The 72,089-nt window shown below is 41.1% G+C and overlaps 1 protein-coding gene across 2 annotated transcripts; it reads left to right on the top strand.

Annotated features, from left to right (window-relative positions):
* Positions 1-23,146: 23,146 nt before the first annotated feature.
* MDFIC2 (MyoD family inhibitor domain containing 2) lies at positions 23,147-70,919 on the top strand. 2 transcript variants are annotated; one of them, XM_086755952.1, is made up of 5 exons: positions 23,147-23,234; positions 51,019-51,057; positions 61,931-61,999; positions 67,019-67,240; positions 70,660-70,919. In XM_086755952.1, exons 1-5 carry the CDS (start codon positions 23,147-23,149, stop codon positions 70,917-70,919), a joined length of 678 nt encoding a protein of 225 aa, XP_086612078.1. The 2 variants fall into 2 exon arrangements, with proteins under 2 accessions (XP_086612078.1, XP_086612079.1); XM_086755953.1 differs by lacking the exon at positions 51,019-51,057.
* The last annotated feature ends 1,170 nt before the right edge of the window (positions 70,920-72,089 follow it).

The following is a 72,089-nucleotide window of genomic DNA, read 5'->3' as shown; positions in this document are numbered from 1 at the left end:
CATGGCTTCCTGATTTTTGCAATTCCAAATTTTCTGTGTTCAGTTATTTTCATGATAATTTGCACCAGAATTTGAGCCTTTCACCATGTGCTTGTCGCTATCTGCCTCACTGATAAAAGTGGGAAGATTTCATCTTGTTCCTAAGTCTCTGCTTGCAAAAATACCTCTTCTTCTGCATGCAAACGGCAGAATTTGTTGAGTGAGAAGCCTTATTTCTGCATGTGCTCTCTCTCTCCCGCCCGCCAAAGTCCCTACAAGGCTACTCGGTTTCTTGGCTACGGCAGCCACCAGCAAGTTAACAACATGTCCCCCTACATGCTTGGCGAAGATCCACGATGTATCTGCTGGCCCATTCTCTTGCTCGAGAAATGCTAAATAGCATCGCTGGCATTTGCATGTCTCATCTCTGCAATGCCATCGGCCCAAATGCTACTCCTTTCCTTCCCATCGCTTACCGAACCGGCAGCAGCACCCAAGGGTCACTTTGCCTCCAGTTCACACAGTAATTCAAGCCTTGGGCTTGAATGACCAGGCTTGCTTGAAGCTGGTTTTGGGAGACTGTGGATTTATAGAGTAGAGGAGTGGCCTTTGGTGGAGAGACCCATTGCAAAAATGTTGGACACACCATGATTTACAGCACTGGTAACGGGTAATCTGCCACAAGTAACTGCTTCAGCCATATGGTCTCTCTCCAGAAATAAATGCATTACACTAGCAAAATGCTGTTCCTGGGCACAGTGGAAGCATTCACCCTCTGGAGACATGCAACACACCCCGGGACACAGCAAGAAGCCTGGGATAGGACAACCCAGCTGTCCCTACCAGATGCTGTGGTGTCACCCTGGAAAGGTCCTTGTAAAATCTCTGCTCCTTTTGTCTCCCCACAACCACAAGGTCTTGATGACTGAGCCATAATCCATTTTGGAGGCGTGCAACCAATGGAGTTGGAGTAAGGTTGTGTTTAGCCTTTTATGGTTAGACCAAAACAGAGAATAGCACACTCTGGGCATCATTCCCCACAATCGAGGCACATGCAATTAGATGATGGCAACAGCATTACAAGAGTGGAAACATGCTTGCTTCAGAGCTCCTGTACCTGTTGGAACAAAGTCCCCATGGGATGTTTACAAACGGTTTGTCAAAACAGAGCCCTAAGCGCCTACACGGTATCCTTCAGAGATGCTGCTCACACCGGTTAAGGAGATAGCGGCGTTCATAACACTGTTTTCACGCTTCGTGTTCTGCGGAGGGGACAAAGTGGGACCAGATACTGGTGGCATTTGATCCCACGCAGCTGCCATGAACGTGTTTGGGCACCTGACATTGGCACTCCGTGAGCAGTGAGTGTCACGGGAGGGCTAGCTGTACCTCCAAACAGAGCGAGTCCTGTATGATTAACTCTTACAGGAAGGCTGCATTGTGCTTCAAGGTAATTTTACTCTGGCATTGATTTGAGATGCAATTTGAAATTCATGACAATCTATGTAAATGTGCTTGTGACACTGAAGAGACACACAGTGTGGATTATGTGTGACATCTTAAGAGCACACAGATTTTTTTCATAAATACTCGTACAGTGTCTGCCTTTTAAACATCCTGGGTGTACTCTGCTCTAAGGTTACATCCATCACATTTAAAATAACTCCCATGATTATATCAATACAAAAGAACTTAGTTTGGACTCTAATTCTATCTGCAGATTTAATAATCTTCTCCGTGTAAATGTAACAGAGAATAAGAAATTTAAGGGTCACAGGAACTGATCATCCATCTTTTATACTGGGAAATATAAGAGGAAATGGAAATGGTGAGGAGGAGCAAGGAAAGGCAGGAGGAAGGAAGGAAGCAGCACCCTCCCTTCACAACTGCTTTCCTCAGCCTTAATTTTCCCTACGTGTTGATAAGACTACTTGACCACAAACAGGACAGTGGTGACACTCTGCTCTTTCTTGTTGAATTTACATTTATTCCTTAACACAGTATGGCCTTCCGAATGTCAATAACACACCCACAAAGAGTTAGGGACAGACACCGACATCCGAAAGCCGACAGCGTGCTGACACCGCAGATAACCTCAAAGGGGTTAAACCCGAAGTGAGTCACAGAAAGAGGCTCTTTTATGAGTGAGACAAATATGACTAATGTACTTTTACTAGAGACAGTTAAAAATAAAACCTTAAAAAAGAAAAACATGCATTCATTTTCCACGGCAGACACTATTATTTCTACATATTTCAGATTCATTTGCAAGTTAGGAAAATAGTGACTGGGAAAAAGAAAATGTTAGCAATCACATTTACAAGCAGAAATTCTATTGTGTTGAGTCATAAACTGCCCCCTTGCCTCAGCTATATTACACTCCAGCGTTACATCTATTCTTGAGCTTTTTCTTCACCTCATTTAGCAGTGTGTGTATCTTCTGGATTAATTAGAGCGATCCTCTCATTCAATAACAGTCAATTGTTTTCTGTTCAACCATTATGCATAATTGTTTTCTTCGATCCGTACCCGCGCTGGCTGTATTCTCAGGCTTCGTTAAACCCGCCCGGGGGCTGCGCGCTGCCCTGCGCGGCCGGATGCTGCGCGGTGCGCGGCCGCCCCTGCGCCGTGGAGCGGTGCCGGCAGAGGGCAGCCGAGCCAGAGCAATCCCGGCCCGGAGATGCTCGCTCTTGGCGTTTGTCACAATTGGCCTCGAAAGATTAAATTTAAATTTTTTTTTTCCTTCCTCCCTCTTTTTTTTCCCCCTCTTCCTCCTTCCTGACAAATGCGTCCTTGCCCAGCTCACTGCTTGCTTGCTACACCTGACAAGGAGGCACCGCATTGCCCAGATTACAGATATTTAAGATATGTCCACAGAATTAAAAAAAAACAAAACAACAAAAAAACCAAACAAAAACACCCAAAAACAACAAACCAAACAACAGAAAAGGCGACAAATAGAGTGGTAACTGGTGTTTGCACGCCCTTCCAGTCTTACCACAACGATCTAGAAAACAACAGCAGAAATAAAGTCATGCTTTTTATCTCCAAATCATAACAGCAAAGGGGAATGTAGTTTTCTGGCAGAAGACCTGCTAGTTAAATCCTCACATGAGGGCTAACAGCTAAGGCTCAGTCTTGAAAACACTCATCCACGTGAGGGCTGATGCTTCTACGGCTATCCTTCGTAAGGTTACACATCTGTGTTTCTATAGATATTTATAAACACAAACATACTTTAAAAAAATACATACACATACAAAATGCCTTACTCTTACTTAATAAATAGAAAATTCTGATTCCTTAAAATTTATATGTGCTTGTATACACTTATGTGGATCTTTTTAAGGAAAAATTGCTTTCAAAAATAGGATTTCAACCATCAGAAATGAAAGTGATATACACAACAGCAAAAGAGCATTAAAGCATCACCTTAGGGAAAAGCATTCAGACAAAACATAGAAAGTCACAGGGATCAAACTGCAGCTCAACTCCTGTGAACATTCACCATGGTCAGGGGTAGTCAGTCCATCTTCCAATCTCTTTTACCTTTTTTAATGGGATGATTGCTTATAAAAGTTTCTTATTCCTCTACATGCAGCTTAAAAAAAACCCCACCAAAACAAAACCAAAAAATGAACAACTTCCAGCAACCAAAATCACTAATTGAGAGAAAACTTTGACCAAATTATCACTTTAAGCTGCACATTTTACTATGTCCCCACCAAAATTTCCACCTGCTGACAGCCCTGGAGACTGTGGGAGTGACAATACTGGTGCTGCTGGGTCTGCCCATCCCCTGAGGCCGATCCGGCTCCCCTTCCCGACCCCTTGAGGGGCTGTTCCCCCCAGACAGGGAAGCAGAGCAGGGCCAGGACGTGCCCCATGTCTAGCAGCACTGGTTTGTGCTCAGCCTCCCCCTCTTCCCAAGCTTTCTGCTCCCAGGCTCCTGGCCCTCAGTTTTACCACACCATTTTTTTTTCTTTAAACTTCCAAGCCCGGTTCTTGGCTCTGCTCTGTGTTTAACTGCGTTAAGGGCTTCCTGGTTACCACGAAACAAGCCCGTCTCTAACCCTGCTTTAAAGCTTCACCTCTGGGGGTGGGTAAGTTGATGCAACCCACAACCTCCCTGAGACTCAGCACCATCCCACCGCACCCTTTGAATACTAGCCGTGGGTGTGGCCCTGCTCTCACGATACCACAAACTTATTTCAGATTTTGGCCAATCTTGGGTAGGAAATCCTCTATAGCTTCAGGTTATTTTGTGGGTCCAACACTAGGTGCATCTCTCTATATTGACTCACAGAGGATGGCGGTTGTTCTCTTTTTCCCTTTTTGCAGAAACCTCTATGTAGCAGACAAAGCTACCGACAAAAGAATGTTTTTACAGCAGTGGAAATAATCAGTGCAAGGCTAGTTTTTAAAACCTGCTCCTAAAGTGCTTGGAACATTAAACAATTATTTATGAACACTTGAAACATTAGCTGTTCCACTTGAAACCATTGGCAGGGCTTTAATAACAGCCCAAGCAATGCTCTGGAAGCAACACCAAGGACTCTCACTAGTCACAAACCCTTTATTTCATTTTTAAAGCCGCTGTTGCTGTGCACCAAAATTAAAAGGTTTATCACTATGATTAAAACAAAATCTCATTGCCGGCATGAGCATCTATTCCCTTCAATGCTCCACTGAGACATTCCCCCTCACTTTTTTTTGACTGTTTGGCATGCTTTTGCTTTTACTCTGCTTCTTCCTAAAACAAGTTATTCCTGCAGAAAGCTTGACTGGGGCACTGCCTGCCCTCTCTTCCAGGATTTGGGCAGATTTTCACATCAAGGAGACCAATTGACACCAGGTTAAATAGATTTCCTAATCAGGATTGCAAACTCTTTGATAATGCAAGTACCCTAAACTAGTACTATTTATTTAAAAAAAAATTAAATAAATAAAATAAAAAATAAAATAATCTGTCTGGTAAGAGAGGGAAAGGGGAATTCAATGACAGAGATTGTTCAATGACAGGAAAGACCACATATCCTGAAGTTTGCACGTGTGCTTTTTCCTGCAGTCCACATTTCCCAGGGAACCTTTTTAACTTATTAACATCGAGATGTTCCAAGCCAAAGTAGAATCCTGTTCCATGGGATGTAGCACAGGCACACAGTTTGGAGAGAAAGGAAAATAAAAGGTTTGCCCACTTTGCAGTGAGGAAATCCTGGTACAGAGAGAGGCTGAGACCTGAGAACAGAGGGAAAAGAAAACCCAATCTACCTGCGCTCCCAGTCTGGTACTTCCAATAAAAACACAATCCAAGAATCCAGCCCTTTACAGTATCCAGCAACCTAAGCCTGCCCTACACAAAGACCCAAAGAGGGAGATGTTTCACAATCCCCTTTCAAATTTAACAGGTTTTTAGTTTTTGCCCAGGATGCTAGAAAGATCTGACCCTGCTCCCGACTTGGGAGGATACAAGCCTACATTGCTCAGCCATAGCCAGCTACCAAACAGTTCATTTGCCATCCTTCATCTTGTGGTTATGACGTTGCTCACAATTAGGTTTCATATTTATTCTGCACGGAGAGGGATGGAGGCAGGCGGAGAGCAGAAAGGTGTTTCCCCACCTTGACAGTATGTGCTGTTGGCCCGGTGCTCAGGGAGCCAAGCAGTGATGGCTTGACCACACATGCTAAAGCCAAGGCTAACAAAAGAGGCCGTATTCCTCTGGGTCTAAGGAAAAGCAGGCAGCATGGTGTTAAGAAATAACTGAGGCTGAAAAAACAGCATAAAGAGTCTGAAAGACATGAATGCCTGAGGAAATGCAGATTTTGGGGAATCTGTGAGTAAACAGGCATATGACTGACTGAGCCAAAATATATACAGGATTTCACAATATTTGAATCATGTATCTTTGTGTTCTTAAAAATAAATTAAAACTATACCAAGGCTTGCACATGGGGAACTGACGCACGCTGGGTGCTACCAAACCTGCAGCCAACGGCCTCATCCTGCAGCCTCCACCTCTGCAGAGCCGGGAGCCTGCGCACAGCCCCTGGGATGCTCAACCGCTGACACCAGTGGGAGCGAAGGCAAGCCAGTGCTGAGTGGTTTTAAGCTGCTACATGAAAAGCCCCACCAGCATTTGAGAATCACCCAACAGAACGTGCGTTAGCTGTTGTGGACCCTGTGCCCTGTTTTTAAGATGGCTGTTAACTTGCAAAAGTTACTGTGGCAAAGGAGTGGAAAAATGATTTGATCTTATGCAATGATATTGCTAAGAGCAACAGGGAAAGACATTTTAAAAAGTGGCTTGCAGTCATTTATATACCTCTTTCCACATGTTAACCATTTTTACTTTCAATAACCATGCATCAGCGCTCTTGCTGCATTACTTTATAACTCCTTTTCTTCTTTATGGTCCTTTGTGGACACATTTTTGCCTGCTTAAGTCTCTGCACATCTACTAGGAAAAAAAATGTGAGACATAGACACAGGTACTCTGTCCTAAGTTATAAATATATTAGGGACATACAAATGTCATCACAGCCCTCAAACACAGCCTCACCAAGTCCTGCTACAGAGACGCATTGTGACTTGCTAGAAGTGCACCAGCCAGAATCTGTGAAGGTTTCAAGGCCTTCTCCTCTCTCATCCAGGTAATTTGTTACCCAAAGTGTGCAGCTCTTATTAAAAGAGCTATTCTTTCCTTCATGACTGTTTGCTCCTGTGCTAGTTTTTGCCTAAAGAGATGCAAAGCCCACTTTGCTCTTATTGACGAAGTGAGAGAGAGTGATTGTCTTGTTGCAACTCTGGAGCTGAAATTCTGGACTTACAAGGCTGCCAACAGCTGTGTAAAGCAACTCCTGAAAATTTATCAGAATAAGCTTGGCCACCTAGATCAGAGGCAATATTCTTGTAAACCATGAGTTTGCAACCAGAAGACAAACAACTACTTGTGTTTCCTCTCCCTTCCCAGTTTAGGTCCATGCACTCCTCCTGTCTAAACTCTTCGAGGCATTGGCTCCACCTCAGCTTGCTCTTTCCTGACAGTTATACAAACAGGAGTCTCTGCAACGTCTCTCAGGCTTTGAGTCACCTGCCATTATTCTTGCTGGCTTGGAAGAGATTTTGAATCCTTCCTGAATAATATTTTCAGGAAGATGTTGACCCTTCTCTAGACACCTGTGGTCACCGTGTGTTCAGGACGGGTCAGCATCTGGAAAGGCAGGTTCTTTGGGAGGCTGGCTGTAACCACCACACCTGGTGATGCTGGCCTTGACTCTTGTGCAAACCTCTAACCTAGCTTTAGACATGGAAAAGAAAAGTGATAAATCTGAAACAGGTTCAGATTGAAAAGGCAGCTTACAGCTCGTGCAGGACTCTTCTCAGATGCCTCTAAGCTCCTTGGTAAGTAGATCTTACACAAGGTACTTCTGAGTTTAAAGATACTCCCCTTAGCATGGCAAACAGCATGCACATTCCATTTTCACCGTGTCCCTTTGTGGTGGTATGAGTCGCATACGCTCATGTTGGGTAGAAAAATTGCTTCAAATTTCAGCAAGATTTTGGGGAAACACACTGCGAGAAGGGGCTAGATTCTTTATCATTTCTTGTATCCCTTCTGATGCAATTCTTATAAGAAAATGAAGCTGGGTAATCCTTGCACCTATGACCATTCCAGTGAGGAGAGCACAGATCTATGCAGATGTGTTTGAAAATCTTGGGTAAAGCCTTAGTAAAGCATCTACACAGCAGCCAGCAATTCCTTCTGTCTATTCATATTGTGCATCCTTAACCACTGCCTTCAGTAGAAGATTTTCCTAAAGGGACAGACTGAAAATGCATGAGTGGCTGTGCAGCAAGTAGCTTTATCAATGATTTCATTTGCAGTTCAGGAATACTGAAGGACTTCACAATTCAAAATGTTAACACAGAATCTTAAGCTCAGGAAACTTACGACCTAGAACAGAAAGTAGATGGAAAACAAAGGGAATGAATAAGATGCTTAGAGTGAAGATGTACAGAATAAATTAAAAATAATCTGGCATATTTTAGGACACTGAGCTCTAGTTATGGTTCATCTCTTTCCCAGTTATTGATCAAGCTGTAACTTACTAGTTCTTTATGAAGGAGACAAGGCCGTTATATTACTAGGTATGTTTGAGAAAACAAAGTATCACCAGCATACAAAGGAAGTGGATTTCCAGTTATGAAACACACATTTGACTCTTAAGAATGCTGGAGGCTGAATAAAGGTTAAAAACTCAGAAATAATATTGTTCCTGCAACTTTTGCAAAAAATCTTTGAGAGATGAATTTAGCAATATGTGGCTTTTAATGGTGTTACATTAAACAGCAGGATTTCCATATGGCGTGAATCTGCTGAATTGTATCGAAGATGGGGATTTTGTTCCAAATTTCTATGGCATTCTGTGATTGTGTCATTAGATACCCGCAAGCCTTTGCTACAATGAAGAGTACAGAATGTGCCAAGTAAAACAATCTTGAGCGTGCCTTCCAAGGGAAAATACTGAGACTAACGTTTAAAATTTCCTAGCCCCATTTTCTCTGAAATGCAGCGAGTTCTTTTTGTTAGAAAAGGGTTAAATGGAAATGTGTCATTTTCATAATAATAATGTGTTTTATATTGAAATTTGTTCTTCGTGTCTTTTCTTTTCAGTGTAAGTGTTGGTGTGTATGAGTGATATGAGGATAAGTTTGTGAGGGCAATTACCCATTATTGTTGAGTAGCTGAGTAGTCCCCTGAGCAAACTCATGCATAATTTGTTTGTTCATAAGATACCGTAGAGCTGAGGCTGCAATATCTTCTACGCCCCAGCTTATGGGAAAATGGAAGCTTTTTCCCCACTACTCCGCATTTCTTACCCTATTGTTTGAACTCTGGTCGTCTTTCTTGCCCCTCTATTATGGGCACCTTCGCTGAATAGGAATTGCGTATCAAGTGGGTTAAGGTCAGAAATACATCATATAAAAGGGGAAACAGTGAATTCCTTTTACAAGATTCATTATGATAATCGTGTCCAAATACATTATTAGAAGCATTAAAGAAATCCTTTTCTAATTTATTTTTGTGCCTCTCGCTATCTGCATATCCTTGTTATCTAAGAGAAACAGCGCGGTCTGCAAAGTTGAGGTTACAGGTGTGCGGTGGTCTTGGGATAGACGGGACTGGCTTGAGATACAGCTTCAATGTTAAGTAATTTTCCACTTTTTAAAAAAAAAACTCTAATCTTTCCTTACGTGGTTTTCTCTCCTTACAGCTCTCTCTTCCCTTATCTGTAAGAGGACTTGCCCTTCTCCTCAGGTAGCAGCATTCCTATTACCTTTCCCTTACGCACACGAGAGCAGTGATTTCTCGCTTTACTGATCAGCTCTTCTGCAGCTTCACCCTGGAGAAGCCCCACAATTTCAATGTTGCTGTCTGCAGCCCTTCTCCTCTAAAGAGCTGCACACACTTAACATCGTGCTGTGTGGGCAATGCATTTTGTTATTAAAATTACTCTAATAGGAATGTGAGCATTTCAAAGTGACCCATGTGCACTAAGACAACTGTATGCCCTGATCCGTAAGGGTTTTCCTCCCGCCTTTTTTTTGTTTTTAAGCCAACACAGTTCTCTGCTATTCCACAAGGAGGGAGGCAGGCTGATAAACAAGATCTCTGTATCAGGAGATACAGGTATCAAGACCCCACTTTCTTACATTAATTAATATTTACTGTTACCCAGAAAACACTACTTTTTGCATAGGGGTTCACAATTTTTTTTAATAAGCAGTAGCTCAGAGGTTGGAGGCAGCACCAGAAGCAGTAACAGGGACACATCAAACCATATGACTGTTTGGTACGTCTGACATCCCATATTTTGGAAACTTTTGGTTTAGGATACAGACATTTAAAGGGTTTCTACCAATACTGTAAAAGAGACTGCGTAAAAGAAACATCTATAATTCTTTGAGTACATGGCAGTATTTCTGTAACTGATTTTGGGCAAGATTTTCACAAGAGATCAGCTTTACAAAACCTGCAGAAAAGCTAACCCTAGTTTTATCCTTCCATAGGAACAGTACTAGGCCAACACAGTACGTTAGACAACCCCAGTGTTACATTTTTGTATTTTGACAAAGCACTATTATCTAGAATACTGTACCTAGCACATTTTTTATCATTACAAAAGACCTATTTCTCAAAGTAATGGTAGAAATAGAAGGAAGAAACATTAATTGATACCCAGATGTCAAAATTATTACTTTTTTTTTTTTAATAAGACAACTGTTTAAGGAAGATCCTTATTTCTTCTTTAGATACTTTCCATGCACCTGTTGGTAAAGTAGATAAGAATTTGTTGAAACATGACTGTAGGATAGCTCTAACATAATTTGCATCAAGTCTTAATGCTTCAGTTTGGAAGAAATTCTAGACCAACTGGTGCAGCTTCCCCTATGTGTCTCTCCTTGGGGAACTCCAGCATAAGGCATTTGTCAAAGCAGCCCCCAAACTCACTCATACCTGAACAGAATGCGCTGAACATTCAACAACATAAATATGTACAAGAAAGAAAAGAAAAGAAAAAATAAAGTGCCTGAACTCAGTTATCAACCTCTGCTTGTAACTTGTGGAGATATGCTGAATATCTTCCTTCTAGCTCCACGTCAATTAAATATTCGAAGAAGTTCCAACATAGGACTCACAGACTAGCTTTTTTTCCTGATGGAGTTTCAGAATAAATACATTAGGGTTCTAGGCTGATTTGAATGACAGAGCCAGTTATTAATTTTGGTACAAACTTCGAGTGAGCCCTCCAAGGCTTTATGACACCTTCCTTCCCACATGGAACTCTGCCACCAGTGCTTTTATCTCCTCTTTTGCTCTGGCTGGTGTTATTAGCCCCAGAAATGCTGCTTAGATGGAAAGAGGAAATGGAGATATAGCTAATTTCTTAAAAGGTGTGGCCATTAATCCTTTTAGAAGAATACTTGGATCTTAAGGAAGCAGATACTCTTAAGCTGGTAGCTGTCAGTTATAGATGATTCTGAACATAGGGTCCCCAAAGCCAGTGCTGTCACTGCAAAGCCCTCAGGTGCAAGGTGAAGGCACAGTCTGTGAAAAGGATAAAAAACAATATCCTGGGAATACATGACACACCCAGTACTGGCGTGTAAAAGCAGCCTATGCTGGAGAAGACTTTCACTGCTATAAACAGGGACGGAACTGGTTAAGAAAACAGTAGGTTTTAGAAACTGATCTATTTGAAGAAAGGTGTCAGTGGTAGAATGACCTCCTGGAGTCAGGATAGCCGTTCTGTGGCCCAAGAGGAACTGGGCTGCTTGTGAAGAACAGCCTCTCTTTCACCCGCCAAAGGTGAGCTGCCAATATAAAATGTAAACATAGCTATGGGTGAGCAAATATTTGTAAAATATATTGGTTACTTATAACAAGGCAACTTGTACCAAAACCCACGAGATTCATTGGGATGACAAGCAAGGAACGGGGTAGTGGCGGGACAAGCAGGCCTTAAATGGAGAATTAAATACTGACAAAATGGGTATTTTTACACAGCATCCTCTGGTGACCCTAAAATTGATTCTGGGAAGGGAGTGACTTGCTCTTCAAAAGAGTGAATCTGAAAGAGCTGTGCTGCCCTTCGTCTTTCCTGTGCCCATGGCTCTCTAGAACTGTGTACTAGTTGCAACTGCCAAAAATTTAGTGGCAGTAAAAACAAACCTTGAGATGTATGAGACCTTCCCTGCTCCTGTTCACTGTCCTGGCATCTTTTCTTTTTTATTTTTACACTGCTTCTAAAAAAAAAATCAAATGCCCAACAACTTGAAAAAAGATATGTTACTAATTACAATAGTTCTAGGGTCTCTATAGGGTTTTTTTTCCTAGCTAGATTTGGCAGATGATCACTCTTTTACAGATGGGGAAAATGCAATGGTTTACCCAGATCATTCACCTTGCAAATGGCAGAACAAGGAAACGACTCTGTAATTTCAAAGTCCTTAGCTGGTAGTTGGTACTTGCAATACCACATCTTAGCTCTAAATTTTAATGTGTTTTAGTATATTAGTGTATCTTTATCACCATGAAAGGGTGAAAGGAATATGCTCCAAAAGATGCACCAGGAAGACTTGATACTGGGAAAAAGACAAATGTTTAGATCACATTATACAAAGCCATATCTAAAGACTAGAAATTTCTTTGCTATGGCTATGTGGGCTAAACCGCAACAGGAACACCCTTATATCTAAGATGCTGTATCAGAAAACTTGAAAGTAGTTCTTAATGTCCAAGACAGTTCTGTTCCTCAGTAAGAACTCATAAGAGCTGAGAGGACACTGGGGAATCACTTGGAAAATATGACTTGCAGTTAAGCCCTTGATCAATCAGTGGGGTATCACTCTTCGGAAGTTAATTAGACACTAAGAGTAATATTCTAGAAAGCTTTGAGAGCAGATTGTGTAAAGACAGATCCCCATATAAATCATTACTATACCTCAACTCTGAATTTCCATTAATTATTAAAGCTTTCTAGGCAAGCTAAGCAGATATTCTAAGATGCATATTTCAGAAGTTTCCACATGTTAAAAATTAAGTACTGTTGAACAAGCTGGGCCAGGCAATGAGAGCCTTTGGAGGCCCCCATCACAATGTACTCGTGTCATTCATCATCATCTCCAAGGGCTGCATCAGGCTCCCTGCTGATGCATGGTGCAGCCCCGGACTTGGCCGGCTCCCTCTGTGCATGTCACTGCTCTATCCAACTGATGATTTTAGGTTTCTTTTCCATGTATTTGTGACAGACCTGGTGATGCTGGTGTAGCTGGGGAAGTCCAGAAGGGCTCCTGTGTTCTTCAGCGTACTTTGTGTCAGTAGGGTTTTAGATCATGACACAAACTAAAGGATATGGGGATGTGAAATAAAAGATTGGGCACAGAGAGGCCATGGAGAGGAGCTTGAGTGAAGAACCAAGGCCTGGCTGGATGGTAGGAATGAGGCTCTTCCCCTCATCCTTCCAAGTTTGCCTATGATGTTTTCCCTGGTTTTGTGATCAGATACAGAAACAAACAGATGTGGACTGAAGATGTAATTTAAATGAACCCTCCTGGTATTCTCAGATGTCAAGAGAAGTCAGACTTCACTAACCCTTGGCTTTGTTTTGGAGTTTAATTAGAAACAGAAGTCTACTAAAGTGCTCTTGTTTGGGATGGTTGCATTAAGGCCTCTCTAAGTCCAACTTCCCAATAAAGTACTGGGAGCAGGAGTCTTGTTGCTGTTTTTAATTAGACTAATTATTGTCAGTATCTCCAACTAAGATTAAGAAAAGTGCAGCTTAAAACATTCTGAAATAGATCTACATCAAAGGTAGATCTTTCTCATATTCCTGCAGTAAAACAAAAGGAGAAAATCAAGAGTCTTGTTTAGTTACTGCAAAACCATGTAAAGATAATCCCCTAATTCTATTCTGTGGATCTCTTTTTTTTTTTGCATACAAGGGTTGTTAACTTTATTTGTAAATAGCATGTAGGCTTGTCCTTTTGCTGGAGCAGACAAATCAAAAAAAAAAAGGTCAGCAATGAAAACGTTCAAAGGAATTGGAGGGAATGGCAGATTTTAGATTTGCATGCAAAGCTTTCAATGTGATGAAATGTACTCAAATAAAATGTCTCATTTTTTGATTATTCAAATCAAGATACTGCAATATTTTTGGACACTGAAGACTTTGAACTGTTTTTTTCCTCTATTTACTGTCTTTGTCCCCTGAGAAACCTATCAACTGAAATATAGCAACAGTGCAGAATATTTATTGGAGAAAACAAGCACTTAACAGGATTGCAAAATTCCAGGTTCTCAAGAAGAAAAAGCAATAGGCATTAAAACAAAAGCTGCTGATACTGTAGTACTTCTTAGTGTTACAGATAAGAGACATCCTTTGCTTTCAAGAAGAAAACTAAGCATAGTTGAATGAAAGTGTTAGACTGCTTTTCATCCACACTGCACAGCAGAAGGAGACCTTTGCAAAAATACACAAATGCTATGTTTTACCAAATAGGTAATATTTCAAAATACAATTGCTAATAAATTAGCTAAGAACTAATGATTATTTAGGTAGAAAGCCAGTTGAGGAAATAGAACAGCCATGGTGAGTGGTTTGAAATGTTTTAGGCAATGGCATCAACAGTATTTTCAATTGCAATTTTGACACAGATAGATGGTGCTTTACCACTAAACCAAGATAAAGATGAAGGGCTGACCACTCCGCAGAAGTTGATGGATACCTGCCTGGTCAGAGCGATGCTGCCCAACGTGAGAATCACAGCTAAAGAAACAGATATGTGGGCCATGGCCATAGAGGCTGGGCTGCCTGGGTAACCCTTGTGATGGTGAGACATCAGAGGGAGAAGCGTTGTCCTAAGAGAGCAGAGGGTCTGCATGCTGGGACCTCAAGGACAAGCAGTTCTCCTCAAAGAAGATTTCACTCACATTTGGCTAATTTTTCCATAATGGCCACATGCCTCCTGCTCCTTGCATTTTCAGCAAAGCACATGCAATGTTTGCAAAATGCTCTGAAATCCTGTCCTTAAGCTTTCCATGGTAGATCAAGCTGTCTTGCATAAATCCTTATCTAAACACAAGGTAAGATCTGAACTAAAAATTAGTAGCTTCAATTATTTGATCACCTAGTATGTCAGTGAATGAAGAGTAGAAGTAAAGTTGCCTGAGCAACCTCAATTCTGGCATCGCTTAGTATCTCAGTATCTGGCTGAACAACCAGAATAATTTTCTTTCCCTACAAAGTGGGTTTCTTGGACAGGTCCAGAGAGCACATTGCCTTCATATGCTACAAGGAGCAAGGTTACAAACACACATCTCTCACTTCTCGGCAGGCTTAGAAATGATCATCCCAGCTCAGGGTCTGAGGTTGCCCACAGTGCCAAGCAGCACATCGAAAGTGCTGCCTGAGCTTGTACCAGGGCAAATTGATCCACAGAACAGCTCCAAAGCACATTTCCGCTCTGCTCTTGCGCCTCTCTGGTTTGTCTCACCGTAAGCCAACCAAACCTCGTAGAGCCTCAGAGCAGGCTTAGCCAACAAGAGATAAGCTGGAACTCCAAGACAAATTTCAGTCTCCTTTGTATCACTTGTATACTGTTAGGACTGATCACAATTTATTATGTGTTCAAGTCTATGCTGATTGCAGATATAATTTTGCTCTATTCTCATCTGCATGCTTTCTATATATAGTACTACTATTATTTTTTTTTCCCTTCCCAGCAACATTGGCAATTTCTTTTCAAGCTCAGGGTGGAAAGAAATGCTACCTTCAAAACAAGGTAGCTTTCAAATAAAAGATGATTCAAATGAAAATATGAATTTGATACTGTTTCACCTGTGACACACCCTCCCCACCCTCCTCCAGCCTGTTATATATTTGAAAGAATTTGCTACTTAAAAATACAATGAATACATAGAAATAACTTTAACCCCCATGATTGGTTTTGAAGTGTCATGCTACATTGAATCAGACAATTCTCCTCTTTCATCCACACTCCAGAGAACTGCGCATTTTCCTAGAATTCTATTATTTGAAAAGAAATGGTCCCAGTCTACAGTGATAACGCTCCAAACAGTTCCTGTGTTTTCCATTAATTTTTGGTTGTATTGGTATGCTGTTCCAATTAGTCTCTGTTAGTGCTTCAAAGCTCTGTCTTATCTGAGATAACATCAAAGATGAGAGCTTCCAGTTTTAAATTTGGTTTGTAGTTATTTTAAAGATACAAAGGCATCATTTGTGAATAGCTGATCAAATAGAATAAATACTTTTTTTTTTTGTTTTGGCTCCAAAAGGGCCAGAAAACTACTTTTCTTTTTGAAGTTCAATTTCATTGAGACATCAGGCCTTATTTTCAGGGTGCAGAGCTTACATTGGCTTCAGCTGCAGCTGTATGTGCTCAGGCAGGAAATGTATTTCCTCTTCCTCAAAACTTTGATACTTCACGATCTTTCTCATTTCACTCATCCAAGTCACAGAGCTTTACAGAGCATCTCGTAGAAACATTAGCAAGAACAATCCCAACTAACTCCCATAACCAGCCTATCGGCTTCTTTAGGAGAAGTTCTTAATCTCTCTCGTGAAAACTGTTTCAGTCCAGCTAGAAACTAACAATCATTCATAAGGAGCTTGACCAGAGGTTTCTTGTACTGCAGGAGGATCCTACCTAAGATTTCACAAAGCTGTATTTTCTCTGCACTGCTGCCTTCTCCCTGGCTTGATAAGGATTTAAACAAAGGCAAGCAAGCTTTGCAACATAACAAGAAATGTTTCAGCAGTGGTTAGCCGAGAAATAGCAGTGCTGAGTTCAAGGCAGCTACAAGTTCCTTCAACATCTTCCTGAAATAAGAGAAATGTCAAACTTTGTCTTTTTCTTATAAGAGTAATTTAGACAAAACCCCTCCTTCCCAGCTGTACTCAGCACCTCCGAGAAGGCAACCACATCTCAACCGCTGTTGGGAAGTAGCTTTACTTAAAAGCTTGAAGGGAAAACACTTAAGTCACTTTACTATCTGTTTAAAAAGTGTGGTGCTTTCACTGTAATCTCATCTCCCCTACTGTTTAGGGAGGTGCTGTCAAGCTTTGCCAGTCAGCAGAGGAGTCCGTAAGTGCTCAGATTCCTCTTCATTAAAAAATACTTGCCGCTGCCTTTTTACATATGACAGAAGACATAGAAAATCACTGTTGTGCCTACCTGGCTTGTAAATAATGTTAAAGACAGTGTGTCAGGTCAGAGCTAGTAAGCACTTTGGATGACAAGATGAGAGTTCAGAACTATCTTCACAAACCAGGGCAATAGTATGGAGAAGATTGGGATGAGGTTCAGGAAGCACAGCTGCACAATCCTGTGCTTAGCTAGGAATAATCAGTTGCATAAAAAAAAGAAAACAACTGGTTACATTGCTACACTGCAGAATAGAATCTGGGGAACAGGATGGATTATAAACCAAACATAAGTCAACAATTTCATGCTGTCTTGAAAAAGACAAACATCATACTGGGATGTATAAACAGGAAGAAAGCTTGTAAAACATGCCAGTAACCTCACTGCTCTATCCCATGTGGGAAAGTCTTAGGGGGAACACGACCGCTTTTGGACACCACATTACCAGAAAAGTGAAGCTCCAACAAAGGTGGTAAGATTATCCATAGGCTAATGAACGAGATCCAAATGTAAATGTTGAAAAAAAGCTGAGGGAACATATAACGTTCCTTTATCTGCTGAAAGGATTGTCACAAAGGGATAAGAAACTCAGCTTTGCACAAGCAGAATGGAAAGGACAAGAGGTAAAGGGTTGAATCTATAGCAAAGGAAGAGTTAAGTTAGATATTAAGAAAAAAAAATTATATTGCCATCAGGATAGAAAAGCACTGGAGTAGACTGCCTGGAAAGAGCATGTACCTGGATGTCTTTGTGTTACTTCAAGAGCAGGTTGTCTGGGTATTGGCAAGGAAACACAAGTCAATCCTGCATTGAGCTAAACAGGGAGTAAATGGTCTTCTGAGATTATTTATGAGATTGTTTAAAATTCCTGTAAAAATATTCAGCTAGGAGCCTTGCAGCAATCCAAGACAGCCACTTTCTAGACAGTAGTAATGAACTGTTGCAATGAAGATACGACCTTCATTGTTTGCACCTGTTACACAAACTCCTGTACACTCCCATAAAAGCCTTGTAACTACTGTTAATTACACCCATCTGCCAAAGCATACATTCCCTCCGTGAGATGGTCATGTTCCTGTCTCCCTTATACCAGTATACACTGTGATGACAGCAATTACACCGTTGAGCTTATATTCCATCTCATTTTATCAAGTATTTCCCTTTTTTTTTTTTTTTTTTGCTGTAATGCCCAAGAGACTTTCAAATGCTTGTCTGGAAAGGTCTCCTGTGGTAGGTGTCCCTTGGCCTGGAGGAGTCCACCCAAAGGACCTGTTTCACCCAGCTTTCCAAATACACCAAACCGAGCCTTTAAAAGGGCAAATTGTCCCATAACACACCATATATTATTTTTTCTAGAAGCTCTTGCGTTTAAGGTACTTTCCACCCAAATGCACCCACCTGAACAGCAGGACAATGCAGAAGCATATATAAAGACAACACAGAGGTAATGGAGAATTTGGCCCATGATGGACAGAACATGAAACAGCACAGGAGGATTTTCTGCGTGAAGCTGGGATATACATAGCTCGTGTGTTACTGTAAAACCATTGTAAAGCCAGGACTTTTATTTTGACTGAGGTCTCTAAGAGTTTACTGCTGGAAGGATGGGAAAGAGCCGAAGCATAGGACTGCATTCAGAAGCCCTTCCCCAGCTTGGGCTGGGCTTTCATGGCTCCAGGGTTACAGGCTAGGTTTTTCTGCCTTCCCCACCCCAGCACCACACTATCATCCTCTCAACTTTGTTTCACACTTGCCCTTCATCCTCTTCTCCTAACATTGTCCCCATCATCGCTTTTTGGTTCGGACACCAAGTAACCTCCCTCCTGCCCTCTTGGAAGATGAAAAATACACAGTCTGTCTTTTCTTTACTCTTAGTGGAAATATGGAGCGTTCTTACTCTTGCTGGTTTGTGCTTCCTCTACATTATTAGCGACCTCTATGCTAATCTGCCTTTGAAACCCTTTTCAAGCTTTTATTCCGTCCTCTGGTCTAAACATTCTCCCAGACATTCACCGACCTACAGTGGTACTGAGTGGAAAAGTGAAATAAAGCCCCGGGTCTCCCCTTGCAGGACACAGTTATTGAAAAATTACCTGGAGTGTCTATGAGGCAGAGTGATGGGGAGTAAAATCCTCCTGTCTTTGTACTGGCGAGAGCCTCTGCAGCACATAGATCATTTGTCAATGCCAGTTTGAGGTAGTCCCTATAAACAGGCTGTTTTGCATTTGAAGCACTCACAGGACATGATGGTTCGGCTAAAAAACCATGCATTTTACATGTAATCACCAGGATAATTTGGCTGTATATCGTGTTCCCACAACTTAATATTCTACCTACAGATGCACGATCAAGAAGACATTTCTTAACTTTGACAGGGCACATCACATTACACTCACTTTATTATTGGAAATGATCACCCCAGGGTGCAAAAGGGAGCAAAGGCATAGTTTCATCAGACTTTTTTTTTTTTTTTTTTTTAAAACCACGTTTACTGCAGTGTGGGGTATTCCAAAGCTACAGAGCGCCACTTGCCAGTGGACAAGCGGCTAAATTTCACATGGATTGTACAAAAAAAAAAAGAAATAACTGCTTAATCCAATACTGTGCTGTGGAAAATTCATGCTGTTCTGGCCTGGAAATGAAAATTCTAGGCACACGGTTCATATCCTCAAGTAAAAAGTCTCTTCAGGTAGTGAAATATAATGTTTTAAATGCTGTACCCATGGATGCAACCAAAAATTCTCCTGGCTACGGCTACACATCCTCCCTTAAACATAGGACAGGATCTGATTTTGGACTCCTGACCACAATTTATTAAGTGCACAAGGAAACCTTGACAATTTTGATGCTTGCTAGGACCAGTAATGAGGTTTTTTTCCTCTGCTTTGATGGCTGTTGCAACCTATTAAAAGTTTACTATTCTCCAACTCTGCAAAGACTTGAATGCACTCTGAGTTGAGCAGACCAGATAAATATACTCTTGAATCTCAACAAGCACTTGATACAGTACATTTATCTGGCAACTGATTGATATCACATCTATTTTGGCATTATGATTTTTTTTTTTTTTAATCCTCTACATAAATGCCCTATTTCACAATCTGGAAGAAAAAGGAACAAGTGATGGTCCATAGCTATTCAATAACTACAAAATAAAACCTATAAAATAAAATTGAAATTAATTATCAAACCATAAACTAAAGTTTGGTGTTTAAAATGGGCTCTGGCTTTAAAAATTCAATTACAGTTTTAACAGAAACAAGTTTACTCAATATTTTAATGACCTTTTCTCATAATGTTTTTTCCCCTTCTTTTACAAAGCCTGGCATTACCGAGGATGCATGGCAAGTCTGCCTTTCCCCTAACTACCTTAAGATTGATTAGGAAACAGAAATATTGATGCATTTATCCAAAATAGCTTAATTAAATGAGGCAAAAAATAGCACACAGAAACATGTCTCAGTAGAAAACTGGAGTTGATTGTGATTAAGAAAGGTTACACTTAATGTTCCTGGATTGAAAACATGAGGATCATTAACTGAATGTCAGCAATGGAGAATACTCCAAATAGGAAACTCATTTAATGTTTTCTTAACTCATTGCTGAGCTATTTCCTGAGGCTCAGGTTAGGTATCTTCTGCAGATCTGCATGCTACCAACACGCAAAGGGCACACAGGGCATCTTGGCTGAGAACAGCAGATGAAGACACCATCTCAGAACAGAAATCTGCGTTATCTTTGTTGGAGCACAGATATAAAGCCAGCTTTGTGTTTGCTTGGTTTGTTTCAAATTGGTGTCGTTGTGGTTTGGGGGATACATTTAGCAATGTCAGTGATGCTGGTTTCTCCACTCCTGGAGATTGAGTCTGGGCTTGCTCCTTAAGGTCAAGACTTCAGGGGTCATTATTGGAAGCAACAGCATCTTTCAGGGCTGTGGTTTTGGAGGGATTTTCTTGTCTGTCTTACTTTCTTTGGGAGACATTAGGATTTTGACAAAATCTCTAGAAAAACAGGGAGGGGATGCTGAATGAACTAGAGAAAGAATTTTCTCTGTGTTTCTTTTGGAAACAACACGTATCTCCATTTTAAGCAGCACTTCTTAAATGCACAGTAACACCAGGTCAAAGTTGCAATAGATAAATCTGGGCTGATCTGTGTGGAGCCCAGCTGATTTTATTAGGACCCACCAGGCACTCTAGAGCTTGCCCTGACAAATCCAGCTGAAGAATCAGCACCACTGATAAATTTGAAGCATTGCAGGTGCAACAATATGGAAAAAATAGGCAAGTGTTTCTGGTAGAAAGAGGGGAAGTGCAACTGAAAATACACGATTCTCAAAGCTACATCCAAAATGAATGGAACAAAGATCTTAAAATATTACCCCTAGATGTTTCCCCCCTGTGGCTGCAATTATTCCCAAAGTACCCTGCTTAAAATAGGTTTTCAAACCATGCAAGACTAATCATTGCAATTTGGAGATTTAAGTAGGCACTTACCATGCAATTCACAATTAGCTAAAGATGGTAGAAGAACCTCAGTCATGTTGGCACAGGAGACTTAAAGAAAAAAAAAAAAAGGAAAGAAAACATTTTTTTTTTCTTGTAAGAATGACATGTGATGGGAGAGTAGAGGAAGATAATTGTCATAACAAAGGGAATATGTTATTATTTATTGGCCACACTTAAGCACTGGAATCTTGGATTATAGTATCTGGTGACAAATGCTGCTTGAAATTTTGTAAATATTTCTTAAAAGGTAAGATAACTGAGTAATTCTGAATGTGCTCTGCAACCAACACTTTCAAAATTCAGTTCTGGGAATCAGAGTGACATTTTCTTTTTGCCCTATAGAAAAAGTAAGATGCAACATCTAAGCACCGTAAAAATCTTGTTCTCCTTGGCATTGACTGTCCTCTTACTAACATCAGAGCAATATTACTGGTGACTATGGCAAAGGAATTTTTTAAGCCAACTCATAACCTTAATTTTTTAGTGCCTTCACAGTGCCGGGTAGTTCAGACTGTCCCCCTGCCCTTGGTGCTGCTGACTGTGGGGTGTCCCCACTGACCACCCAGCCCAATTGCACTGGAGATAGCGACTGTTCCTCTCCGCACACCTGCCCTCCTGGGTGGTGATGGATTTCACCCCCCTGAGCTGAGAAGGTTGACAGCACTCAGCTCCTCACAGGATTAGACCATTTCTTTGCCAAAATGGCAGCTACAAACAGGCATTTATGGTCTAATTTCTACATCCTCTGGAATTTTAACTTACATTTAGCCAAAACATTGACACATTTGTCTGATTTGTCACTATTAATTTCCTGGTTCCCTTCTTATTGTCTTCCTCCTCTTGCAGATTCACTGAGTTATGAACTGCAGTAATAATCTAAGCCAATTTTTCTTTCTGCAAAGCTTTTGATTATTTTTCTTTTTTAATCACCTTACTAGTGCCGGGACCCTGATTACCCCCTTCCTTCCCTACCCTACCCAGCTCTAGAAGTTCATGCAAACAAAAAGCAGGGGGTGAAAAAAAAAAAAACCCTCAGCAATAAGTTGGCTGATTCTGGCAGCAAGACAAATGTAGCACCACACAGCAGGCAGGCAGAGAGTGCACTGCTCATCCTTTCGGTTTTGTCAGTGTGTGGGAATGCTGGACATCAACACGCAGCGAGGGATTCGGCCGAAAGCGCTCCTCCTCGCTGCCTGAGCCCTGCTGCTTTCACCCCCGGCTGGAAGATACAGGTAAAAAAAAAAATAAATGGAGAAATGCTTTAGCTAACTGGATTCAGTGAAAATATAAAGCAGTTAGAAGAAGCCCGGGCAGCCTGATCTTGTTGCCAGCAGTGGAAGTAAACCACAGCGTACGGGCTGATAGCTACAGTATACATCATGCCGTCCGGTACTGTAACTTGCATGGGATTCTTTGCATTACAGTAAATAAATTGTCGCAAGTGGTAGTGAAGATTTTTTTGGGGGATACACTTTGTGCAAGTTGCCTTTATAAATATTTATCGTTGTTTACATAACCATACCTCTCTCTGACAGCAGGCTTTACAGCAACTTTGAACCACGATAAACAGGCAGGCTGGATGCATCCTTTTTACCCAGACCGTATCTGTTCTGTGTGTTAGGTGTCCATCTATTACTAGCTTGCTATGAGTGTATCACTCATTCATTTCATAGCGTAATTTATAGTTACATTACAAAAGGATCCATCTACAAACAGCAACTATGTAATATTGATAAAGCATTTAGGAACAGAACATAAATTTAACGACTGGCTATTACATAGTATCAATAATCTGCAGAAAAAAAAAATGTGTCTGTGTAAGTAATCACAATTTAATATAGCAGGAACCTAAACAGAGAACATGCTTCTTGCTCAGAAACTTTCTTTAAAAGAACTTAACATTCCAAAATTCTTTTTTCCCCCCACAGATGTCAGAAGCCAAGACAGACAAGGTAAAAATCAAACCAGCAGAAAGTTTTGAACATGACAAGCAAAATATTTCTTGGCTGAAGAAAGGTAAGTTATATTGCTGGGTTATTAGTGACTGGTTTGTGTTCAGAGATATTTCTAATTTTATTTTATTTTTTTTTTAAGAAAAACTTAAGACTGCTTTACAATCTTAAATATGGCAAAGAATTTTTGACACATGAATTCCATAGCTTGACATCTACGAAACATGCATGTACACTTGCTTCTGGTACAGAAAGGCCTAGATTACCAAATTTTAAAGCAACCTGAAAGCTCATTTTTTCTAATAACCTTGCATTTCTGAGGAAGTTTTATTTGACCTGGACTATAAGCCATACATTAAGAACTATGAACCATTATCTTAATTCTGATGACAATTTTTTATTAACTCAAGCTATTACTGAATTGGATTAGCATTTGTTTGGTTTTCTCGGACATGAGTAAAGATCAACCTTGAATTTTTGGATTTGGCAGTGGTTTATCTTAAAGTAGCATCTGTTGTCAGCGGTTTATGAAATATAGACTCTCAGAAGTAGAGAAGTTATAACAAGTATAGGAGACATTTGCCAGTTTTAAAGGCCAAAAAATGACAAGTATTAAGTAAATAATGTGTGTCAAATACTGACATTCCAAATACTACGTTCTATTAATTGAACTATCTAGAAGACAGACATACAATTGTAAAGGTTTTCTTATTGCATCTGCCTGTACATATAAAAAATAAAGATTCTTAGGATAGGTTTCTTGCTGGAAAAATTGATTTGCCAAGTCAGTACATAGCTTATTATATCTTTATGTATGTTTTTTGGTCATACTAGAGTCATTTTATTGTATTTCATATACACACACCAGAAGAACGTGAACTAAATAGAGTCTCAAAGCAGACACTTTCAAGAGCATGTGATCCAAATTAAATACCTATGGTTCCATACAGTTTCAGTTTTTTAACAAGGACAGTTACATTCTAACCCTAACAAAGGTATTTTGGGAAGACTCAACAAGTGACCTCATGTTTTGAAAACATTAATTAGTGGGGTACTGAGGAAAAAGCTCATTTACAGCCATTATTATGTCATCTGCAAAACGTGTATCACTATTTTAAGCTCATGTAGCTAATTGTATGTTAGATCATTTAGCTGCAAGAGGGGCTGCAATAAAGTAGACCTAAATTAATGTCTCTGCCTTGCAGCACTTCCACAGATTGGAAATGGCATGCTCGAGCAGAGCTGACTGGCCAGCACGCAGGCTTGGTTTGGCCGGACATCCAAAATCCTCTGCTCGCAAGATGTCAGCTAACTTCAGCAAAAACTCTGCAAGCAGATTTGCAGTTTGAGCATCAGAGTGATACAGCTGAGTGAGATCTGGTCTGGTCCTACAAGATAGCATCGCACTTTAGCTTACAAACAACAAACATGCAACTCAATTGAGTTGTTATTCCATCAGAAGAGAGTAGAGCACAAGAAATTTGCAACTTTGCAAGAGGGATATAAAAGTAGAGATGACTAACTGGTCCATGTCTCTGAGCATAAGACCAGAACTATGGCATGGGCCCTCAGGCTCTCATTCAGTTATTTATTCTCTGGTCCAGACCTACTCCAGTAGCCAGGTGGCATCTCTCACACCAGTACATTCCTGAGTTCATTTCATTTCGTGATGCTCATCCACAATGTTTTATTTCTTCATTTCCTAAGGAAAGACACCATCCAAAGTTTCCAGATTATTAATAACATTTTGATTATTTTGTACTTGGAGGAGCTATAATCTCTTATGGAAAGAGCCAAACATTATCTATTGGCACTTCTCTCTGAAGTGCCACAGAGCAGGATTGGGCCTTGAAGGTCTTGTACAGCAGCTGAGTCAATAAATAGCCGAAGCGTGTCTCATAAGGAAAGCATATTTTCCTTGAGATAAGAATATGGACACTATTTTATCTTCTATTGAGGTCTGCTTCTTAAAAAATTTGTTATTGTTTCTCTGCTTTAAGCACTTCTGTGGTACACAGCGGGTTTTTAGAATATGGCGAACCAAATTGTCTGGAGCAGAAGCTTAACTTCGATGTTTAAATATTTTATAAATACCTCATGTATAGATTTCAGGCATTCCAATAAACAATGAATTGTGGAGAACAGACTTGTACTGTTTCCGTCAGGCACAGTAAGAAGACTATATGTTCTTTTAGCATCCAGTTTTAAAGAAAAGTTATTTTTATGCATGGTTTTATATTGATTATTTGTTCCTTCTAAAAGAAACAATCATGAACCACATAGTATCAGAAATTAAAAATATAGACTAGGCTGTGGCTTTAGTATCTTTCCTAGACTTCATTTTTTTTCCTAATGCTTTGCAAAGTAATAGCTCATGGACTGGTAGTGCAGTGGGTCAACGTCAAAATAAGGTACTCAGTACTTTTTTGTTGGCTTTCAACATCAGAAGCTGTTGCAGGGGGAGGGAGGGTTTTAATCTTGCTGGCAGTTATTTAGCATCTACTTTTTTTTTGGAAGAAAGTATTTTGCTTCTGTCTTGAAGCCTCTAAAAGTGGAAATCAAAGCCTCATTCTGAAGGAAAACCTCTTCCACAAAGAAAAACAGGAACAAATACAGCCCTGTAAAAGTACTCTAGAAAAACATTAGGCTGTGCTTATAGGATCGTATCTTATCTTATCAGCAGGAAGAGCATAAATGTCCCACTCAAGCCTCTACTGCTCAGTAAGTCATTTGCATCCACTGCTGCACTCCTGCACCCCTGCCACGAGCGCACCAGAAGACTGATGGGAGCTAAAGATGACATGGAAAAAATAATACTGCACAAGACAGCACAGACATGGAGAGAAACATCTACATGATCATGGTCCTAGACTCTATGTTGAAAACAGACATTGGTACCTTTGCCCTCTCCTTTTATTTCTTGCTGATCCTACAAGCTTTTTGTTTGGATGGAGGGACTGAGGTCATCCACAGCACATAGCAGATTGCAGAAAATTATAATGAAATAATAATAAATATGTAAACAGGGAAGTGGAATGGTAAATACATGCTCTAGGTTTGCTAAACTTGAAGAAAGTCCCAAAACATCTCTGTACCTCCTAGGGCACTTAGCACTGCATGTAGACAACACCAGAGACTCCCTGGGCTGAGAGTGCAAATGAGGATGGTGAGATGATCAGAGTTCTATCCCAAGATGTCCCAGGGTGAGGAATTTATACCAGCATTTTTTTTCTGATATTATGGCCTGTTCCTCAGGACTATTGTTTCTGATGATCACACAACAGACAAAACCACTATTTTGAGGGTATGCATCAGACCCTCACATGCAAATCAACCAGAATCAGTATAAGTTCTAATTGAGAAAAGGCAGTTCTTGGCCTCTTTTTCTGCTTATCTAACCTTAGCACTGGTGAGAAACAACTCAAGGAAAGTCTGGGACACAGGAATAAAGCCAGACAATTATTCCCATTTCATGTAGGAGTGGAGGCAGTTACCTTTGCTTGCTTCTTCCCATGGGGAAGAGCTCTTTTTTGGAGATGGGAAGCGGTTTTGGATGGAGACAGGGTTCTCCATGTCAACACCTACGAAACCTTAGGGCAGAGTGAACCATAGGTTTGTCTGCAAAGAAGCACTTGCAAAGTTATCTGCATTTCCACCCTGAAAAACTAAAGCAGGAATCCTCAGCACGCGCATTATCCCCACTTATACACATTTTGCCCTGACATGCACAAAATGGCATAAATGACAAAGCATATAAAATGTGAATACGCATGTGTAAGTAAAGAATGACCAACGTAACTTGACGGTAATATTAAAGAAGTTTCCTCTGCACTAGCCTGCGTTCCCACCTGTTTCATGGACTTGCAAGATGTGCAAGAAGCAAACCACTGTACCCTAAACAAGAAACATCTCTGTGGGCTCCTAATTAAGCACAGTTAGAGGGTCCTGTGGAATCTGGAAGCTATATAAGACATACCTTTAGAAATGCAGTACCCAAGGATGAGTAACATTTCCAGGGGCTGACTCAAGGATGCTCCCACATTGCACAGCACAGCCACGACCACAGCCCTGTGGACCAGGGCTCTTTCCACCATGGTGGTGATTTAGTGGCAGATTTACAGCCATTTGGGGGAAGGGAGGTCAAAGCAGAGCTAAATTCACACCAGCCTCAGCATGTGGCTTTTGGAGTTCCTTACAAACATTTAATCTCTCAGTATCACTTGATGATTACAGCCATATGGGTACATGGGAGCAGGCAGGAGCTTATCTGACTGACATCAAGCAGTAAAAGGTGACACTGATGTTGCACAGGGGCCAGCGGTGGTCTGTTCACTATTTCTGCATCCATTGAAATTGCAAGGGAAAAAAATGTGTGAGGGCCTAATGCTGCCCTCCTACGGTTTCATCCAAAACTGGCCATGGCAGCCCAGGAATGCTGATCCAAGTCGCACAGAAATGAAATTTCATTTCAGGATATTTTCACACAAAGCCCTCCTGTTTTATGCTACCCAGCTGTGTACACAAACGCCCTCCATATATAACTTCCAGTGAAAAGTTAATGAAATGGCTTCCTTGCTCTCCTGCCAAAAATATAACTGAAATGTTAATCTCAAGATTTTCTCCAAAATAGCCCCTTTCTACACTAAAATTCTCATAAATCAGAAATATATACATTTTTTTTTGTCTAAAATAAGCCTGTTTTCATTATCTTGAAAATAGCAAAAAGTTTAGCCCCAATTTCTTTAACCGGCTGCTCTAACCAGCAGATTTTCGCTGTAGGGTAAAATTCAGCCCTGTACTGAGGGTCAGTACAAGGTCAGCACTTAAACCATAAAATAGGGCTTAAGTGGTAAATAGAGCCTCTGTTCAGGATTATATTTCACCCCTCCAAGGACTACAGCTCATATGAAAAGGGAGATTTAGTTGTATCACAGACCTGGCTGTAGTGACATTATTCACATTATTCAAATAATGTCGTATTCCAGAAGTAATCCCATTGGGTGAGATTGTGCCACATTTATTAGTGGTAGATCCCAGCACTCCAATACAGGAGCAGGCTATTCCTAACTGCACCTCACTGAAACATCCCACAGCCTGGTCCCAGGGTTATATTCCTGGGGGTTACAGCAAAACCTCCTGATATTGCAGCGTTCAAACGCCTTTCCCACAGCAGATCCCTCTCACCGGTTACCCAGGGGCTTTAAGAGATTTTTACAAGAACTAATAAAGCGGGAAGGACGTAACGCCATGAGACTGCTGTTGCATAAGGAGGGTTGTCCTGGAGACACTCAGAATTTCCCAGATCTTTCACAACCTTCCAGCTTTTTATTTGGTTTGCAGGGGCTGGAGGAACCATTACATGGCTCATCCTTTGGTATCAGGGAGATTATTCTCAGCAGAATGTTCTCACTGCATTAAGGGAGCTAAATGACATTTTTAGAATTTCTTTCCAAAAATCAGAAGCCAGTGAATGCAATTTTACATACATGCTTGGACACTTGTTTCCTGAATTTTGCTGACTTTGGTCCAGAAGCTTTTTTCACTCTCTTCTTCCAGCCTGAATTAAGTCGTTGGATTGAAAAGCTTTATGGAAGACTGATACCTCTCAGTTTCATGTAACTGAAAATGCCAAATGCTTATAAGATGGATGCTGTAATCCAAGCAAACTGTTTCCAGATAAGAACACCAGACAAAAAAAGCACATTTAAAAACTGATGACAAGGATCCCAGGGGGCTCAAATTCCTGGAAGATGCCTTGTCAGCTTCAGGACTATGACCAAATGAATTAATCAAGACAACCCTTCCTTTAAGTTGTAAAACAGCAGATTTAAAGACTCTCTTCCAATGGAGAGGAAGTATATGAAATCTGCAATGGTCCCAGCTCACCACTCCTAATTATAGTTTTATAAAGTGAGTGGTCCTTGATCTTTGAACTGAAGGGTCCTTGGAGATGTAAGACTTTGAATACTGCCACAAAAGTGGAATAAATGTACAAAAAAAAAACCTGTGGCACTTTTTTTAGGTGATATGGTTAAGTTTAAAATCACACTCCTGTGCTGGATATTGACTGTAAAAATATAAGTGGAGGTTTATTTAGGTTTGATTGCCTTAAGTAAATTTGTTCCGCAAAGGAAGTGAAAAGCCTCTTTCATTCAACTGCCAATGCTTGGGAAGATCTGAAGATGTTTCATTCACCTCTGGAAGTTTTCCAGACAAATTCTATTCTTGGGCAAAACATTCTGAATTTTACCAGCAGTTGTGTCAGTAGAGCAAAACATGGAATAACAATATAGACATTTAGTTGTTGATTTTCTCAGCAATATACATGTTAGAGCAGAATTCACGTATATGAGGGCCTCCATAGTGCTTGCTACATCAAATGGCAAACTGCAGTGCATGGAAAATCTTTGCCTAAGGGTCGGTGTTAAAGCGATGAGAAATTCCATTAAAGCAATGGAGCTGCACTGGCTTGCAGAAGATTTAATTTGTCCCAGTATGTTTAAGACGGATACCTGTAACCATCTTAGGGCATTAATGAGGCAGGAGGAATGTATGTGTCTCATTTTTACCACTTAAATTCATAGAGGGAAGGGTCAAATGCCAAACTGATCTCCCAGATCTAAGGCAATACAAGCCAGACAGATGCCTGTACTAAACAGAATTAAGTAATCTGAATGATAGAGAAAATTCAGTACTAATAAAAGCAATAAGTATTTCAGAAGCTTCACATTTTTTAGTGTTTGATTGAATAACTGCTCCCTACTATGGATGTTGTTGGCCTTAGATTCCAATACAGGTGTCATTTTCATAGAGTGGTTTCCTTCTCTTCAAGGTAGAAGTGGAGCCCAACATCAGTTTCTTTAGTCAACTTCACTCTCCATTTCTGAAAGCTCAAAAAAATTAATTATTTATATTCCTTCTAATGTGGAGTAGTAATGCGAATGTTCTCAGGGTTATTATCAGTTTCTACTGAAGGGAGACAGCAAGACCTTTGAATCTAATTGAGTATTAGATGTTTAAAAGCTATAAAAAAACAGGCATTTCAAACCTATTAATAAGCATTTAGTTCATTTATAGAACTTAACTCCTTGATAGAAGCACCATCAAATCAGGCCTAATTTACCCTGAGCTTGAAGGCAGGATAACTGTGGATGTAAGCAGTTCAGTGCTAGTTTTCAGAAGGTGTTTTATAGGCCTGCAAGATTACACACTGGTAGATCCAGACCAAGAGTCACTTAGAGGTGTAAAAAAATGCTTAGCATTGAAGGGTTTCAATGAAATATTTAGATTAAAGATAATTAGATTATGAAAAAAAAAATAGGTCTCCCTTCTTATTGAAGATTTGCAATCATTCTCCAAAATACAACTGCTTCTAAGGACTCAAACCAAAATGCTGTAGATGGGCTAAATCCTGGGCATGCTGATTATCTGCTGCTTATGAAAGATATTACAGGAAAAGTTTAGAGGAAGATCAAAAGTGGAATTAGTTCCAATATTTATTGTTCATTGAGGTTCTAAGGAATTATTTTTCCATCTATTTTTAAATAATTATTTTAAACCAAATCCAAATGGAGAAATACTTAGACATTAAGAGTGACTGCTTTAGATGTTCAATATAAAATACTTATCAGAACTGTTTAGTTCTGGGACTTCAGATCTGGGCTGAGAACATATGATTGTGTGAAAGGACTAGAATTCATACCTTCCAGAAGAAAACTCTGGTCTCCAGCTATCAGACACTATGCAATATTGTGGTTTGGAGATTTCCATGTGTCTGAATGAACTACTTAAAACTCATTGCCCCAGAGAGAGAGGGAAGAACATAGCAGGTAGGACATCTGCATGAAAGGCAGGAGATTGGCTCAAATCCCTGCTATTTCCTACTATTCCAGCAGTTGTCCTACTTTAGTTCCTTGTTTCCTCACCTCTCCCATCAGCTTGTTGCTCCCAGTTACCCCATCCTCTGCATGTGCTGTACAGAAGGTTGAATTTGAGACTCTGGTGCCTGCTGGGCAGAAGAATCATAGAATCATAGAATGGTTAGGGTTGGAAGGGACCTTCAAAGGTCATCTAGTCCAACGCCCCTGCAAGGAGCAGGGACATCCCTGACTCGGTCAGATTGCTCAGAGCCTCATCCAGCCTGGCCTTGAACATTTCCAGAGATGGAGCATCCACCACCTTTCTGGGCAACCTGTTCCAGTGTTCTATAACTCGCATTGTAAAAAATTTTTTCCTAATTTCTAATCTAAATCTACCCCCCTCTATTTTAAAACCATTACTCCTCGTCCTATCGCAACAGGCCCTACTAAACAGCCTATCCCCATCTTTCTTGTAGGCCCCCTTGAGCTACTGGAAGACCGCTATCAGGTCTCCCTGGAGCCTCCTCTTCTGCAGGCTGAACAGCCCCAACTCTCTCAGCCTGTCCTCATAAGAGAGGTGCTCCAGCCCTCTCATCATCTTCATGGCCCTCCTCTGGGCCTTCTCCAACTGGTCCATGTCCTTCTTGTGCTGGGGGCTCCAGAACTGGACACAGTACTCCAGGTGGGGTCTCACCAGGGCAGAGTAGAGGGGAAGAACCACCTCCCTCGACCTGCTGGCCACGCTTCTCTTGATGCAGCCCAGGATGCGGTTGGCCTTCTGGGCCGCAAGGGCGCATTGCCTGCTCATGTTAAGCTTCTCATCCACTAGCACTCCCAAGTCCTTCTCCTCAGGGCTGCTCTCAATCCATTCCCCGCCCAGCCTGTATTTGTGCCTGGGATTGCCATGACCCAGGTGCAGGACCTTGCACTTGGCCTGGTTGAGCTCCATGAGGTTGGCACGGGCCCACCTCTCCAGCCTGTCAAGGTGCCTCTGGATGGCATCCCTCCCTTCCAGCATGTCGACGGCACCACACAATTTGGTGTCATCGGCGAACTTGCTGAGGGTGCACTCTATCCCACTGTCCATGTCGCCAACAAAGATGTTTAACAGGGCCGGGCCCAGCACGGACCCCTGAGGGACGCCACTCGTGACCGGTCTCCACATGGACATTGAGCCGTTGACCACCACTCTCTGAGTGCGGCCATCCAGCCAACTCCTTATCCACCGAGTGGTCTGTCCATCAAACCCATGTCTCTCTAGTTTAGAGAGAAGGATGTCGTGCGGGACAGTGTCAAAAGCTTTGCACAGGTCCAGGTAGATGATGTCAGTTGCTCGTCCCTTGTCCACCGATGCCGTCACCCCGTCATAGAAGGCCACCAAATTGGTCAGGCACGATCTGCCCTTGGTGAAGCCATGTTGGCTGTCACCAACCACCTCCTTGCTCTCCATGTGCCTTAGCATGGTTTCCAGGAGAATCTGCTCCATGACCTTGCCAGGCACAGAGGTGAGGCTGACCGGCCTGTAGTTACCTGGGTCTTCCTTATTCCCCTTTTTAAAAATTGGGGTTATGTTCCCTCTCTGGGGGAGCAGGTGCAAAAATTAGGTGGCAAAGCCCTCTGTGTCAGCAGAGTTTCTTAATAGCTCTTACTACAACTAAGATTCATCTCTTTGTGGAGAACTGCACAAGGCCTCTTTACCACCTAAATGATATTTAAGTGTTAGAGATATTTGCTATCCCCCTAAACTAAATTAATTTTTATTTTATAGGAGTCACACAGTCTCTTAGGGTCTCCTGATTACACAGTCTCATTCTAATTTCAGTCTTTAATCTGAATAAACACGTTAGAAAAACACAGACACAATTAACTTAATCATAAATTCAGATGGATTGTTTATTATCTGTCTACTTAATGTGCTTATGATTGCAGCGGTTAAACATGATAATGTTTTCTTCGCTCACACATAAATGAATATACACAGCGCAGAAATATGCGCAGGAAGAAAAACTTCTGCCTGAATGTGTCAGTAGGCTCCAGAGATGGGGAAATAGATGCGCTGCTCACTGTTGTGCTCTGTGTAAAAACACAAACATTGCCACGATAGTGTTGAGACATCTGAGAACTGATTACTGACAAATTATGCTCTTCCTGCTGAAATGTGCCTACATGTGGTTTTGAAAGGAAGAAAATGCTCTTGCAGCAAAGATGCAAAAAGGAACAGTATTTGGCTATAGCACTGCACCTGTGATTTAAAACCAGAGGTGCAGATTCTGGGTAAATAAGATTACTTGAATTCTTCAGAGTAAAATACAGGTCAAATCCACATCGTCCTACCAAAGCAAACTGATCAGGTTTACAGAGAAGAGTTTTCCCCTATGTGATCTTCATAAAGAGAGTGGTCTTAAAAAGAGGTTAAACCCTTTTAACATCAAATTGCTTGTTTTGTTCCAGGCCCATGGCAACTATCACACGTGCCCAAACGCTGTCACATATCCACAAATACTTGGATGCTGGAATACGATTCTTCCTATTCCCACATTGTATCAAAAGCAAATAATTATTTCAAGCATGCTTTCAGTTGAATTAGTCATTATCACTCAGACTTTTCTCTGTCATTAGACTAACGTTTTAATGGCCACATAAGATACCACGAGTAAGTTATATTTGGCTTTGCAATCTTCAAGTTCTAGCCAAATTTAAAACATACTACAGTTTCCCCCCCAAACAAGAATCATTTATCGTGTTTGTTGTCTCACTCTTGATTCTCAGATAGAACAGCCCCAATTGTATGTTCTTATTATGTATCACTAAATCTACATTCAGACTGGTATTTCCTACCTGTAGCCTTCCTAGGGTTTGACTTCTGCATATTGATAGTCAGAAAAAGGGTCTTCAATGTTAACTTCACCCTCTTAACCCGTGCTTCATGCTGGCTCTCTGCATGACACTCGCTCTTACTAAAAAGACCTTAGAAATAAGTTGAGAGGAGTCTTAGAAAAACAGAGCGCATCCTCAGGTAATTAGAATTTTGTAGGGCTGCTTCATGGAACACACTTCCATCAGGTGTTGTTCTTTCAGCTTTCCACCTTGTGAGCTGTGCTTGCTCTGCACCCTCATTGAATACCAAAGTACTTGACACTAAACTAAAATCACAACTTCTCTCTTGTTGGTTAACAGAAGTCTAACACAGTGGGCAACCCATGCTGTTGCACCTATAATAATTCTGAACTTGACTCAGATCAAGCTGAAGTTTAATGCCTTTTAAGACTGTCAGATCAACATTTCACCTATGTTGACTTCTTGTCCTAAACATACATCATGGCTGATAAATCAGTCAGTGTTCCTAAAATGGAAAGAATCCACTACGGTAGTAAAGGGCAAAGGGGAAATGGAAATTCAAAAGTCAATTTAAGCCTCTTCACTTTTGTTTTGCTTCTTCAACAATTTCCCTCCTATATAAAATATTGCAAAACCAAATAAAATTCTATGATAAACTTTTTTTTCCTGATTAAAAGAAAGAGAAGTTGTATATTACTGGAATTTTAAATCTCTGAAATCCATACTTATATTCTAGGAGCAATTATGACACCTGGTAGTCAGACAAACTTCAAAGTTGTGACCAAGTGCATTGTCTTCAGATACATTGTTTACTATTTTAAAAAATACTGTTGCTATTCTGAAACAAGAAAAAAAAATCTAGCCTAAAGTATTTGAAATACATCAATTTCAGCTTCCAGCTAAATGAAGACTTTTTTTTCCTAGTTTGTTTAGGATTTAAATAAATAACCTATGAGCTTCAGGTAGGTAGTCACTTGACTCACACTCTTGGTCCCTAACTTTACGATGAGCCCTGTTCCATCAGAGATGGTAATGACTAAGCAAAGAAAGTCTGAATAACAGTGGAAGCTTCCCCAGCACTTATTTGGAGGGAATCACCAACAGTTGTAGAAGGATAGTACAGTCTCCATGCCTTAAATTTTTTTCATGAAAAATAAATAAAATATAAAACTAAGCAGCAGTTTTTACAGTATGACACAGCAGTATTACTTGCATTAGGCCAATTTACCACTTATGATAGCAGTAATAGCACTAAAAGCCAATAAAAGCGGTCTGTTCGTTCAGAGATTGGCTTTTATGGCTTATTCTAAATATTATCAAGTGAATCAAAAGCTGTCATTACAGTGTCTAAAAAGCCTCCATACCTTGTAAGCAAACAGTGTGACTTTGACAAATAATCATTAATATGCCTGTGTGAGACCAGGGCTAAAAGAGAAATAAAAAGGAAAACCCAATATTTCACTTTACATAAATCATTAAGATCATTTCAGTTAAATTTCACACAATATAAAACAATTTTATATGTAAAAATGCCATAGTCTTCCCAAGTTGTAATTTTTTTTAAATCAGTGAACATACTTTTCCATAAAACAAAAGCTTGTCAGACAACTGAGCAATGAATGATTGAACTACAATGATATATTCTCATCAGCTTTGTGAAAACAAGTGATGCATGTGTCTAGGTAGTGCCTTTTGGGCCAGTATCTCACCTAACCTTCCCTTGGCTCCCGTCCTGCCTGCTAGAAGTCCCAACAAACACAGCACCACTACCACTCTTCTTGCTTCACGAGACAAGGTACATTCCTATAGAGCCAGAAAAGTGAACTCTGTATGCAGGGCAGATCTTTAATATGTAGGATTTCCTCTTCCCAGTATTCCTTGCTGCTGCCTAGCAATACTAGGCCAAGTCCTCTTGGAATCTGCACAGTCCAAGTCACTACTATTTGCCATTTCTAGTCTCTGAACATCTTGAATGGCACTGCTCAGTGTGCAGTCACCAGCAATGGTTCAGGATGAAGATCTGGGTGTACCACTGCCTACGTAAGATAACTACTACTGACAACACCGTAGTGATTCACATGTAACTTCTTCAGGTGGTTGAGTTTGCGAAAGGACAAAGGTAAAGAGACAGGCAGGAGAAAACACCCTTATTCCTGCCCTTGTACTATCACATCAGTGTCCAACATGGCTTCTTCATGCTCTCCTGCTGCATAATCTGATGAACATTACAGACAAATTATTCAAGGTCACACCTCCCACAGCTAGATAGATGAGGTGCTTCAAGACGTGGTTTAGTGGTGGACTTAATAGTGCCAGGTGAACTTTATGATCTTAAAGTCTTTTTCCAACCCAAACAATTCTATGATTATCTTCTATTATAAGATGGACAAGGTGGAAACAAAGCAGAAGCTTCAAGATTTATGTGGGGAGGGTGAGTACAGCACCAAGTAAGAGGGTAGGTACTGGGAAGGTTGGGCATGGATTGTACAACAGTTCTGACTACATAATCAAGGCTTTTCTCAACTAAAGAATTTGGACTTAAAACATTACCTGGACTAACAGTAAAATCTTATCTGCACAAACACTGTGTGCCCTTTCTGCCCATAGAAGGACTTTTTTTTAGTGGAATGTCAACAAGAGGATTTGGGAGCCCCAGTTATTCTCAGCACCCTACAAGGAGTCTGGCCTTAAGTCTGCAGGCTGCAGCACTTCCTCAGCCTCCAAGCAAACCGCAGTGACTCCTTAGCCATGCTCACAGACTTCCAGGTTCTGGACTCGAGACCAGGGTATGTAACCACGGCAAGAGCCTAGGACAAACCAAATGCCTTGGGCCAGGCATGGCCACCTGTCAAGTCTCATGTGTTGGGTAGAAACCTTGGGTAGTTGGCTCAAGCATTCAAGCTCCTACAGTGAATGCTGTGTCTCAGGGAGTTTTCTTGCCTATTGCTATTTACAGTTTTTTGGGGCCCCACTGGAATGACAAGCTAGCATGCTTGCAGTTGATGGTGTTACGCGATACTTTGTGCAGCTGCACGGAGCGCATGGGCTAGCAGAAACATGTGGTGCTGCACTGCCAGGGGAATTATTCCCCCAACATGGCCCTTTAAGGGCCACGTGTGTTTTGCAGACAATTTTTGTGAGCAGAAAACCAACAGACCTCCCATTCTAAACTTTAATTTCTTTGGCTATTTCTTTCCATAGCTCCGAGAACTTTCCAGAAACACTACATTAACAGTGAGGTAGAAAGATTTCAGGTAGAAATTGATACACCAGGTTTTGCCTAAGGTACCCTAAAGCATGTTAGGAAACCTGTTAAGATCCTCAGCATGCTTGCCTTTGACCAAGAAACAGTGTATATAATCCTATAAGTCTGTACCAAATAGTTTATCCCCCACCCCCCCCAAAAAAAAAAAAAACAAAAACAAACCCAAAAAGACTTTACTGAATTACAGGTTTGATTATTTCAACCTAACGAGTGAAAGAGTAGGTAAGAGCAGTTTATCTACTCACAAGAATAGGACTTTGGCCCATTTTAATCTCCTCTTTCAGGCAGAGTATCTAGCCACTACTGAGCTCCCTTCTAGACCCAGTACACAAACTGAACATCTGCTTTTCTGCACCCAGGCATAAGCCTGGGTCAATAATAGAGACCTAGAGAGCATCATCTGCTCATTGAAATCAATAACATCAGTGTTACTCTTCCATTTTCACCAGCAGTATTTTGCAGTACTGATTTCAGTCTCAAGCATTCCCATAAAATGGTAAGAAAAGATTTTGTAAGTACAAAGGTTCAAGTGGTTTGGCCTGTTTGCTTTTCATGTCATGGGTCTGCAACACATGTATTCATCACATACAGTTCTCCTGTATTATTTTTCCCAAGGGTTCAATCCCCCCATACTTTAGCCCCACCTTCATCTCTTTGTCACACACAAGTTCTTTATTATTGCTGAAGAAAATCAGAGCACAGGACTCTCTGGGTTGCTGTGCAACCTGAAAAAAACGTACGCAATGCTGACAAAAAGCAAACATCAGATACGATTCTTTCAACCAAGATTTCAAGAGCAAAGTCTCTAGAATTACTCATCTCCTTGAAGTTAGGCTTGTGCTTAGGCATATTGCTGAATCTGCCTCTGATAGAAGAGGAAGATGAAGAATTACTTGGCCTGGATTAGAAGCCACATTTGAGCATGGTGTTGCCCTGTTTCTAATTGCCAGTGTAGCCAAGAAACTATATCCCTCCCGCCACTTGAGACCACCTGAAGAAATACATTTTTCACCTCAAACTTTGCACAAGAGCCCCCAACTTGGCTTTAATATAACACATTTTCCTTTTTTTTCCCCCTTTAATGATATGCATTAATATTTTTACCTGTATGTACTGTGTTTTGTTACTTGGACATTTTTCAAACACTGTGTGGCAATGGACTGTGGGATATGGGATTATGTATTTATTATTCTCAAGAGCACTGTGTAGACTGTACCTGTAAGTTACAAGCAGACTGGTAGAACAGAGTTTGAATTCTGTCAGGAGATCTCCTCCAAGCTTGTCCATTAGGCTGCACATGGCTCTGCTTTAAATCTTTGTGCAGTCTGAACCATAGATGCTTTGGTCAGCTGCACTGAGCACTCTGCTCTGGGTCAGTCATGGGGTGACCTGGTGGCCAAGGAGGAGTGCTTCCAGTGGCTGACCACTACGGTTTGTTGCGTAACATAGAAAACATTGCTATATCCAGAGATTACAGCAAAAAGTGTTAGTTATGGTGTGCTTTATTGACAGAAAAAAAAAGCTCTCTCTGCCCATGGAGACTGTATTTGTACACAGTGATGTCTAAATCCATCTAGAGGTGAGTTTATACAAACGTAGTACAGTCAAATACACCCTCACCTTCTCTCCTGCCACAATAGGTCAGCCTCGATTTTTCAATGTGGTGGCTTTTACAGAAATGAAAGGCATTTTTCTGCACAACCGAAAGACTGTCATTTTAAGATGAAAAAGCCTGCTTTCTCCCTGAGGGAAAGCTGGAGAAAGTTTCATAGATTTGCCCTTTGTAATATTCCAGTTTCTCTGCAGCAAGAGGAGAAAATGAAAGTTAATGGAAAGAGACGTTTCTTCTTGGATCAAAACTGAATACTTCCAAGAACACATTCTCAGAGTGTAGTCATAAATACTTAGAAGAAACAAGGTCAAATGGTTCTCAATGTCCAGCTTCACTCAGGCACTATGTTTTTTTTTCCAATCAGGTAAAAAATGTGTGAAAAATTTTTACTTCTCATTTGAGAGTCTCAAATCCTTTTCAGCCATTAACCACTAAAACAGCCTATTTGCTCCATGAAGGTGATTAATAGGAGTGGAGGTGAAGCAATTAGAAGTATGAAATTAATTCTCTCTTAGATCTGGATGTCAGGACAGGAACATACTCTACAGCAAAGCAAGGGAAAGCCTAGACCTGGGCCTTCAGAACAGTTCTGATCCCAGCTTTGCAGGCTTGTTTCATCTTCCCCTATGCTATCACTTATCTTGGTGAACTGAAGCATCGTACAGATTGAGACAGTAGCAGAGTAAACCAATGCTAAGTTAGATTTAGATTTGATATACATAATACTTAGATATTACAAACATTCAGCCGTCTGGGTAGCTGAAACCCTTGACTGCTGTTGCCAATGCCCAGCACTTCTCAATGAAAATGAGCCCTGCAGGTTTCCAAGAATTAAACAAAAGTAATTGCAGCACCCAAAATTAGTAGCTGTAGATGAGATAAAGATCACAAAGGACCAAAAACTGCCATTGACTTGAGTTACAGAAAGCTTGAGATCTTAATAAATATACTAATACAGAATTGTTAGAACCAGGCTTTCCCTGATTCTCAGTCTCATTTTCTAGTATTTGTTTTATTACTTTTCCAATTCTCTCAAAAAAACCCAAGCAACAGCACCTTCTTTTCAGCCTGCAATAACCTAGCTTGTGCAATGCCAGCCTGTTCAAAATCTTCCATTTAATTAGAATTGGTTTCATACCAGTTAAACTTCCCCTACAGAAAATACACCACTTCCAAGACAGCAGATGCTAACAGCCTTGTACATGAGTTCTAAGAGGTCTCTTTCCAGGACTGGCCACACTGACCACCTCCTCCCATCCGTGTCCCACTGGAATGCATGTTGCATATAAAATTAGAATCAGATACTGTAAGTACATCCAAATCTTCCATTTCTGTTGACTGCCAGGAAAGTGACAGTCATCATCAGCCAGGTACAACACTGGAGTTATTGACATGGAACTTGCCTTGGAATGTATGTAAATTTGCCCTAAAGTTACTTAGACAGTTCATTTTCAACTACTTTCTTCATCCACATTGTCCATAATGTATATCATAAAATCCTTATTTGCCCTACGGTGAAGACTGCCTAAACTATGGCCAGATAAGAGTTGTATTTGTGTTGCCTGAACAGTGCAAGCTCTCCCATGTCCAATGACTATTGGAATTATTGTGTGATCTTTCTAGAATCTAAGTCACATTAATTTGTAATATACAAAACGATTCAAATAAATAATTGTGCAGACTGAATAAAAAAGCAATTTAAACTTTTTTCCCCAACTGGAGACACTTTTTACAAATAGTTCTTTTAAGTAGTCTTAATAGTATCTCTTTAATATTGCCATTAAAATTCACCAGAGTTCAAGAGCAGAGCAAATTTACATCTGTTAAAATAATGGAATTGACACTGATATTACATCATTGCTATTTTAAATAATCATTCTTCATAATTCTAACCTACTTGCTTTAAGTTGCAAATAAAGGGCTTGTTCCTACTTTCAAAGTCAATGGCAAAACTCCCTTTGGCTTTCAGGGAGCAGCACCGAGCTTTAAAGACAGAGGCCTCCGGTGATATGCAGTGGGGTTTGTCTCCATTCCCTAATGCAGCAAAAAATATATCCCTCTGAAGGAAAAATTATTGAGAATAGTTCTGTGAGCTCCAGTCAGACAGGATAGTTGTACTGGACCAGTCTCTTCTCAAAAAAAAAAAAAATCACAAAAACTACAGACTGCTCTGAATTTCTGAAGGGAGTTACAGTTGTTCTGCTTAGTTTCACAAGAAAGCAACATTTTACACAGGTGTTTTTTTGCCATTTTAGTGCAATTTTGTGGTTTTCCTTCCTTAATATCTTCAGAGAGATTGCTTGAAGAGAAGCATAAGAGCAGCCCTCACAAATTCACCTTCTCTTGGGAGAACATTAGAAGTTTCACTGAAATTATGTAAGTGTTCTTCTATGAGCGATTCAAACTGAACCTAAAGGAATTAAAAAGATACACTATACACAGCTGGAAAGCCACTTAGAAAGTGAATCAATGCAGTCCTCTTCTGGATTACAGAAGAATATGAAGCAAGGATTTTTTAAGAAAGATGGAGGATAAAGATTGTAACAGACTATTGAAAAGTGGGGAATAATATGCTTTTTACTATCTGTTTAACTCTTAAAAGACTAAAGTTTTGTACCCAGCTATTCCTAGTCTGCCTTTGTGTACTTTAAAAAAAAAACCAAAAAAACCAAACCCAAAACATCTGTGTCCAGACCACAGCTTATCTGTAAAATCATCACAATTTATCTTCCTATATGTAGACCTCAAGTTTTCAGCAATAGGAACGTTTCGACTATCTGCACTGAGCACCTAGTTTGACAGTTTTCCAGCCGTGGCAGAAACCACCAGCCGCTACAGTTAACTTTCTACTAACGCACTCCTAAAATGTGTTGAACACTTGCTGGACAATAACCCCCAGCTGAGTATTAACCATAATTTCACACTGCAGACTGTAACTCCTGTTAGATGTTATCTGGGAGCTAGGGAACTTTTAGTACTGTCATAAAAGCTAAAGCAGAATCAATCCTTTATTCTATCGTCACTGACGCTGCCCATTATAAATATCAAACCTTAGCAAATTCAGGTCCTAACTGAAAGGGCAATTGCCTTGGTGTCTTTAAGAGCAATTTAGTTTAAAAAACCCCACATGAGATAGCAAAATGTGACCATTTATGGTGAAGTATAAATAAGCAGCATCACCAAGACCAGGGAAGAAACATTATTCCAGAAAAATCAAGTTGTTAAGAACCTGCAGTGCTGACTGCTTTACTCCACTTGGAGCTACTTACCCCATTACATTTATTTCCACTTCCACAGTGGGACACCTGCCTGCGTGCTTACTCGGAAAAAGAAAAAGTGTATCTTGGATGGTAGGGAAGTATCTTCCAAGCAAGGATGATTAGGCAATGCTCTGCCTCAGGAAGCGTTTCAGGCGCTGTCACTTGATTGTGTCTAAGAAGAAGTGAGAGGGAAAACACCTAAGGGCTTGGACTAGCTGAACCAGGAGGTGCATCATCTATAATTCCAGATGCATCATCTATAATTCTTTTTGGCAGCTTTAAAATTTACTGTCTTCCCCCACGCCACTGCGACTAACACAAGTGCAACTCAGCCTTCAGGAGAGTCTTGAACCACACAGCAAAACAGTACTGTGCAACTATATAAGCTTACAAAAGCTGTATTTGGAGCCATTTTCTTTTTTTTTTGCATCTTTCCAACAATGCTAATAAGAGAAAAGAGCATACACCTGACATGGAGGACCAGTTGTTAGCACAACTCTTCATGAGAGGAGGAAGGAGGTTTATTCAAATATATTTATCCCCATCTAATCAAATAAATTATAAAGGCTGTTTTTATACTGTAAATATATAGTCTAGATTCTTCACTCCAACACTACTCTTTTCTCTAACACTAAAACTTGCTTATTTGAAGACTTCGTGTAGCTGCAGAAATCTTCACAGCAAGAAATATGTTCTCATGTCATCTATTTCTGGCTTTCCATGTTGTGATGATTGAGGCTGGCCTGGTGTCTCTATATAGGAACACTCCTCAGGTAGTGGAACAGCTACCGCAGATTGCCTGGCACCTGCTTGACAATGAGGTGAAGAGAAAGTAAAGCAAAAGTAATTTTGTTTCATTGAAAACATCTTCGCCAAGACATATTTGTAGGAGATAAAAACTAAGGAAAGTGTAAACCGATGAGGAATGGAATCTTTTAATATTTTGGGAGCATGAAATGACGAAGTCAGAGTTCTGAGCTTGAACAGGTTCAAGATGGAGTGGAACAAAAACAGCAGGTGCTGGGGAGAAATATCCTGAAAAGGATAAGTATTTTCAAAACCTGGTAGTTACATTTTGTTGGTTCTAACCTTCTTCTAATGAAATAACTTCTGAAAAGGGAATATAAAAATATGGAAGCTGAATGCCAATAGAAACATATTGTAAGTGTGATACACCACCGAGTCTACAGCTACTGGGTTAAGAAAACCTGTAATGCACTTAAAAGCATCTTTTGCTTTCTAATATATCCTTTGGAAGATCTGACTTCTTTTTAAATAGAGCAGCTATTAAGAGAAACTAATTATGAATTTATTTTTAAGGGCCTGGATTTTCTCTTACATGTATCATTCTAACTCAGGAGTAAGCCCATTCAAGCAAATTAGATGAGGTTGGTGTGAACAAAGTGTGATGAGAAGCAGGCCCTGAGATATATATGGATGGAGTGAGTCATTCTTATTCTGGTTGGATGATTACATCAGTAGAGAATTAGTCTATCATCATGCAGGGCCTTAGCCTCCTTTCTCTTACATCAGGAAGAACTGTGTGGAGTTCACCACTATTTCACTAGCCTAAAACCAAGACGACAGAAGAACTGAGCCCACAGCCTCAGTTCCTTATGCTAGTTGTGCATTGACTACAAAGAAGCTGCCCTCATTTGAATCAGCAGATCATCTCCTATTTCTTTCTTTGTTTACCTACTAAAGCTTTCCTATAAGTTATTTTAAAACCTGTTTCTTATTTAAAATATTAAGTAATTGTTGTCATAAAAGAGCATATATTCTTTTTCTGGCATCATGTTCAAGAAGCAACTTTTCTTCCATTTATCTCCAGTGACACATCTACAGAGACCATAAGGAGAAATTGAGTAGATAAATTCGACTACTCAAATTCCCTCTACACCAAATGCAGTTCTGTGAGAAATCTCTAGTAGTTCAAGTCCAAGAATTTTGCAACAACTTCTGTGTCAGAGTGAAACAACTATGCCATACCCGACAGTATTATTCCCTTTTTAGGCACACACCAGGTTTGGTGGTGCTAGAACAACATGTGATCCATCCATTTTATCTAAGAATAGGCAATACCAGCTATTCAAGAAGCTACCTCAAGGAAATGTTGTGGTGGGCACTGTGAGTAGCTAGAATAGATTATAAAAGAAGAGGGCTGGGACATCTCCACCAATCATTGGAGTTCCTGAGAAGTTTTTCCCTCATAGCAATGACTTCAAGGCTAATTAGAGGCAGAAAATCAAAACGGCAGCCTGCAAATTCCCCAGACACCAGGTGTTTACCAGAAAAAAAATGTTCCTCAGCCACGCTCCATCCCTGCTCTCCATGGTTTCTATGGGCCTCTCCCCTACCAGACACTAGACAGTCTGCCTTCCCAGTACATCTGCGCACTTCTCACTTCAGAGAAATACGGATGATTCAAACCACCTTTGAAGTGAAGAAAACCAAGCATGGTTACTTCTTGGATCCAGCTCAGCAAACCTAGAAACTGAGAACCACACCAGCTTCTTCATACTGTAAGAAACTACAGAGCATCCTGGTTTGCTGCTGTCCTGTCCCTGGCCAGCCAGTGGTCCACCATTACACCGAGCCAAAGAACACTGGACTTAAACCATTTACAATGTAGCTTTACTTCCTACCATTACACCTTTTTCTCAAGATATTTAAGCATCAAGCATTGCAGGTATCATGGTTTCACATTCATGCTATACTTTGCTAATACCAGGTAGAGGTTTTTCTACATTAAGTGATTTATTTTATCTTTTCCCACAAATAAGAGACATCTGCACCATAACATATCCTATAGGCAGCTCTTTTCATATCTAAATCTCAAGGATTTTGGGAGCAAAAAGAGAAGATTATATACTTATTCAGAAATTAAGTGAGATTAATAATTTTGAAAGTAATTTACAAATAGCAATCAGCCTCTGCAATGAAGGTCAAAAGAAAAGGACACATTAGCAATTGAATATCTTCCCTCCCTTTAAAGTTTTAATGCTGCATACCTGTTAATAATGGGAAATATCCTTCTTCAAGAGTAGCATTTTCAAGAATTGGTAGGATCCTTTTGCTAATTCTAATCTTCTTTTAACAAAATAATTTGCTAAAAAGGATTATCAAAAAGCATGAAAATGGAATGCCAATAGAGATGTATTGCCTATACAATAAATAGTTAATGTATTTTCTAAATGAATGATTTAAAATAGCTATTAAAGTAAAGAGAATGAGCTTATGTTTCTAGTAATGACTTCTCTGCCTCAGAATGAAATCTGTAAATCCCTGATTGCAATTTCACATCCCAAAAGGACAAGCAGTCCTGGGACTGATGCTTATTGCCTTTATCATTAATACTAGCATACCACGTTTGTGAATTTTATATCACTGGTTTGAATATTTAGATTTATACTTGTGTATTCTTTATATTTTAAATCTCCTACAGCTATTCTATCACAAAAATAAATCTGTCCTTCAACAGGGCTTTTTTTTTTGTATGTACATGCATACATGTATACACAGACTTTCAGCATAACTACAATTTTATTCATAAGAGTGCATAATGATTCAGGCTGTGATTGTTAATAAAAATGCATTTCTAACCATCAAATTTGAGTCTATTATTCTAAGTTAATTGCATTTGCCCTAAAGAGACTTGCGACTGGCTGTCAGCCTATTTGTGTCAGTTCCATTTTATTCATCAGTCAATCTTGTCTCCTCTTCTTTCACATCCCATATATTGATCAAATAGATTTGTTAGCATGCCTCTGCAGCTTTAAAAAAGTTTGTTATTTGTCAGGTTTATTTGATTACTATATTAGTTTGCACGTTATCTTAATTGTTATTTCAATACAAAATAAATGCCCCTTGATAAGCCTACAAGATTCCCATTAAATATAATCCATATAACAAGTTAGTGGATGGAGTGAATGTGGTAAGAAAATAAACACATTAAACTTACTTTTAAGAGGTGGTATTAATCTGCAGCTATATTATACTTGATCCAAAAGACTGGAATAGAAATAAGTACAGTGTGAAACAATTTTGATAAACATCAGTGCCATATCATTGCATATTATGCTATGTATAAAATACTTTAAGGAAAAAGACTTGCGCTATAAAATAAACTGAGGTCATATCTGGAAGAGTGGGTTTTCTGGTTAAGTGTGAAATAGAACGATATTATATATGGCTTTAGACACTAGAAATTAGGCTAGAGAGGCTGCAAGCAAAGGCAGGTGGAAATGCACCTGCACATGGGGCAAGTTTTTTATAAGGAGGAGAAAAAATAGCTTTTAGGAAGGTATTTTTCAGAGTGAGATAAATATCTAAGTAGGTAGTTTCCTCCTCTGTGAAGATATGATACACTACGCAGTGAAATAAGTAAGAGTTCAGCTAAATTAAAAAAATTGAAACAGCATCTTGTGCACATTAGTCACTCAGTTTTGGTGAAGACTTCACAAACCCACAATTTTTACCTCAGTATTCTCAAAAGGGAAGGTGATGCAAACAGTTCCTCCACACAAATGTCTTAGAAACCTGCCTCTGATAGCTTCATTGTCAGCAAGACTACATCACCCTGGCTCCTTGCTTAACATTGATTCTGGGGTCTCCCCAGCTGATACCTGAGCTTCCATAGTGTCAGAAATAAGAACTGTGGAAATCAACAATAACGTGTTTACCATTTCATTAAAAAAAAAAAAATGTGAGAAGTCCATGTATCTTAAGATAGCCACTCAAGACATAGAAGCATTGATTTTATAAAGATTTTAGGAAACAGTAATCTTATGTTTTCCCTGTACTTAAGTACATTGACCAACTCCGTAGTTTTCTGAATCCGAAATGTGAAATTACCAAAATTCACCGAATTTCTTGTGAAAATCTAAGTTCTTTCATTTCTTGGGCCAGGATTAGTCTTTGTACTGTCTAACTTCAGTCATCTAGAAGTTTGGTTTCTGGTCTGGGTAATTATCTCTGCTTTGTCTGTAGCCAACTGCAGGGGAGTGGGGTGAGAACAGGGATAAAACAAATCTTCCAAAGAGCAAATTTTTCTTGGCTTTAACTCTTCTGTCAAGATGGGATGACTTGCCAGCAGGACAGCCTTGTCTCTTCCCTTGATTATTGTAGGAGTTTGGGCCAGACTGACCACCACCCTAAGGGGAATCTCTCTCATTACAGCAGGAGCATTGTCAGATGCCTTACCTAGCTATGGACACTTGAGATGTCCAGCTCCCAGATTACTTTTCATCTGGAACCTCTTTAACAGTATTTCATACCAAACAACGATGCTAAAGCTTCAGATGGCCTAAAATAAAGCTAAAATTTGCAGTTGTCCTGGAGCAGTTCGCAACACTCCTGCGATTCAGAAGCAGGCGGCATGATGATAGTTTCAAGCTAAGAAGTGTTATGACCAGCTAGGATGGAATATAAACAGGAACAGATGAGAAGAATACAGCCTCAACATTTGAGACAACAAAGAAAGAGTGAAATGATTGCTACATAAAAGACATTTCAAAGACCTCCCAGAAAAGCAGGCATAAAAATCCCCAATAAAAAGGCTCAGCAAGAAAACTGTCACACCCCCTAATCCTCAGCAGACTTTAACAAGATGTTTGCATGAACTAGAGATTGTCTCCTTTCCTGGAAGACAAAAGGCACAGAAAACAATACTGTCTAGCATAGGATTAGGAGGTAAGAGATAGATAAAAAGGATTCCTTAACCTTACAATTAGAAACCCCAACTCCCCAGCCAAAAGGATAATCAGAAACAGACTGCAAACCTGTCTCACAATAATTGCTGCATCTTTCTTTACTCTTTGAAAACCGATATATTTGCTGAAGATTTTTTTTAATATATTGCCACTCCAAGAAAGGTTTTGATGACCACTTAAGTACAAGAGAACCGCTGCTACCAGACCACAACTGAGCACACATGGCAATAGCCTTTTATTTCCCATTCTTTTTAATTTCCACCACCTCCAACCAAGCAAAAATTAGATTACCAATGCTCATACCAACTGCCAGTAAGTTGTACAACTTAGAGCAAAGTTATATCTAATGCACTTCTCTTCTAACAAATTATCAGCTTTCTGTGCCCTAAGCCAGACACATACACAGATTCTTCATGCCAAAACTGGCACAAGCATGTGCTCTGATTAAAAAGGAAACAACTTAGTTGTTATAACCAGTATCTTTAGCTTTATTTGGTATTACTAATGCTGTTAAACAGAAGGCAGGGTACTGGCAAGAGCAGAAAACAGACTTGAAGGGGGAGGAAACCTACAGGCTGGAAAGAAACAGCAGTTTCCAAAGTTTGACCCTCCTGCTGTAGCTGACTGGTGACCATAAGAATCATAGAATGGTTAGGGCTGGAAGGGACCTTCAAAGTCCCTCCAGTCCAACCCCTCTGCAAGAAGCAGGGACATCTCCAACCAGATCAGGTTGCTCAGAGCCCCGTCCAGCCTGGCCTGGAACGTTTCCAGGGATGGGGCATCTACCGCCTCTCTGGGCAACCTGGGCCAGTGCTCCACCACCCTCAGTGTAAAAAAATTTTTTCTTAATATCCAATCTGAATCTACAGTATCTAATATGAATTACATATTTAGAATACACTACAATAAACTGTAATAGCTGTAGAAGTTTGCTGAATAAACATTTAAGACTCTTTCTGAAGCTGAACAAGGCAACCACGAGACATTGATAACCTATGACAACTGCATTTACAGAGCGTATATTGACTTACAGACACGACTTCAGCACGCGAGCAGTCATATATGATAAGGAACTATACATGTCTTTGCTTTGTAGGGCATTTTTTGAGGCACACAATAGTTAAATGGTTAGTGCAAGCACAGATTGAGAGACAGCCAGGATTTCAGCAGTCACCATCTCCAATGGGCAGCTGATGTTGCTAGCCTTTCCCTGTCTTTCTGGTATCATCAGGAAAAAAACAAACAAACAAACAAAAAAAACCACAAGTAATTTCTTCTTTCTTCAGGTGCAGCACACTTGCAAACTATCGCTCTGTGCTCTTGTGATCCTACTGTCAATCAGACCTTAAATTTCCTGCCTTAAGCTAAAGTTCAGTGGTCTTGCTCTGTGCAAGAGAGACACTACCTCAGAGCTGCCTTGTACGCTATGCCAGATGAAACAGTCCCTCTAAGTAAACTGCTAGAAACTGCTTGGAAAGAGGTTAGCAGGGATGCAACCTTAGCCATTGTCATTTGTTATGGAGAGACGCAAACAAATCACGCTTCCCAGAAGAACCACGGTTTGAAATAAACGCACGGAAAAAGGCATGTGTTTCTGTTCTCTTTTGAGTAAAGCTCAAAGAAAGCATAAAGCTTGGCTTACACATGCTTGTAGGAGAAAAGGGAGAAGAGTTATCTGCAGATTTCTAAGTAAACTTCCCAGGCCTTGGTCCAGATGAGAGAAGTAATTCACTACATCCATCCCCAAAGCATGTAGCTAGCAGTGTGGCAGGCAGAGCAATACAGGATGGGTAGAAGCGGAGGGTATGTGTTCTGCATGGTGGCAGAAGCAAAGTAATCTCTTCTCAGCCACACAGTGCCCCGGGGACACCCGGTCTTGCTGGTGGCACAGTGGCAGGAGCTCACAAGCCTTCACCTACAAGCACGCTTGTCCCCAGGCCATGAGGAGCTTTGCTGCTGTCCTGCCCACCAGCCAGCTATGCTGGAATCAAGAGCCTGGAAACAGGACCATGGCACCCTGTTCATTGTCTCAAAACTATTTCCAGATCGTATTTTCCTCATTTTATAAGCAAGCAGGGTTCTGGTTGCCACTATTACAAGCACAGCTTCAGATTTACAAGACAGGATAGCTTGTTTCACAATTCACATTCAGATCCAGATTTACTGTACAAAACTGCAGAACACTATTTCTTTGGGTCATGTCTGTGTGGCACAAAATCCCACATCCAGTGAGATTACAACGTCACCCAAGTATTCAGTCATTTATACAAGACCTGTCTTCCCCTCCAAGCAGAGGAGAAATACATAAGACTACAAACACCACACAGGTTTCTGCTTTGCCATCACTATGGATTTTTGGATACTCTGATACCTCAGTGGAGAAAGGCACTGCAAAGCCCTAATATACCTAGAAGTTTAGGAAGCATTGTCATGCTAAAACAGAAAAATGAAGCTAGGTCAGCTGAACTTGAAACCCCACCATATCTTAAAACCATGGTTCAGAAATCTAAGCTGCATGTGTTACAAGTGTTATGTTTAATAACTTATTCTGCTAGCTTCAAAACCTGAAAGCCCAGCACATTTGTATGTATGACTGATAGGAACAGGGATGTGATGGAGCACACAGTGATGACGTCTGTATTCAGGTTCATTACCAGCATTTTCCTCGGTTGCAATTATTTTAATGAAGTCTTTGCCTAATTAAGATTTTCACGATTTGGCGCAGGAAGCAGATACAACACCTGATACAGTATGCCCTGAAGCCAAACATTTCCATCAGCTTTAATGGGCATTAGGATGGTCCCTGATGGATCAGGGCAGAGACTTTTCACTGATCAAGTTCATGAAGACAACTCAGACACAAGCCACCAAAAAGATATAGGAAAAACCACAAACTTTACTCACTCAGAGACGAACGCTGTGTTAGTGAGTCAAGATCCTCAGGCAGTCTCTGCTCCTCTGGATAAGACCAGTTGCGTTGACCATACAAAAAATGGCTATGTCCCCTGGGGGGAAATAAAATATGAAAATAATCTCAGCAAGAGACCAGAGAACACTGGATCCTTAAGGGGAAGGGCTATTTCCCAGCTTCTGTTAACAGCTATTTTCTTCCCTTACTTGTGAAGTAAATTAGGGAACTACATCCTCAGCCCCAGGAGCCTGACTTTTCTCTTTCCTCTGATGACAACACAGTTTGAGCAGTTTACAAAACACTGGTGCCTCCATGGGATAACAAAGCCACCTCACCAGTTTGGAAGCTTGTCCTGCTTAGTGAAGCCTTCCTCTCCCATTCTTGTTTTCCAGAACTGGATAACCCCATCCCACAGCACCTTGGAGACTCAGGTATGTTCCCCACCTTCTCAGCTCCTTCTCCCAACAGTACATAGGGCACAGCACTGCATCTTTCCAACTACTGAAGTTTCATGCAAGAAAATCAGCTCAATTATTCTAATTCCATGGGGTAAGGGTTAGCAACATTTTTTTTTTTATCCTAATACTGACTCATCACCTGTTTCAGATTTCAGCCCATCCTTAAAATGGGACTATTACTTATATTAATGTCTTAAAGGAACACTTTAAGGTTTACTCAAAACAGCAGAACAAGCATAGAAGCACTGTCCCATGGCTAAGCCTACAAGCTTTTGAGTACAAGGATAACAAGCTTTTAACCTCACAACAGTTTTCTTACAAAAATTGAGTAAGAATCCCCAAAAGGTCAGCCTATGGGCCACACAAAACCTGCTATGTTTCAATTTGCAGGTTCCCAGTGGATTACTTTGGGATCAGGCAACACCCAAACTGACACCTAGCCACCTTACAAGAGCTGCTCATACCATACCTTACCTGGAGAACATCCACAATGTGGCTTGCTTCCTCTTACCTTTATTTATCTGTTGAAGAAGGAGGAATACCCATGCCCCTCTCCCTTCCCAGGTGAGAATGTTTTCCTGAGGGAGGGTTCTCAAACCAATGGGTACCACCTGAAAGCCCTTAGAAGGGGAGGTACGCCACTTAATTTTCTTCCTACTTAGCCACAGCAGAAGTGGATAATCCTTATCTGGTCCTTTTACTTCTGATGATGACCTTTAATTGGAGAGCTTCAGATGAAGCCAACCTGAGAGACCTCTCAGATTTTGACAGTGGCCCTCAATCCTTGCCATGACCATGATTTGGGATGTCACTGCTTAGCGGGTGAGCACACCAAGGCTGTGCACCACCACAGACTGGGCTCTTCCAGTAACAGAGACCACGTCATCTCAAAAAAGGTTTAGAAAGTACCATTTGCCCATTAGGACTTTTCTTAACAGGGCACCCAGCACCCTGTTGCTGCAAGCAAAAAGCCTGCACCCAAGGGCTCTGTATTTATTTGTATTGCAAACCTACACAACACAAACTTCCTCTGCTAGTTAGAAGACACTGCTGGGGGTTTGGTAGGCAAGGTCAAGATGATATTAGTCTGCTCTGATAAAGCATGAGGAGGTAAATAATTCTGTGCAACTCAGAAGTCGTTCAGACGGTACTTTTGGCATTCACCCCCCCCTCCCCTCCGCTTTTGTTCTGTCAGTCTGAAGAGAACAGCTCCTGTGATGTAATTTAGAACGGAGCTTTTTTAAAGCTTTCACTCAGGAAAAGCTTCAGGAGCTCTGGGGGTATAGCTTAGCTCCGAGAAATAGAAAGAAAGCAAGTTTGCATTGACAGCTTGATCCCAGAGAGAGGTGGCTGCCTGCTTGTCTAACAGGTCCTCTGGGTCCGGATGAGGCAGAGACAGAGGAGCAGTCATATTAAGTGAACGTGCGCTGCCAGTGTTAAAGGAACAATTACCATTATTCTGCATAGTTCACTGTTTGCTACTGCTATTTCCTTCAATAAAACCTCTTTTCACTTGCCAATTGGAGCTTGTCATGTAACAATATTTCTTATGCACAATACACATACTAAAATGCCCCTGTGTTTTTAATACATTTATAGTTGTTAACAATAGCAGTATAGTGACAGAAAAAATGTACTTACTTTGAATACAGAATAGACTGAAAAAAGAACAAACCAGAGGCCCTGCTCTGAAGGATTAATGAGGATTAGATTTTGCTAAATCTCAGTGTTAAAACAGTGACACCTCTGCCACTTCATCGACACCCACTTTTTCCTCTCAGGGCCTGAGCTGTGACCTCCTTGTTTAGAAGGAGTTGTACACCTGAGGCTTGAGCAAATGCTTCCGTGAAGGTTTTGATGTGAGGAAGTGTCGAGGAGAGCACTGAGCTCTCACCCAGCCCCATGTCTGGACAGGGGGATGGACGAGGGGTGCAGCTCCCGGGGCTTTGGTGAGCTCAGTGCGCTGAAGGTAGCCCAACCAACCCCTTGATCCTTGTGCGTGGTCCACAGACAGGTGGGAGCCTGCTGACCTACCGTCTAGCAACGCTTCAAACCTCCAGCAAAACTCCTTGGGAGTGCGGTCTCTCGCAAAGCAGGACACACAGCTGGCGCTGGGAAGAGGTTGGCGTTTCACTGAGATTGCAGGAACTCTGCAGCTCTCCTCAGAAAGCTCCTACAATGAAGGCATTGTGCTAGTACCACACTTGCCAACATTACAAAACCAGGTGGAAATGACCACAGTGAAGGTGCCACGGTGAGAAGAAATTACGTGTTTGGGCTTGTGAGCAGGCTGAACCTAATATTTCATGCACCCCAATGAAGAAGCAGCTGTTTGGAAACCTTTGCTTTGTAGCACAGTCATGAAAGGACCTTTCTTCTGCCATAAGATTCATGTTTTCTAAGAACGCTATTTTGTTCCTAACAAGTTAATATACACAGGAAAAGACATCTTGAGTGTTCCTGGACTCTCCCACTCTATCCAGGAATAGTGATAGACTGCGAGTTTACACACATCCTTCCACTGACAGTGAGAGAAATGCATTTAATAACGTGAGCAGAACAGCTACCACATGTGCCTTTGCCAGAGCCAGCAAGACCACTCTGTCCTAAAAGTACTTATTACATAATTAAAAAACAGTGGATGTCATCTGTGTACCCCTAGAATAGATGTTCTGCCTCTTCAGTGTTGCCCAGGAAAAAAATATTTTGTGACAAGATGGATAGCATGATACATCAGCTTCAGATATTGCTAATTGCTTTGTCTACGACTCTTTCTGAGGAAAAGAGCAAAGAAACCCAGAGAAGGCTACTATACTGGAGTTTGGTTTGGAGCCTGATCTCTTGAGGTCCCTAGAAGTTTTTCCACTGACATCTGCTGATACTGGATCAGGCCCGGCTCAGTGGAGCTAAATAAATGGTTTTCCAGCACAGTCCAGCAAAGGCTGCTTGGCAGCACCCAGGGAGCTGCTCAGGTGGTAAGAAGATTAATAACGTTTGGTATAGTGGACAAGTCCAGCTCCCAGTTGTGTTCCAGTACGGCATGCAGATGACAGAGAAAGAAATGGAAGTGTTTGCTAGGAAAGGCTCTAGAAGACATAAGACTTTCACAGATTACCACTCATTGTTGGACTTGAATCCAAGAAAAGCTTTTATAACTTATTAGAAGACATGGGGTTTTTGTAGTCATACACTATCACATGCCAATTTACCACGACTAGAGCTTTGAGGCCCATCTAAGAGAAATCATAGAATCATAGAATCATAGAATAGTTAGAGTTGGAAGGGACCTTCAGCGGTCATCTAGTCCAACCCCCCTGCAAGAAGCAGGGACATCCCTGACTAGATCAGGTTGCTCAGAGCCTCATCCAGCCTGGCCTTGAACGATTCCAGGGATGGGGCATCCACCACCTCTCTGGGCAACCTGTTCCAGTGCTCTACAACTCTCATTGTAAAAAATTTTTTTCTCATATCTAATCTAAACCTACCTCCTTCTAATTTAAACCCATTACCCCTTGTTCTATCACAACAGGCCCTACTGAACAGCTTCTCCCCATCTTTCCTGTAGGCCCCCTTGAGGTACTGGAAGACCGCTATCAGGTCTCCCCGGAGCCTCCTCTTCTCCAGGCTGAACAGCCCCAACTCTCTCAGCCCATCCTCATAGGAGAGGTGCTCCAGCCCTCTGATCATCTTTGTGGCCCTCCTCTGGACCCTTTCCAACTGGTCCATGTCTTTCTTGTGTTGGGGACTCCAGAACTGGATGCAGGTGGGGTCTCCCCAGGGCAGAGTAGAGGGGCAGAATCACCTCCCTCGACCTGCTGGCCACGCTCCTCTTGATGCAGCCCAGGATGCAGTTGGCCTTCTGGGCCGCAAGGGCGCATTGCCCACTCATGTTGAACCTCTCGTCTACCAACACTCCCAGGTCCTTCTCCTCAGGGCTGCTCTCAATCCGTTCCCCGCCCAGCCTGTATTTGTGCTTGGGATTGCCACGACCCAGGTGCAGGACCTTGCACTTGGCCTGGTTGAACTTCATGAGGTTGGCACGGGCCCACCTCTCCAGCCTGTCCAGGTCTCTCTGGATGGCATCCCTCCCTTCCAGCGAGTCGACGGCACCACACAGCTTGGTGTCATCGGCGAACTTGCTGAGGGTGCACTCTATCCCACCGTCCATGTCACAGACAAAGATGTTGAACAGGGCCGGGCCCAGCACGGACCCCTGAGGGACGCCACTGGTGGCGGATGGAGCAAAATGCTCCATCTTCTGTGATTTGCAGCCCTATTCGATGGCATTTAAGCTGTTTGGATATATTTTAAGAATATGTGTGGTTTTGATGGTGTTTCCCCCCATGAAATCAAAATGCTGACAGCCTCAGAGCTCCTCTGGCATTAACGCTGTGCAAGGATATCTTTGTGACCATAACCGTGTGCAGTATCTGCTTTGGGAATAAACTCTTGGCACATAACTTCAGTGTCATTCAGAAAGTGGCACGGTTGCCAAAGACCTTGGGACATGCAAGGAAGGTACTGCGCTGTCTTTTCCTTGGGAAGCTCACAAATTCTGCCTAGAGATCCCTCTGTTATTTTCACTTTTCAATAGATGGTGCTTACCAAAAATAAACCTGAGAAATCTAAGTGCTTAAGAAATTAATGACACAGAGTTTTACATAGAAAAAAATTCTTTTGTAATAAACTCAGTATTTTCTGTTTCGTGTTACATGTACATTTCCCAAACTAAACAGAGTGAGCAATTACACAAGCATGTCCATGGGTGAGACCTACCTTTAATTACCATGCCAATGTATTAAATTAAGCCCTGCCCACTTCTGGCTACTCTGTTCTGGTTAGGATTTTTTTTTTTCTGAAACTTTGTCATTTTGGCAGACAGTCTTAACCTCATTGATGGTGTGAGTAATTAACCATGAGAGGAAGGAAGACTGAATTAATGCAGCAGCGCTGTCGAGACAAGGACTATAATAAGAATAATAAGGTTTGCTTTCTCTTTAATTTGAGAACAACAAGATCAATTCAGATAAGGTAATGCATCAAAATCTCCAGCTTCACACTCTGCAGTGAGGAATAAAGAGAAGTGGAGAGTTTTGAGTTATCCCTCCAATACAAGAAGCAGCTGCCCGTGGGCGCTGGGATGGACCTGCCCCAGCTCCTGGTGTGGGATGTCCATGCAGCCCCATTAGTGGGGCTGCCTTGGGGGCTCTGTGTGGGGCTGTGCATCCCAAATTCCTGCAACCCAGGGATACAGACTGGTACGGCTCTGTGATGGCTGGGGTGACCTGCTGACATTAATATAAACAAATAGATGCTTGGTCTTCTGCTTGGAAGGAGAAGGATAGGGCTGTGTGTTTTCAATTTGGGTTCAGTTTGAGACTTACTCACTCTGCATTTGTTTAATTATCCCTTTTAGCAAAATGTCAGGAGAGTGCAGCCTTGAAACAGAAAGGAAGAAACAAAAAAATATGGAAAGAAGACTTTATTTTGTTTAGAAAATCTTTTTAGTGTTATTTCAGGTGATAGAGCTGCCACATCACCTACAAGATCCAAAAATCCATTTTGGAGCTTAAATTCATCTTCAGAAATAGCCACTGCTTCTCAGAGACTCTCAGAGAGGATGATCTCTTTCAAGAGCTGCTGGAGTAACAACAGGGTACCAGGATGTCCTGATAATAAACTGGAGGAAATTAATTCAAAACAGGCAAAACAAAACAAAACAAATTACCTATCAGCAAGCAGGACATGACGTCACAAAATCTTGTGGTTCTCTGGACTAACTCCAATTACTAAAATGGATTTATTTAATTGAGGCCATTTTATAGAGTCACTACAGCCAGGACATAAATACAGACCTAGAGAAAAACTTGGTAAGTGTTGTAGTTCAGCCCCGATCAGGACCAGACTACGCAGTCTCTCTCTCACTCCCCCCACCTTCCGAGAGAACAGGGAGAGAAAATATAAGAAAAACGGCTCGAGGTTTGAGATAAGGACAGGGAGAAATCCTTAAAGTTACCGTCACGGGCAAAACAGACTCGACTTGGGGAAAACTATTCATTTATTACTACAAATAGCAGGATAATGAGACAGAGAACAAGATAACCTCCCCCCACCCCTCCCTCTTCCCAAGCTTAACATTATCTCTACTACCTTCCCCTCCCAAGCAGCACAGCAGGGGAAGAGGGAATGGGGGTTGCGGTCAGTTCATCATACGTTGTTTTACGCCGCTGCTTCATGTTCGGGGGAAGAACTCCTCGCATTCCTCCCTGCTCCATTGTGGGGTCCCTCCCACGGGCCACAGTCCTTCGTGGAACTGCTCCGGCGTGGGTCATCTCTTCCACGGAGTTTAGTCCCTTCAGAACAGCTGTCCCAGCGGGCCCTCCACGGGCCACAGCTGCCTTCAGGCATCCACCTCCCCCAGTACGGGGTCCTTCACAGGCTCCAAGTGGATCTCTGCTCCTCCGTGGACCTCCATGGGCTGCAAGGGGACAACCTGCTCCACCATGGTCGTCACCACAGGCTGCAGGGGAATCTTGGCCAGGAGCCGCATTACTCCTCCCCCTCCTTCTGAACTGACCTTGGCGTCTGCAGCCATTCCTCACAACAGGCTGGTAGATGTCTCTCAGGATCTTTTTTTTTACATCATCTTATTCACTTCTCATCTCCTTTCTACTTCTTGCAGCTGGGCCGGGCTGAGTCGGGCCCAGTCAGCCGCCTGGCGAGAGGCCAGAGGGTGAGGCCTGCAAGGCCCATGAGGCCTGCGCCTCCCGCTCTGCGCCTCTGCCCCCGCTCAGCTTCTTCACATCTTCTCTTCTCTCTCTCTTTTTTTTGTTTTCCCCTTCTTAAATACGTTATCGCAGAGGCGTTATCACGGAACATTCTGCTACCAATCGGCTCGGCCTTGGCCAGCAGCAGGTCCGCCTAGGACCGGCCAAGTCCACTGAACAAAAGGGAGCGACTTCTAGCAGTTTCCTACAGAAGCTGCCACCTTAGGCCCCCCCTCACTAACAAAACCACGACAGTAAGAAAGAAAGCAGTGGCTGAAGGACAATTTGGAAGATCCAATCTAGAAACAAACCCTCGGGGCTCCACCACAGCTCTCCCGGGGGATGCACAGTGCTATCCCGCACCCCGGGTTACGGTAGTTGCATTGCCTGTTGACCAGTTGAGGTCTTTCTGCTGCAGTTAGCACTTGATACCAAAACTGTGAAGTTCCTGTGAAAACCCAACTGTTTATCTTGGTGCTTATCAGCCGAGGGGTCCTGAGAACTCTGTGCCAAGCTCTGACACAGAGCGATGGAGAGTCCGGGTCTCCAGGAAGGCACCTGTAAACCATCCCGTGAACGTGCTGCAAAAGTAACTGTGATTTTTTTTTTTTTCTACTGTGTTCGTTGAGAGCATGAATTATGTCCAGTTATCTAATGTGAATAATGATGTCTGATGCAACAGGGACTTTTGAATGAGCACATAAAAACCTTTTCATAAAGTGTTTGTTCCTCCTTCTTGCAATGTCCGTTACAACTCTAAAGTGTAAGTGAACAACATAAAATTCACGCTGATCCCCTCAATTCTTTTTTAAGCATCCTTAAATCCAGCTTTTTTTTTTCCTGCTGTACACCTTACTTTTTATAGTTAAAAGTAATTTTAAAGCAAAAAAGAACATAAACAATATACACTGACTCTTGACACTCCATTGCTTTTTTAAACTAGAATAATAAAAATTTGCAAATGAACAAAAGAGTGGGAGGAAGATATCTGATTTACAATGTTTTTGAGATAAAGAACACTATAAAAAAAGATCAATGTGAATAATAAAGCATTGTTAACTGAGTCATGACATTTCTATTCTCAGTGAAGATTTGAACAGTAGAGCTCTGCAAATGAGCACCTTGTGCCATTTTCAAAGTGGGAGGAAGACATATAATTATAATTTTTAAAGTGAAGAGAATTTAAAAAAAATCTCTGTGAAAAAGTTTATTGAAAAACATATCGACATATCAATATGACATAAATTACTTTAATTTTATTAAACTAGGAGGAGGGAAAACCTCTTTTTGAAGACTGGCTGCAGAAAGCATTCCTTGAAAAGAATTTTCTTTATTAAAAACTCTTTTGCTGAGATGAAACAGCACTGAATGTCAGCACTACCGTATATTTATTCTGTAACTCTTCCAACAGCTGAGATCTATAAAAGAAACATATTTTCAAAACAGTTTTAACCTCCATTGTCTTGATCATTCATATTAACATTTTTCATGTCACCTATTGAAATCCCTTAAAGCAACCTTTTATTCAGTCAAAATTAATGAAGCCATTTTCTTAAACAGTCTCCCAAAAGTAGAAAGGACGTAACGTTGTGCATTTTATTTGACACACGTTTTCTGCCATTGCACTTATTTGTGTGATGAGAGCAAAATTTCATATTTATGCTATCAAATCTACAGAGAAAAGTGATTTTGAGAGAGAAGAAAACTAACTCTGCTCTTGCTGTGTGTGCAATTTAAATCCACAGTGAAAATATAGCATTGATCAGATTACTCCAATTGAGTCATTTAGTGCTTTGGCATTCCTGAAGTTAGGGCCCAGCTGTGAAATCATAGTTGGGGCCAAACTTTGCTGTTAGGTGAGTGCACATGGCTCCCATTTTCTTCAAAGGGAATGACACACATGGCCAATATTTAACTTTCACCTCCTCCATTCTTCAGCTAGCAAAGCCAGAACCAATGGGCTATATGCAGGCAATTTAATAGAATTAAGAATATAATCAAGATTTTCCAGGACTTACTAGTGATTTGGGCTATATAATTCAATACACCTCAAGCCGCAGATGCTCAGCATATTCTGAAAATCATCTCAAATGTCTTACTTTAAGCAGGTAAAATCATAAATCACTTTGAGTATTTTAGCCATTGGATCCTAACAAACGGGGCATAGGATACCTCTTCAAAACCATACGCTCCAATTCCTGGTTTGGCTGGGGTGCCTGGGAGACCACATCCCAACTCGTTTTGAGTACTGTGTTTGCACACATTTCTCCCCTGCCATTACCATTACAGAGCATGAACAGTGCAGATGCCTCTTTGCAGCAGCCATCCCCTCAAGAAAATCTAGGTTCTGGTTCTGGGATGGACTGGCTGCTGGGATGGCCCAGAAGACTTTGAGGTGTAAGTGTCACAGAGAGAAAAAAGGATGCATCACAAAATCTAACTGGCCCATCATATATGCAGATCTTCATTTCAACTCAAGGTCAAGTGGAAAACTTTCCTACCATCCTTGCTGACTCTCCTCTTCGCTTTCCCCCAACTCCATCTGTTCCTCACCCATCTCCTTCGTTCCGCACTCGCCTCCCTCTTCTTCCTGTGTCCATCTGTTCCCTCCTTCCTCGACACAAGTTGGGGAAGGGAAGTGAATTCAGTCATTCACTGAACAGATTTCGAGACAAACCCCCTCCCTCTCCAGTTCTAACTTCATTCATCACGGTAAAAATTATAATGAATAGAAATGTTGAAGGTGAAAATTTATTAGGGATTGTGTTGCTTTCTTATATCAAACACAGTTAAAGCTGCGTATAAACATTGGCTTCATTCATTTTTTTTAATATATGGTATAATTAGTGAGAAATATTAGTGGAAGTGCTTGCTATGCAGTCCATCAACACATGCCTGTCAGACTTTAGGATCTGGGCCAAAATTTTTTGCCAGTCCTGTGATAGATTTATAATAAGCCTATAGAAGGCTTTACAGTCAGCTGGGTCACTAATTCATGAAGTTAAAACGTATGAAATGAGGTCAAAAATTCACTATTGATAAAATACCCCCTCCAGGGATTGCACCATTAATTTTGTTACTGCAAGAGTGAAAAAAAAAAGTAAACCCAAAGCTCCTATGAATTACCGGTCCATGATCATAAATTGGAGGAGAAGCACTAGCGCAGGTTCATAATGTCATATGAAGCCCAAAATATATTTATAGCCTTGTGTACTGTTTCCTGTTTCCCTATGACAAAAAATGAACAGTCCCTAAACCCCTGTATCCTGATGCCTGATCTCAGCGAAATGTAATGGGCACAAAAACTATGAAAGCACCCACGATATATTACTCTAGAGCTGCTTGTTTCAGCCCGGCTGTTTCAGGTTTGTCTCCCTCTGACCTCACCTACGTGTATAAGAGCCATTTCCACGGAGTTTGCTCCATCTCCTGCATTCACTGTAGGGATAGTCCCACACCTCCTCCTACTTCGCCTCCCTGACCCTTAGAAGGAGAAGGAAGGAAAATTTAAGTCTCCAAGCACTACACGTGGAGTGGATGGCCTGGCAAGCACAGCAGAGGTGGAGGAACTCAGTACTCATGTGGGCACCCGGGCTTGCCACCACAAGGACCTCGGGCATCTTGCCCACCAAATGGCTAAGTCATGGAGGTTGGAGCTTGGGCTGTAATTTCCTCTCATGTCCTTTGCTGAGGATTTGGGAACCTCATCTAAGGTTTCTGGGCATGGATGATGCCCCACATTTCATCGTGCACCTCCCAGCCCTCAAATTTTCTGTACCTACCTGAAACAGGAACTTCTTTATTTGCTAGTGATCCTCTTCCCCTCTTCTCAGATGAAACTTTCTCTCTTAGCAATTTGTTCTTCTTGGGCTTCCTTTCCAGAAATGAGACAGGGAGTTACAGAAACAGCACACCATCCCACGTAACCTCCTCCTGCAAGGAAGCATATTTGCTTCTATTTGACCCCAAAACACCTCCTGAAGTCAATGACTGTCACTAAGCGGCTGGGGGTGATGCACGTGCCAAACCACATTCATTTACAGTGTCCCTCTGCAATGTTGTCTTGTTTTTCCACCAAGACAGCTGCACCAGCTCCCTGCCTCTCCCGGTGCTCCCCAGGGTGACGCCGAGCAGCGAGGACCATCCAGGTAAGCTGCTGGCCCCGTGCATGTGTCACACCGTGCAGAGATAGCCCTGGCATCCTCTCCCATTGCTGCTGGCAGACAAATTATGTCCTACAGATTGGCAAGAAAAAGTAGTTAGGTTTTTTTTTTTTTTACCATTTATTTTTTGAAACACAGCCATCGAAACCTGGGGTTTAGTTTTCATTTTACTATGAGTGCTTTCAAACCAAGTGAGTTCAGCTCAAGCCTTTATACTTATGCGTTGTCATCAATCAGGTCCAATGCAGCTCTGCCTGCTTCATCTCAGACCTGAATGGACATGGCACACAGCTCTTTCAGTGATGAGCATGTGATATATTAAATGGACAGGTAGCGACAGCAGTGCATGGAATAATGAATGGCAGGGAGATCAGCCAGGCGTTCCTTTGGTTCTTTCGCTACAGGGAGATATGAAGGTGCCTCATGGTGAAATTTGAAAGTTACACATCCTAAACTGCTGGAGTTTGCCATACAGTTCGCCATTAACCCTTGGGACTCCTTGCCACAGGGCCACTGCCAGGATGGATTGGGAATAAAAAAGCCACCAGAGAGTAGAGCCACAGGCTCCCTTATCTTTTGCTTGTAAGATTGAGCGCTACACAGGGTGATTGATCAGTTGTCCTCCTTCTCTTTCAGTGACAACACCCCCTAACCAGTTCCCCCAAACAGCTCTTTGGCATCGCCCCTATTGCCGCAGTCACCATCCAGCAGAACAGAGCACCCCTTATCCCCCTGTCCCTGCCCAAAACCAGACTTTGAGCCCTCATATGCCGCTGCGTAAAAGCTAATTTCAAAAGCATGCTAGGAGACTCCAGCCTCCTGTTCTCCAAGGCTGCAAGACTCCAGTTTGCGGCTGAGCCAATGAAGAGAAATAAGGGTTGGGGGAGCCACTGTAAATGCCTGTATCACCGCTCCTCACCATTAACCAGAAATATCTGTGGCTGGCATCACTGGAAAGTAAGTGATTTACTTTGTGCTTTCATGAATTTAGACACTGTAGTCGTCCACTTGAATTACCCAGCTTAAAAAAAAAAATAGAATTTTCGTGTGAGCATTGAGACTATCTCTGTCTTTAGCAGAAACATGGGGGAATGGTCCCAGTCTCCTGCTGCAACAGCCAAGGCAAACCCCAGCTTCACTGTGTGAGGAAAAAAGTTGCTACTTCAGAATACTATTTAAAAATGGCACATTGTGGGGGTTTACCTCTAGCTGCCTCTGCCTAACAGTCTGACACTGAATAATCTGAGCTTTCTTCATCGTGATGCACATATTTTTCCCTTTTTAATTACTTCAGTAGATAATTTCTACATGTTAAAAAAACAGACATTTGTGGATACCTGAAACCGAACACAGGCTCTTAAAAGACAAAGTTTGACCCTCTACCCACCTCTAATTGTAATTAAATATTTTTTAAATTCTCATTTAATAGTAATCGTAAATAATATCAGTTGTACATAATATATTTTTAAAGCCTATTTGGCTCCACTTATTTGTTCCAATCCCTCAACCTGCTACTGTGCTATGCAGCAACAAACTATAAAAAAAAAAAAAAAAAAAAAGGGCTAACCACTTTTTTTTTATTATGCTGGTCTAGCATAATCTTTATTTCTTCAGACACTTTGTGCAAACATTAAATTGATAAAAGACATAATGTAGATGGACCCACAGCTGAACTGAAGGTAATTGCGTAAAAATGAAATGGAGACCTATAATTGTACACCGCTTTAGCCTCTGCTGCGCTGTTTTCTGGAAGCAAGGATCTCGCTTGTCATAGCAACTTGCTCGTTACGGTGATTGCATGAAGACTTGATCTAGCTGTACAAGACAAGTATAACATTACTTAAAGGGAGCTTTTCAAACTAAGAGTCTGACACGAAAATGTACTGTATTTTCAGAGATGTAGTATGCTTTAACAAACAGAAGAGTCCTTGAATGACAGCTTTTGTTACCCTTTTGTTTGATGGTGCTGTATTGAAAAATTCAGGTTATGTCTTTGCCTTTCTATTTCTGGTTTTGATTTCTCTTCAACAGCACTTCAAGAATAAAAATTGACTCGAAGCATGAATAGTAGAAGTTGGTGGATACAGTAAATGTTAGTCTGGCATCTACTGATTACTTCTGTCTGACTTTTTTTTTCAGTCTCGTTTGCTGAATGCTTAAATGCATTCTGAGGGCCATTGTATTGTTGCAGAAACGGGAAACTCAACAGATATATTGCAATTCAAAATAGATCTGGTTTAGACTTTTGGGCCAATTTTGAAAGTGGAAAATTATAGAAATCATCATTCTTGCCTAGGCCTTTCACTCTGATTCCTGTGCATTCAATTGCTCAGCCTGCACGTAGCTCTCAGCCTGGACAAACAAGATCTATTTGTAAGATTGGCACCTGAATAGCAGGTGGGGCATGTGTCTTTTGGACTCACAAATCAATTATCTAATAAATCCAACGCATAAGTGAGACATTGCTTCCTCCAGAGCTCTGCTACCTCAATTAGCACAACTTTTCCTGGAGATGGTATGTTATTGAATGAAAGTGCAGGAAAAATTGTGGTATGTCATTGATTTATAAGCACTGGAAAAAAAAATGGCTACTATACATGTAAGTACACCCAAAATGCATAAATTTTCACATTCTGGGGTCAAGAGGCTGGCCAAGAAGTCAGAGAGGGAAAAAAAAAAAGTAATATTTACTTACTGTTGGGGGAAAATAATCAACAAATTATGACAGATGGGCAAAATCGGATGTGCTTTGCCAGGATGCTGGTTTCCTGCCACCAAGTGTACAGCCTGCGAGTGAGCACTGCTGTGCTTTGCACGGCTGGTTCACACCCGGAGGAGCAACCGCCTCTCCTGCCCTCTCTGAGTCTCATTGATGGCTTTCCTTTGTCATAACGCTCACAAAAAATGACAGTTATAGGTTTGTGAGACTCCTCTCTGTGCCACTGCTGTCTTACTGCCTCCTTCCCTCCACTTCTTTCTGTCCCACTGGTTGCTCCCTGCCTAAGGCCAACCTGTAAACTCCCCAGGGTAGGGAAAACACACATTTCCTTCATAGTAGACTTTGTCATTATTACAAGTTCAAAATCCAGCCAAAACATCTGCCAACACGTATTTTTAAAGCAGTGATTTAAAGTTAAAATGAAAATAATGGCTTAGTATTTCTTCTTATCCTCTCCCAAGGTCTTACTCTACTAACCTCTACCCAGCTTTTCTGCTCCTGCATATTTCATCACGTGGAGATGATCTAAAATGGCATGAAATCTGACTATGAGTAATAAATTGAAATGAATTGCTCACTCATTCTGTAAGTAAATAGAATCATAGAAAAATGAACTTAGAAGGGACTTCTAGAAGTCACCTCGGCTGGCCTTTGCCTCAAACCAGGGCTAGCTCTGCAGTAAGAGCCGGTTGCTGAGATATGTGCCCAGCTAAGCTCTCTGTGGAGAGCTTCACCGGGTGCTGCCCCAGCGCATTACACCTCCCGTGACAAAGAATTCATTCCCATATACATTCCCAATTGCCCTTGCTGCAGCTTGTGATGGTGGCCTCTTGTCCTTTCACCTCTACGCATTGCTGGGAGGAGTTGAGGTCTGGCTTCTCCGCTACCCTGGTTATGAAGTGGAAAACAGCATCCAGCACCATTCTTTGCCTTCTCTTCTCCAGGTCAACCAAGCCTAGCTCCCTCAGCATCTCCTCATACATCAGGTGCTCCAGACCCCTCACCACCTTGGTAGCCTTCAATGGACTTGGTCCAGGTACCAGTTGGACCTCAGATCCTTGCTTCCACCCACTTTGAGCTGATGGCCACAGTGTTTTTTCACATGCCTTGCAATCCACCCATTCCACCCATGTTTCCTCTTTTTTTTTTTTTTGCAAGGATATTATGGGACACAACTGCAGTCTCATCAAGGTTTCACTCTCTATCAACTTTTTCTTAGCTTTTCTTTGATATATGTCAGGGGTCAAAGGCTCCTGAAAAACAAGAGATATGCAAGGAGCTCCTTGTGGCAGAGCGCACACTAACTGCTTTAGGGCGCCTACTGTTCTTCTCAGAAAGGAATGTTTGCAAAACTGAGGTGTTTGTAAAGATTGATTTTCTGTATACAGCTCAAGAGCAAGCATATCACAAGATTTAAGCATGATAAAAAGTGAGGCTGTGCTTGATGTGAGGGGCAGGAGTTAATCAGCTGTAGATAAGAACTGATGAGGTTTTATCATCCCAGCCACAGAAAGAATGACTGTGCTTCTTGGCCTCTTGGTCACTTCAGAGAGTAAGTGAAACAATATATCAGCCCATGTTTATCTGTGCCTGAGAAGTTCTTCAAGAATAAATTGAGCTCAGAACTCTTCTTAACCTTTCCCCTAGCTGGGGCTTAAAATTAAGCTCTCCCTCCGGTTTTTGAGCTGCCTCTCTGGCACGCTGACAGCATGTGAAGTATCCCATCCTCTCGTTGACTTCCAGGCCAAGAACACAAGTGTGGATGAAGTTAGGAAATAATGAATCTGGATGTTAAACAGAGACCATCTGGCTTTCTTTGCTACAAGATTATGAACCATGGTGACCTGGCACATCTGCATCTAGGTACCACCTACACACACATGGTTGGCTGTAAATTTAGGGAAACAGAGCTGCTGTTGAAAAATAACAAGATAATTGTTTTAACTTCTTTTGTATCACAAATTGAAGTTAGGATATCACACTCGAAATAGATGTCGACTGAGGCAATAGTTCTGTTCTTTCTCTTAGCCAGATCCCACCCAATGGAAGTGAACTATTACGCAGCCTTTAAGTCCACTGGGTTTAAGAGAAAACCTTAGAATGCAAGTTTACAAATACTTATTCCATGAATAAAGTTGTTTAAAGAGGCTGAAATCATTAGGTAAGTAGAGTTCAGCCTTGGAAGTAAACAACTGTAGGTTTGGATATTCTGCATATGTTATTCTTTCAGATCTTCGTCTTAGTATCACAAACAAGTCTTTTTTTTTTTTCCCTAATCCCACCAGATAACCAGCTTACAAATGAAAAACATACAGATGAAAAGCCTATGAAAGGTATTGTTATGAGTTCTGTCGGAGAATTCAGCATCACAGACACTTCATCAAAGAGAACCAAAAATGAGAAGAAATTGTCGGATGTGAGCGCATCATCCATTGCTTCCCTGGAGAAATGCCGAGAATTCTCTTACATTGAAGATGATGCATCAGTACATCAGAGAGACAGTGACGGTATGTTTTATAAAACAGGTCAGATTTAACCTGATTTCTAAATAATGCCCATTGCAAGAGTGCTATGTGTATCTAATGTAAAATAAATGCTTACATGCTGAACAGGAGGTTCAAGAACTTGGCCAAAAGCAGCCTTAAGTTACCCTGCAGATATTTTTGTGATAAAGAACCTGTAAAAGATGATCTTAAATTGTCAGTGATGCTAAAGTCATAGAAGAGGAGCTTAGATCCTATTGTGCGACAGAGCGTTTGTGTAGAATGGGTTGTGAACGCTCATTACAGACCAAGGGGCATTACTCCTGCTAATCTCAATAATATAACACCCTTTGTTTCAGTGGAATTACGCTTTTCCTGGTTATTCCAGTGGATGTGGAAAGAAAAGGGCTTCTGTGAAGCATTTTTGAAGTTTCTTATGTGTACCTTTTGCAATAATGGATTAGTGTATTATGGCCAATGGAGTTGGGATCTATCATCTATATCATTCAACAATTCTTAAATTAAGAATTTCTAAATGGGGATCAACACAATAAACCTCCACGCTCTCTAGGAACCACTACCATCTCTGTTGTATCACTGATCCTGTAATAAAAAGGATGTCTCTGATACATCTGCTAGAATACATCTAATTTCAATGGAAGATCTGAAGTATTTATTTAATTTCTGTGATTTATCCTCTAGTCCAGACATAACTATTTTCTGAGTTTGCCGAACTATCTGATCAGACCCCTCAGCCGTTACTGGCACACAGGTGTGTACCATGTGATGCAAATAACAGATTTTATACTCCTTAAAAAAGCTAAAAGTGAAGGAAATCAACAAAAAAAAAAAGGAAAAAACAATCTGTGCTCAATTAATAATGTTAAGGGCTGGATGGAAGCCAAGAAAACCAAAGGAAGCCAGATTTGTGGTTGTCACGGCATACTCTGCTCATTCTACTCTGACAAGTTACTGCTTATTCCACACACACACAAGGCCAAATCCTGTTTGCTGGTGCATGGAGAACCTCTGATGGTAGAGCCACAGCTGAGGAAATCAGCAATTATCTTGTTTCCTGTGCTCAGAGAGGAGCAGATCCAAAGCTCATCGGTCTCACCGAGGGCGGCCATCGTGGCCTCAGGGAGCTTGGACCAGGTTCCTTCAGAGCATCTTCTGCGTAAGCCACCAAAGAAAAGCAGGAAAACTTAGATGTGAGGCAGGCTAGGAAAATTATTGGAAGTTCTTTCATGCTAATTAATCTCCTAATGCACAGAATGAGAGCTGAGGTCATTGTTCTCACTGAGATAAATGCAGTGATGCCGTTCCACAAACAGCAGAGAAAACAGAGGAGAAAAAGGGACATTGCATCTTCTTTTATGCAGTTTGTGGCTAATTTATTTTCAAATATATAAATGAATGCATAGGAATGGATGTTTAATTGCTAATATCTATTATTTATATACATTACCCCACTTAAAACAGGACAAAAAAAGCCTCACACATGCAGATTTTTTGAAATGTGTTACATCCATTATCACAGTTCATGGTGTGTGCTCTGATGGGAATTTAAAAGCATCTTTACTGCATATCACAGACTCTGTGCTGAAACATTACTTTATTATTAAAATCTTGTGCTTTTTGTGTGCTCTTTTTCCTGGATGAAGCCCTAAGAATCATATCTATTCTCTCCAGATTACATAAGCACCATTATGGTTAACACCTTCAGGAAGAAAACTGTTATTAGAAAACAGATCTTTGGAGAGAAAAAAAAATGGAAAGATCCTTAATTGATATATAATTTTGAATTTCATCTCTCTCATCTTTGTATAGGAAGGAAATTTCATAAACATAAGATATCTAAAAAGAATAGTCTTAATTACACCATGGACTACTGGATAAAATGATTACATTTTCTACACTGTAAATTTCATACAATTAAATGCAGCAATGTCACCTTATAAAATGTTTCAATTTTATAATTATTTCAGTTCATTTAGTTAGAAAAAAATGTAAGCATGAATTTACTAAGTATCACCAAAATCTAGTCATTCTTATTCTACAGAACTGACTCAGAAGTTAGTTGTGCTTGTCTGAACTTAAATAGATCTTGACATATTTAAATAAGTTTAAAATTGATAACATTGGTGATGATATGCTACTTAGAAAGAAGTTCAATCACATGCTATTTATTCTTCCTACCTGTTTTAACTTTTTTGTTGTTGTTGTTATAAAGAAGCTGGAATGATTTTTTAATTTTGTTTTTCATCAAGAAAGCTTTCTTAAAAAAAAAAAAAAATCAGAGCATAATTCTGGAAACTTCCTGGCAGTGAACTTTATGTTATGTGAGATAGAAAATGCCACAACAGAACCAATGCAGTTGAATGAGTTCACAGTTAGTCATCCTAGGGCAAGAAATGTGGTTATAACCATATGCTTTCCTGAGAGAACCAATGAAAAGGCATTCATATTGTTGAAGGCATTTTTCCTTTCCAAAAACAAGGAGGGAAAAAAAAAATTGAAAGGTCTGGGTCTTTGCGCTCCAACTGCGTTTGCACAGTCGGAATCTCACACCTGCTCCGAGCCCGGCTGCACCCACAGGCAGCCTCCCCAGATGCTGTTGTCTGAGCGGTGGGGAGCTAATTAGTTGATTTTTGAGGGGAACAAATATAGCACAAAGTTTTTTGTCACGGTGACCAAGTCTCCAGGAATATTCACTGACTCCAGGCATGCATCCTACCAGATACTATTTTCCAAACTTTTGTCTCCTTTCAAAAATTAAGAAGTCTGTGAACAAAAAGGTGAAAAACTTGTTTTGGTGGGGAAGTGGAAGGACCCTGGGCTCAGAATCGGCCAGCACGCTGCCCTCTGCGAATGCTGTTCCCCACACTTGCTTTTTCCCCAGTCTTTGGTTAGGCAATCTAGCCATCCTTAGACATTTTTACTGAAACAGAATACTTTTAAAAATAAAACTATAAGCAGATGAAGAATCTGTACTCTTATTTTCCCCTTGCTCATAAGATCATCTCGGAAGATTATCCAAGTGCCGTATGGAATTTGTGAGCCAGGGATGCAGTACCCCACGCGTCCAGACTGACCGCCTACAAAAGCAAGAGTGTAGATTGATAGAATCACTTAGGATGAAGAAGACCTTTAAGATTATTGACTCCAACCGTAAAGTTGGTTCAGAGTACTTGCTCCTCTGAGCTTCACTGCCACAGAACATTTTCATTCAGATTATTTTCATACCACTGTTATTTTTCCAGAACAAACAACACAGAAAATAAATCCTTTTTTTGACTTTATGGGAGTAGTTATCGTCAATGTATTTCTAGCCTATCCTGAGTGCTGCCTTGTGTCTCGTTTCTGTGTAGTCACACTAGCCTGAAACTGGGTAATCACACATGCCCTTTTTCTTACATCTCGCTGCTTTTCCTTTCTCTTAGATGAATGTGCAACGCTTATCCTGGCCTGCTTGTTCTGCCAGTTTTGGGACTTTCTTATAATGCTGCCTGATACCTGTGAACATTGGCTGACAGATACCTGTTGTCCATCCAATAGATACTACCAGACCTCTGACGAAGACCACGCCAACAATGACTGCAACTGTGACTGTGACATTGATTGCAGCCTTTTTGAGTCCTGCCACGAGACCGGGGAATGCCTGGAGCTCGCCATGGAGATTTCTGAAGTCTGCTATCGCTAATAGGAAAATGAGTGACAAAATTCTTCAAAATTGCCTGAAAGTGAACTGACAGAGTACAAAGGAGATCTCTTTTTTTTTTTTTTTTTTTTAGAGATAACAATAATAACCAGAGTGTTTGCAGCCAGGACTGTGTGCATCATGCTGCTCCCACCTTGAAGGTCTGTGTATTGGTACCATTCTGGTCATATAATTTCACAAACTGTTGAAACCAATAAAAGGCAAAAAAGGGTCTTCTCCTTTGCCTTAGACAACTACAGAATCCCTAAGTGCCAAGTATCCTCGATGTTTTACCCACTGTCAATCCAAGGCTTTTATAAACCTCTAATTACTTTAAACACAGATTTCCCCCATTCATAAACACAGGACAAACTAGGACATTATTTTAGGACTGATATATATTAGTTCATCTTCCTAATGGATTCATACCTAAACATGTATCACACATTGTTGGTTATCATTAATAATGTATGATATAGCATAATTTTATAATTAAAAATTTATTTATCCAATCTCTTAAAACACACTTATATGCTCAGTTTAGGTAGAGAAGAAAAGTAAGTGAATTAGAAACCATGCTAGCAGTAATTACAGCAAATGTCTCTAAAAATCTCCAGTGAATTTTGTGGAGGAAGCATTTTAACAGGGCAGTGCAATTCGACAGTGTATTAATGTGCGTGCCTACGGTTAGGTAATAACAGGTTCTGCCTATTGTTCATTAGTTATAGGAAAGGGCTCCTTAAATGTAATTAGCCTAAATGGGAACTGACTGCACACTTCCAGAGGAGAATTACCCCTTGGATAGCCAGCTCCTTTGCCTGATTTTCGTTTGTAAGACTCCTGCAAGCAGCAAAATATTGCCACCCATTCTAGTGGAAACAGGCATCTCCACCTGTGCACAAAACACTACAAAATGACAGTATCTATCCTGGTTGTGCTTTCAGACTCCCTCTATCTTTTCTGATTAATAAAAAGGAAATACATATTGCACATTATGCGTATGACAACAAAAGCATGTAAATTCAGCTGCCTGACGGTGCAGAACGCACGCATTAAGCACAGAGGAAAACACAGAGTTGCTTGCTAGACTAACACCAAAGACAGTGTTTGCTTTGTACAGGCACTAAAACATCTCCCAAAACCCCACTGATCTCACTTCAGAAGTGCCTGGGG

This window comes from Chlamydotis macqueenii, chromosome 10, assembly GCF_036417535.1.
Source record: "Chlamydotis macqueenii isolate bChlMac1 chromosome 10, bChlMac1.mat, whole genome shotgun sequence".
In the NCBI taxonomy this organism is placed as follows: Eukaryota; Metazoa; Chordata; class Aves; order Otidiformes; family Otididae; genus Chlamydotis; species Chlamydotis macqueenii.
Note: the sequence above shows the minus strand (reverse complement) of the source record. Positions and strands in the feature narration are given on the sequence as shown.

Coding starts and splice junctions, on each gene's coding strand:
- MDFIC2 (XM_086755952.1), top strand. CDS start 23,147: ATGTCAGAAGCCAAGACAGACAAGGTAAAAATCAAACCAGCAGAAAGT. Junction 62,000..67,018: donor GAGCAGCGAGGACCATCCAG/GTAAGCTGCTGG, acceptor TAATCCCACCAG/ATAACCAGCTTACAAATGAA. Junction 67,241..70,659: donor ACATCAGAGAGACAGTGACG/GTATGTTTTATA, acceptor CCTTTCTCTTAG/ATGAATGTGCAACGCTTATC.